The sequence below is a fragment of the Scardinius erythrophthalmus genome, assembly GCF_964197995.2.
Source record: "Scardinius erythrophthalmus genome assembly, chromosome: 5".
Classification (NCBI taxonomy): Eukaryota; Metazoa; Chordata; class Actinopteri; order Cypriniformes; family Leuciscidae; genus Scardinius; species Scardinius erythrophthalmus.
Window position 1 is genome coordinate 10302867 of NC_138225.1, and position 72089 is coordinate 10374955.

The window sequence follows — 72089 nt, forward strand, 5'->3', positions numbered from 1 at the left end:
CGTAATAATCAAGAAACGTTGCTGCCGTACCATGAGTGCAGCAGGCGTAATGATATGATGCAGCGCCTGAAAGTAGGTCTAATAGGTTAGACAAACTTAGTCCCAGTCACGTTGGAAGTTACCGAGCTGGGGACTATTTTCATTCGACATTTTCCGTCGGTCTTAGTACACGATGTAACTACAGAAGAGACAAGTTTTAAATAGGAAAAATATCTAAACTCTTTGGTCATTTTTTTGAGAGAGATGCTAATGGTCTTGTCCGATTCAATGATCTATGCTAAGCTATGCTAAAAGTGGTACCGCCAGAACCAGAGTTCGGCTGAATGGATTCAAAAACGGTAAAACTCAACTGTTTAAATCTGGGGGAGTTGTAAAATGAGCCTATTTTCAAAAAAAGTGGAGTATCCCTTTAAGGTAACAGTTCCTTAAACTGTGTTTAAATGCGGCTCATATGTTGTGGCTTTAGGCCCAGTAGGGGTAGAGCAGTGTGCCGTCAGTGGAGGCAGAGCTCTCTGGCATGTCTGGCTCAGACACAAGCAGATTTACTGCAAATGAGATCATCTATCAGCAGGGGAGAGGGAGGATGTGGACAAGGGCATGGAGGACATGAGTGAGGGAGCGGCCGGAGCAGAGACCTCTGTCTCCTTTTCTACCTCTATTCCAGAATTAAGAGATAATATAGATAGCATTTGATAGGGTAAAAGAGACTGAGAAGGGGAGCACCATGGCACAGTATTCTCTGGGGTCCAAAATTCTGAGACAACAGTCAAAATCTAGAATTTAAACCCAGCTAATAGGGAATTCGGCTAACATTCTGTCTAGGTTCTCCCAAAATTATGAACAAACATTCTCCCTGTAACATTAATCGTTCATTCAAAGTTATATGGTCTTTTCTCTCAACATGTTAGCACAAAAACGTATTTTCTTTCCCCTGAAATGTTTTGTAAGATGTTAAGTCACCTTTATTTATATAGCGCTTTATACAATACAGATTGTTTCAAATCGATAAACTGTGATAAACAGAAAAATAACAATTCAGTGATACAAACAGTATTCAACTCTGCTGTAAAGCAGCTCTGAAAAGACAATAGTAGACATTATTCAGTTGAAATCAGTTCAAAAACTGTGTAAAGTTCAATTGAGCGATAAAGCAGGTCTGCAGAAAACAGTCGTTTCATCATCCAGCTGAGTTGAGTTCTTATCCAAGAGTGTCAGTGCAGTCAAATCAATAATATTGCTTAATATTAAGTGTCCCCAACTAAGCAAGCCAGAGGCGACATTTAACATTTAGATGTTCATTTAACGGTTTTTAAATGCTACTACTTCAGATAACATTCAAAAATGAACGCTCCCATAATGTTTGCAAAATTATAACATGGAATGTTCCCTTAATCTTCATATGTAAGAGAAAACCAAGAGAAAACAATTTTTAAAATATTTAATAAACTGGAAGTTAATAGGAATGTGTGTGTAAAATACATTTTTTTTATTATTTTTTTTTACAATAAAACATTGACATAAATAAAGAAAAAAATATGTAAAATTCTGCACTGTTTCTAGAATACTAAAATTCTGAATTTTTTATGATTGGAAAATTGCACAATAGTCCCACTGCATGTGTCATGAGCAAACTGTTTATCTCTGACAAAGCCTGAGATAATTGTCTCAGAACTTCATTATTACTAAGTGATGAAAAACGTTAAGCACTTTGCCTGTAATTAACTTTCTTGTGTCGTAATGTCACATCTTTGGATTTTGTGGGCTGTATTTTAATTCTCATTCCTATGCAGCTGTGCTGGCTGAGAAATCCTGAAATGACTTGTGTTTTTCTACTAAGCACCAAAGGAGGAGATCTCTGAAGCTGATGACAATCTCGTTCACGAAACCCCTCCACATTCTTCACAGGAAAACGAGGTGTGAGGCTTTATCAGCAATACTCTCACACATACCCAATGATTATATCTGCACACACTGTCCTCTTTCTGCAGCTGAGTGAAAAATATGAGACGGCACACAGCATAGGTGCAAACAAAAGTGTTAATTAAAATCAGCTGATTTGCTGTGCGAATATAGGTGCAAGTTCGATGTGGAATGTCACAATCTGAGAATTGTGCCCATCCAGTCAGATTACATTCACTTCAAGGGGTCATATTAGAGCACTCGCCCTCATTTTAGGGTTGCTTGCCTATTTTGCATTCATGAGCTGCTGCTTAAATATTTGTATTTTATAAGGGCTAAACAACAAGGATGGCCAAAGACAGTTTTGGCTGTGTCAGTACATCTTACAATGGTTATGGGTTTGCATTAAACATTATATATAATGTATATATTTTATATTATTATATATTGAACAGTATATGTAGTCATGGTCAGAATTATTGGCAGGCACCCTTGGTAAATATGAGCCAAGAAGGCTGTGAAAATGAATTTGCATTGTTTATCCTTTTGATCTTTCATTCTAAACATTCTAACCTTTCATTTAAGTAAAACTATTGAAAGTGGGGGAAGAAATGTTACAAAACGCATCTTTGAAGAACTTTATGATAAATATGTATTTTCAGTAGTGTATTTGTTTGTCTATAGCTGAATATGTTATAAAATCAATAGAGAACACACTCTGTAATTGTGATGAAAGCATTTAGTTTTAATAAATTCATTAGGGAAGAAAATCAGCTTATCAAAATGATTTCTGAAGGATCATGTGACACTGAAGACTGGAGTAATGGCTACTGAAAATTCAGTTTTGACATAAATTGCATTTTAAAATATATTAAAATAGAAAACAGTTATTTTAAATTGGAATAATTTTTCACAACATTACTGTTTTACTGTAATATTTTATTAAATAATCACACCCTTTTTGAGCATGAGAGGCTGTATTTAAAAAAAAAAAAAAAAATCTTACAGACCCCCAACTTTTTTGTTTTTTTTTGTTTTGTTGGTAGACCGGTGATAATATTGGCTAGTCTAAAAAAAATGACATAAATCTATAACATAACAATATATTTATAAACAATTTAACAATTTATAAACAATCTCATTGTTTTTTCCCCCCCTAGAAATTAGTACCAGTGTCCTTGGTTACGGAAAAGAGAGGACACGGTTCTTCGAAAACATTTATGCCGCACAAGGTTAGGATTCCTACTGTGCACTAATTATTGTTTATGTCTGCATCAATATGCTAGTGCAGTTTAGCTCTAAAAAGCAGCATTCACAGATGCTCTAGTGAAGCACTGCCAAATCACTTGATTGCTTACTGTATATAATAAATATGTATGTTTTCATAAAATATGATTATGCCTTTTTAGATCTGTTTAATGACTTTACAAATCCCAAAATAGCATACATACAGCATTTCTTATATAATAATAATAATTAAAGGCCCTCTGAAGTGCCTTGAAATGCGCAGCATTATTCAATGTTGGAGTACTTTCCACTGACACAGGAAGACAGGGCGGGACATATCAAACTGCTCCTCCCCTTTTTCAAATAGCCAATAGCATTTCATCTACAGTCAAACCAAAATTTATTCAGACACCTTGCTATCCTAACTTACATGAATGAGCTATGGTGTCCTGCACCCAGTAGTAAAAATAATATCTTGTCTGAATATTTTTTGGTTTGTCTGTACATCACAGCTCGGCCAGAGCCGTTGAGATCGTCAAACCTTCATTTGACAGCCACAGTCTTATAGATTCCCTGTTTAGATGTAATATGAAATTATTACTAAAGCAAAATATGTGAAGTTTAAAAAGTGTCTAATTTATGTTGGTGCATGACACCGGTGTTATCTCTTCTAATCGTCAGTGCTGTTTACGTCTTACCATTTCTCCTTCTAATCTCCTCCTTATCGCTTTAAAATATGCATTCTGTGTAGAATTTAAATGGATCCGATACGTTTTGTTGATCCGCTCTGTACTATTGTGTCTCTGGACCGGAGCAAACAGTGCGCTCTGCGGCGGTTCGCGTGACATTTTATTCGTCTCAATGAAAAATATATTTAAACTGTCTAAATTGTTCCCTATGCCCTATATAGTGCACTATGCGTAATTCACCATTTAGAAAATAGCAACTGTGTGAACAAGTGACCGATTGCAGCCGCAGCTTCAGCGTCTATTTATAGCGTAAGGGGCGGGATGCTTCAGATTCTAGAGAGCATTTGATTGGACAGAAATCTTGTAAGTGCGAATTTTGTTATTGTTTTGGCCATACTAAAAGCCAACAAACATTCAAAATTTCATGTGGACTTTAAGACGCTGTTATTATAGAAAGCCTTTGCATGGGTTGCAGGGGGGACAACAGTGTAAAAGTAGCCCAATTCTGTGGGATAACCGCAGACTTGGCAACACTGAGCCATTGTGAAAACATGGCACACTAGGCGTTTATGTGTATTCAAAGAATATATATATTTTTTTCTATAGGCAATAATGGTGGAAATGTTCAATAGCTTATACAGAAGTCCTAAAATACAGTGATCAGTTAATTAAACAAAACATTTTGACGGAAGCTTTCAAATTAAGCACAAAAAGAACACAAAAGTCTATAGATAATGAAATTCTGAAGTCATAATGCCATTACTTGCATTTTAGTATAATGTTTGAGTTCATTTATCTGATACCACCAGCACATCTGTGATTAATTTTAAATTCATATGTAACCAGTAATTTCAGTGCTAAACTGTGTGTTCTTGCAGCAAAACCTAATATTATCCGTTCTTCCTCTCCACCCCACTCTCAGCATGTTATGCGTCTTGCCCTGCGGCTATGGTTTCAAACCTGGCAGACATCACCAATGGCATTTTGTTTGTGGGGGAATTTAACACAGTCTCACCACAGGCAAGAGAGCTGTGTGTGTGTGTCTCTCTCACTCTCTTCCTCTCTTCCTTTTTCTGTGCGTCACAAAATGGTTGACATTTATGGCAGACACGACCGTAGCCAAGCGTGTTGAAATATTCATACTCATTCTCATGAAGACTGGCATTTTTGAAAGGAAAAATGCAATTATTGTGGTCGGATTTCAGTGAAACAGTCTCAAGTGGATGAGGTCACCGCTGTTGTGTATATCAAGGGGTTTTGTTCAATATTGCTTTAGTTGTTATTTTTACTTTTAACCTTGATGATATGTAGCTGATGTACTAATTTTGAAAAAATAAAGTTCTCATTGTTAATAGAGATCTGCAAACAAATATGTATTTTTTGTAGGCCAAACCAGACGTTAGCATCACCCTGGTTTCCTCAACCCCCAAAAATATTTTTTGGGCTTTTGGACTATTGTAGAGAATATGCTCTGTGTCCAACAAAAGTTTATGATTCTTGCACGTTTTGTTCATCAGGATAATCTGCACAAATTAATGCAAAAAACCCATTGACTTTTGGACGATGGAACTGTAAGTGCTAAAAACAATTTCTGGGTATTTGGCCTACAAAAATATGTTATCATGCTAGATAATATTTTATGACACTCAGGAGTTCTCAGTTATGCTTTTAATTTTTAGTTTCTTTGTTTTCAGATGTTTCTCCTGGAATTCTTTTGGAGAATAACAAATAAAAAAAACAAATGAGACAATTATTGGCATACAGTAAGACAAAATTTATGTGAAAATGTTCAATTTGGAAGAAGTTCATTTTTAAAGTCTGACTTTCGATTACAATGTCTGAGCACACTGTTGAGATTTTGAGGAAAGATGACATTACTAGGGTCTTTTTTTTTAGAAGAAATCTCTGACAGTCAGAAGACTTAAGAAAAATGTGTATTTGCTCTCCGTTTAATCACATTATCTAGAGAACGAGGCATTAAAGAGATCTCATTTTGTGATTTGTTTTTTCATACAGGATATTAATTGAGCCTCACAATATATTTTAAACTTATTCAAAATTATAATTAAAATACATTTCTATCATAAAAACTCTCAGAAGAGTTTAGCATGGTAATGGATATGACAATGTATTTTGTCTCGGCAGAATAGATCTACTATGTCAATGATGCGGCTGCAGAGCAAGTACAGAGATTTGCTACTTTCATTACATACACAGACACTCTGCTGTGAGCAAGTAAGACATGCTGCTGCTGTACATTAGCATATATGAAATTACCCATAGCAGATCTAAACGGGTGGAGCTGGGGAAGGTGGAGGGTTTCAGAGGAACTTTGAAACTGTTACAGCAAAACACTGGCCAACTATGTTGAGCAGTTAACTCATTGGCTGCAGATGCAACAGGAACCAACCAATCAGCTTGTGCCGTGTAGTTAATTATCCATCATTTTGCATCCTGAAGGAGGAGCAGGAAGCACAGGAGGAGCAGCGGAGAGAGCGACAGAGGAAGGAGGAGTTGAAACGCACTGAACTACGACCTCCCAATCTCTTCCATTCAGGTGATACTTAGAGGTGCATAGATGTGAGATGATTAGAACAGAGATAGTCTTATTATCTAGCTTTGTTTTTGCAGGTGTAATAATTATATACAGGGTGAATTCAGTAAAATTGCGCCTACAGGAAAGTTTTGATTTCTGATATTGTTATCACTTTGTCGCAACGAATAATAAAAGGAGTGTAACATTTTGCCATTGACTTGAATTTCTAATTTAATTGACATGAATTCACCCTAATTTTTAACCCACAGCTGTATGCCGTAGATCAATGTCAGATGAAGTTGTGTTTTGCATGATAGCATCCCAGCTAACACAAATAATGTTCTAAGAATGTTCCCAAAACATTTCAAAAGTTTATTTTGTAATATTCCTCTGAATATTTCAAATGTTTTTTGTGGTTTTGCGAACGTTAAGGGACGTTCCATTTAATCAGTTTTCAAACATTTTGGGAACGTTTCAGAATGTTCAGAGAACATTTAAAAATGAACAAATATAACATTTAAAAGAACATTAGATGAATGTCCAACTAAAACATTTTTCCATAAATTATGTATAAATGTTTGTAAAAAAAAAAAATAAAAAAAAAAATTATTAAATAGTAAACGTACAGTATGTCTTTTTTTTTTTGCCGCTAGGGGTCGCTAACCTCTTACAATAACAAAGGCGTAGTTTGATGACGCAACATTTGCTAAGAATTATGGATCTTGTCGTCAACGTCAAGCCGACCGATCTAATAATGTTTATGGATGACTGAATACATCGATGCTTTTATCATGACTGTGATATGAAGCAGTTCGGGATTGCTAAGAGACAGCTATCCGCTCCACAAGCGACGCGAGTCCCGCGGATATAAAAGGAATATGGACATTTCATTCTACCGAACTAACGTTACACGCGAGTGCAGAATTACTACTCAGTTTATTAGACAAATTAAACTTGTGAGGTAACGCAGCGCTGTTTCACTTGGTCTAACATTACACTATACATTAAACTGCATTTCAATGTGTTGAAATTTATGTGTTAGTTTGTCTGTATGAGACTAGCAGTAAGCTAGATCAACATTAGAATAACATACAGATCATATTATAACATTTTATCATTGTTGAACTATATAACATTGATTAGTTTTATGTAAATGTACTCACCGTTTAATAAAGTACATGTAGAAGCGGTCGAAGTCTCGGACGTGGAGCTCTCGTTTATATACTGTCTATGGGAGCTCTAGGCATCTCGAAAACACCGCACTAATATTGATTCTCGTTTTAGTTCTCCTTTTTTATCCAAAGTCTGCTTGCCATGGTCCATAATGTTTGAACGAAACAACAACAGCGTGCAAATAGACATTGCGAACTACACAGTTGTCCACGTCTGTCGCCTTGGTTACTATCAGAGGGCTCTGGTTGCTATGGCAGTACGAGCAGAAACCAGGGACAACGCGGATATGACGCCATTGACTGCGACAAAACGGAAATAAAGAAACGGGACGTGTCTTCGAATTAAATAAAAATTTCTCCTGGTTTGAAAGTTGTTGGAAACAGTCGGGATAATGTAAGTAGGCTACACAACTAAAAAAAATATATAACATAGATATAGTGATTTTTGCTATTTTTAAAGCAAAAAAGTTACATATTGTGCCTTTAAATACCTGTAAATTCTGTTAACGTTACTGGTAGAATGTTTGTTCATAACTTTGAGATAACCATTCCAGAATGTTATCCAACGATCTGAGAATGTTTCCGGTTCGCTGGGATGCAATTGCACTTTAGTACATCTGTCATTTTTCCTCTCCACACCTCCTAACCCAAACACGGATGTTTTGTCAGGTGGTGTGTGATGTTGCCGCAACATCCTCTTCAGAGTGGAAATCTAACCGGAGGAAAATGCGGGCTGCTCGTCCGTTTACCCGTCTACAGATCATTGGTCTCAACACCTCCTGAACCACTACCAGGGTAAAAACACTCGGCACCCCTTTCTTACACTCTCTATTCTGCTGGGGGGGTTTTCTTCTTTACAAAAGTTTACAGAAATTCATATTTTGATTTAGCAACCTTTTCTCTAAATGGCAAAAACAAACTGTGATAAATCACTTGTCATGCCAGTCAGGTGGTCTCTTCCTGTTCAGATTAAGCTGCTTGAGTACGACTTTATGCCATAATTTAACAATCTGGCTACATGTGATTAAAGCATTCCTGATAACTTCGTAGTGTCACATTTCCACGCATATGATTGGAATACCAACACATCACGTCAGATAAACTCCCTGACATTAAAATTCTGTTTACACAAACATTTAAATGAATTAAACTAGAAGGAAAACAGGAAAATAATGCCTTTCTCTGCTGAAGAGTTTTCACCGTGAGGGTCTCGGCTTCCAGAAAAACAAAATTCATTCAACCAAAAGTGTCACCCAGCAGGATAGAGCGATTTCCCTCTGACTAGAAGGATCTAATGCAACAAAATGAAAAGAAAAAATAAACATGGCTCATTTACACTGTCTCTTGATGGAATATAATGTCATGCTGGAATCAAAGTACATCTTCGATGCATCATTACCCCTTTGATAAGCTATTTGCATTTTCTGCCTGCACTTGAAAAACATTTTTGCTTTTGATGGGGACATGGTGGTTATACTGTCGTTACCTCAAGCGGCCTGTAAGAGGTTTACACTACTGGATCTGAAGGTTGTCCATATCATTCATACGCACTGCATGATTTACCAAGCAGGTGCTTTGCTTGTGCATGCCATTTGATTTTATACTTTGTTATCAAGTTTGACACTGATATCATCTTTAATGTATCTAAAAGTGTCCAGATACATTTTTTTGGGGCCCTGTACTTCACGCACACACTTCTTTTGTCCGTATCTGCTGGACGGAAACAGTGATGCTACAGCAATGATATGGAAGTATTTCTCAAGGTTATTTTGAAAGTATATGTGGTTGTATTATGTTAACAGCTATAAAAAGTATCGTTTTTGGGACTTTTGCATGAAGATCTTATTATTGGCAACTTCCCTAAGTGCGTGGTCATGTGCTTGAATATGGCAGATATAGAAATCCTGTTTCATCACCTTTGTAGTTGGATATTTAACCCACGTGTCACATTGTGGCTAACTAAACCGTACAGGTTACGTGATGTCAAGAAGCTTGTTGTCTGCTAACAGGGAGTAGGTGGATGTCATTCATCAGAGGCCCGATTAAACATCTTAACCTTGAAGTTTGAACAGAAAGCAGAGAGCAAAGCGATGCCTCTACTTCATGTTGAACAGAAAGTGAGAGGAATTAATTTATACATGGAGACGGCCTTGAAATGTTAGCTTGTAACAAATGAGCCAAAGCACAGTCAGGAACTCTCTCTCTCTCTCTTTCTTACTCTGTTTCTTATTTTATATCAGATTTTTTTTTCTTTCAACAGGAGATTGAACACCGAATCAATTAACGTTGGATTTGATTCTCACAGTTTCCACAGACAATGCCACCATAGTGTCTATAGGTGCGTTCACAGATACAGAAAGTAAAAGAATTGTTTCTCATCAAAAACTCTGTCGATACCATAAAGGAGTCCTCACAAAAGCAACCGACTCACATATAACACACACACAGACAGACAGATAGATAGATAGATTTCTTTATTGCTGGATGAAAGATTTGCTAGACAGCCTCAGTCTGCTGCTGTTTTTCTGTCAAGAGGGCTTTCAAGATATACAAAGCTTTTGATTCTGTATTGATTATGTGATTAAAAAAAATTATGAATACAAAGCTGTCAGAATAGCATGTTTTAGGTCTTATGTTGTACATCAACTTGTAAACTAAGCAATTATACAGGATTTCAATGTTGTGCCCTACAGGATAATTTCATTTGCATTCTGGGGGTGGTTTTATTTTATTTTTTATTTTTTTACTTTATAAATATGATTTACAGGATATATATTATATAAAAAAATCTTTTTTTCCTAGCGAGTATCGTCAGTTGTGCTGTTGAATTGGCTACTGGAGGCACTGACTCTGCAACGTTCTGGAAGATTTGAACCTGTTACTTCCTGTTGGGATGCCAGGTGAGTGAGAAAAAAATAATAGAGTTTGTGTTCTGGGACAAAGAAATTCTGATTCTGAAAGGAAATCATTCTGATATGCTGATGTGGTGCTCAAGAATCATTTCTTATTTTTGTCAGTTTGAAAACATGACATTTCAGGACTCTAAAGAAAGGCCTTTTAATATAATTCTAAAAAAAAATGTTGTGGTCCATATGAATATTTTTGCTGTGAAATCTACAGATTTTTAAATGTAAGAATAACTTTTATTGTAATAAGCGGGAGCAAGAGAAGGCAGACAGAGGAGAGGATCTAACTGCAGGTTAAAAACAACATGAGAAGCACAAGTGCTGTATATACAAGATAACGAGATAAAAAGACACAGACAATCAAGGGGAAAACAATATGAAAAACTACAAAAGGACCAGGGGCGTAGCCAGAATTTTATTTTTGGGGGGGCCCAACTTAAAATGAGGGGGCAACTAATATACAGTATATATATACAGTATAGCCTATATATATAGCCTAGGCTATAGCAGCCTACGACATAGCTCGGCGATTATTATCTTTTACATGAAGTAGGCCTACAAGGGCGATTATAAAAAGTGTCAATGATGTCATCTTACTCCGCAAATAAGAGTTTGGTTCCAAAACGCGATAAACGTTAAATATGTAGGCTATATATTTTTTTTTTTGTTCCCCCAAAAATCTGTATTGTAGGCTATCTGGTCGGTGTTGAAATGTCCATTTTTAATTTTACATAAAATGCTATCCGCGCAGTCAGCGCACCATTCCACGCTTTCTAAACCGCAACGGCGGCGCTTTGAACAAACCCGGCATCCCAGTTTTCCTTCTACTTTGTGATCCACAAAAAAATAAAAAATAAATAATAATAATCATTTTGACGGCATTGGTGACCCTGTGGTGGGGAAGAAACGTAAGCCATTGAAATCTAATCATTTAGGCTACTTGAGGAGATTAAGAAGATGACTGAGGGAGGAGGAAAAATCTCGACTGTTGCTTTTTCTCACACGACAGCATCAAACTTCTGTCACGCTGACACTTTAACCCCAGGGGATCTTTTGAAAAACTTTCAATTGTTTTACTCAAAGTCAACAAAAACCGAGCAGGACCAAGCCATTTTACAGCTGATCGCCGTAAAAAAAAGTTCAGGAGGTATTTCTTAGCGATGGTGATTTTAATGTCGGCTATTTTTAGTCCAGTGCCTGTAAGTTATATAAGATTAGTATTGACCAAGTTCAGAGGCTGTCATATGTGGATCAACTTACTTTGTTGTGTATTTCAACAGTTAAAATATGAAAAATAACTTTTATATTGATTCAATGGATTAATTGCATTTTGGGGAAAAAGTGTCATGAATTTATTGCATTTTGGGGGGAAACTAATCCTTTTTTATAATAAATATTTGAAAATCAAAATATGGATTTGAAATTGTTATGTTATTATAACCTAAATATGCTATGTGAAAGTTTGAAACAAAAAATAGTGGTTTTAATCTTTCCACTCTCTTGGTAAAGAAAACACATTATTACTCAAAATTAATCATAATGAATTTATCGCGTTTTGAAACCAAACTCTTCATATACAACAGATATAGGCTATACAGGAAATGTGGTCATTCACTGGTTGTGAAGGCGGTTCATCAATTGCAAACAAGTCATTGCGCATTGTGCCGATCTGAGTCGAAGTCTCACCGCTATTCCTGTGCATCCTGTGATGAAATATACGTTTCTGTCTACTAGCCGCTTCACTCGCTGTCGTCTTGTAGTAAGCTGAAGCAAACTCAGATGTAGATAGCTTTTCTCCTTCTCGCTCATCTTTCCGTGCGTAATATTGTACTTTGCACAACGCTGCCATTCACCGCATGAACTCTCACGCGAAGATGACAGCGTAGGTAATGCACAAGTCAAATCAAGTTTGAAAACAGCCGCATTTTACCGCGCAGTATTTTGACCGGTCAATCTATCAGTTAGACTAACACATCAATAATTTCTTATTTTTATTATTTTATTTTAAGCCATCAGAAATCTGAGGGGGCCGGACATATAAATGAGGGGGCCTAGGCCCACCCAGGCCCCCTCGTGGCTACGCCACTGAAAAGGACTATAAAGATGGCAGGCAGAACATGGAACAGGAAGCATAACAAAATCCAGGGACAAACAAAGAGACCATATTACAGTTATTTTGTTAGTTAAATTTCAAGACATTCACCTACTACTGGACTGAAGCAAATTAGGTTTACTTGTGTTACATCTGTCGGCTGCAGGTGCCAACATGTGCCAACTGATGCCAGCCTAGTCCCTCACCGTTTCCATAGACTCTGTTATTCCTGGACTTCATTTCCCAGAACCCTCTGCTCATTATTAGTTTATCCGTTTCAGCTGTTTCTTGTTTCATTTGATCATCACCCTGTCTATTTAAGTGCCTTTTTCCTTCATTCAATAAGAAGTCTCGTTTGATTGTTTGTTTTGGTTCACACTCTCTGTCAGCATTTTGAGCAGTTCCTGGTTTCTTTATATTTTCCTGAGTTTTGGATTTCTTGTTCCCATCTGCCTCAGTGTATTGTATTTGTGTTCGGACTGATTACATGTGCTTGACCCTCTGCCTGGTATGGACTATGATAGGGTGACCATACGTCCTGTTTAACCAGGACATGTCTGGCCAGGATTTCAAGATCGCCCAAAATGCCCGGGATTCGGCTTTTGCTTTCTACAGTCACCATTCAATATGTTTACATTATTACTTTATTTGACACTGACACGTACGTGCCAGCTTTGCAGGTCATGCATTCTGCTTCACATGGATCCCGATCGAGACGAAAACACGTGCGTTTTAGCATTGCTAAGAAAATTCCTATCAACCGATCACTTGTTTAGCGTTCATGTAAACACTACATTCAGATTCACCAATCGGAATTAATTCAGTCCTACTTAATCAAAAGGTGTGCATGTAAATAAAATGAATGGCGACGAGAAAGCAAAAGCCGTATCCCGGATATTTTGGGTGATCTCGAAATCCCGGCCGGACATGTGCTGGAATGTGGTCACCCTAGACTATGACCTTGGATTATATTTGTTAATAAACTGCGTTTGGATTCTCACTCTCTCTGTGAATGCTGTCTTACCACCACAACCAAAGCATTACAACTTGTTTATCCATATATCATTTAAAAAAAATCATGTTAAAATGTGAATATCAAATATTATGCATTAGGCTTTTAAGTAATGTTTATTTGTACATCTCTCAATTATCATTGTACTGCATTGTAGCCTATTACATGTTTTGCCACTTCCAAAAAAAACTAAATACAGAGCTTTGATAAAACCATTAAATATCATCTTTGTAAGTCATATTATTGGGAGATATTGAGTGATGCCTGATATTGGTATGCATGTAGTCGGCCTACATTACAAGCTATCAGAATTTCATCTTACTTTTTGGCCATATAAATATCAACAACTGCACAAAATTGCATATTCTTGATTAGTTTTGGACTCTGATTCAAATTGAGCTGTTTTTTTCCTTGAGTGTGAGCTCCATATTCTCCTATCATACTGCATGAGCCATAATAGCCTGATGTATTAAATATGATACTCAGCAAAAACACATATGCAAACATTTTTGGTTTGTTTGAAGGGTCAATAAACCATTCCATTAAAAAAAAATCTGACTATTATTTTTCATATGTCAGGCTTTACAGAGTTCAAATTGAAAGGTGTAAAAAGAAAAGCAAGGTGGTTCTTGGACTGGCAAGACCGGATTTGAGTCTTAGAGTAAGGATTTGGCCCGGATCTGGGCCTTGAAGGGTCTTGTATTGATCTGGGATCTGAAACTATGAAACAGGAGGAGACTTCTTCTAACTTTCTCTCATTAACTTAAAGGTATATTGTAAAGCACAACGTTCCTGTAGTTCTGATTCCTGATTGGATCAAAATTGAATAATGGAATTATTTATAACTGATTACAAGTTACTTATCCTCGTTACATTCACGTAGCAGCAAGTGATTGACCGAAGCCGTCACAAGACAAAAAAACCCAAGACGAAATGAAGCGAATAGAGTTTTAAAAATTAAACAAATTAAAATGTGCTCTTTCATAATTAAACAGGCTAATATTGCTCTCATTGTGTTGGTGAAATTCTTACTGACATCAATGCTGAATGACAGAATTCAGGGTAGAATAACAAACTAGATCTTACTGAGTGTGTCAAAGTGTGTCAGAGTCATTTTGAATAGTTTATGAGTAGCACATCACACAGTATTGCCTAGTCTGCGGCTTTCCCGCGGAATTTGGCTACTTTTAACTTTTAAGAATTTTTTTTTTTCCAACGGGTTGATTTCCACCCCTGTAAGTACGATTTGAGTGCTCCAACACTGCCAAACCCATTCGATGTACAAATTTAGTGTAGAATTTGGCCGCCCAATGGAGAAAATCACATTGGGCAATTTGTGGGCTACTTTTAATTGAGGTACTTTTCATGCACAGATCAGGCAACCCTGACTACTCATGACCCCAGAGTTCTAACAATGAACTCATTAAGAGAACGTCCTTTTTACCTGGTCTGCCTGGAATCTGATGTGCTTGGCATGTTAAAGCAGCCTATGTGGACGTGTGGACACAAAAATATTTTGGTCTGTAGGTCATCATAAATAATAATATATTTCCATTAAAGTTCAAAAAGTAGAATTTTATTTTGGTGATTCAGATGCAGTTGTTCTGTTCAGGCAAACTGATTTAGTTGATTTGTCATTTAACAGCTATGTTTTTATCCTTAGTATCCTCCAGAATGTTTTCTACATTGGCATCCCCACTGGAAAATCCTGGAACAAAAGTTATCTGCCTTGCTCAAGGGCACAACTGTGTTCTAGTACTTGAACTGCCTGTTCCAGGTTTGAACCGGCAATCTTAAAATTACTAGCCTAGAGCATTTCATACTAGGCCACCCGTGGCCTTTTGTGAGGATTTTTGTGTGTCGAGACATTCCAATATAAATTATAGACATTCCAGTTTTTGGTCAGCGGTCATTTTTTCAGTTGTGTGTGAGAAAACATACATATAGCTTCAAGCCCATTAGTCAACAAAACTCAATAAAAGCGTAATTTAACTACTTGTGCACCAAGTTGAAACAGATGTTTTGAAGATGCATTGCAATGCATCCAATATTATTTATTGTTGATTATTAAAGGATGAATTAAATTGATAGTGACAGCAAAGTGTTACAAAAGATTTCTATTTCAAATAAATGCTGTTCTTTTTAACTTTTTCCTGAAAAAAAAAAGTATCACTTTCCACAAATATTTTAAGCAGCACAACAATTTTCAACATTTATAATAATGAGAATTGTTTATTGAGCACCAAATTAGAATGATTTCTGAAGGATCATGTGACTCAAGACTGGAGTAATGCTGAAAATTCAGCTTTGCATCACAGGAATACATTACATTTAAAATATCAAAATAGAACACTATTATTTTACATTTTTATAAAAAAAATTCTTATCAAATAAATGCAGCATTGGTTTGCATACATTTTTTATTTATTTTTTTTATTAAAATAATCGTTAGCACTTTACAATGAGGTTCCATTAGTTAGCATTAGTTAATGCACTGACTATTTCATAACTTACTATGATCAATACATTTGTTACTGAATGTATTAATCTTTGTTAACATTAATTAATAAACAATACAACAATTCACTGTTAGTTCATGTTAGTTTAGGTCTATTAAATAATATTAACAGATACAACTTTTGATTTTAATAATGCATTAATGTTCAAATCAACATTAACTGAGATTAATAAATGCTTTAGAAATGATTTTCATTGTTAGTTCATGTTAACTAATGTAGTTAACTAATGTTAACAAATGGAACCTTATTGTAAAGCTTTACCAAAAAATCTTACCGACCCCAAACGTTTGGATGGTAGTATGGGATTTCATAAATAGTAGTGCAATTTTGAAAAGGCAGAATTCCACTCTTTAGTGTTCTGCAAATTAGCACTGTGCGCCTGACCTTTTTTTCTGTATTTTAGGAAGGTGTAACCTCTTCTAGAGTGCTTGCTGGTTGGGTTTAATTGGTTTCGTGTGCATGTAGTGATTGTGAAACTGTCTGTTCATGCATAAAATTGAGTTTAATAGCTTAGAAATGTATCACGTGTGCGTCTTTTTTAAAGTGACATTGATTCTGGAAAATGGCAGATGGTCTGTGTATAACATATTGTAGTGTAAGTAGAGAGAGTGTGTGTGTGTGTGTGTGTGTGTGTGTGTGTGTGTGTGTGCGTGTGTGTGTGCGTGTGTGTGTGTGTGTGTGTGAACTGAACCACACTAATACAGACAACCAGACTGTGTCCCCTGAAGTCATGACCTAATTCAGTGATGGGCAACTTGGGCCCTGGAGGGCCACTGTCCCGCAGAGTTTAGCTCCAACCCTAATCGAACACCTGAACAAGCTCAATGTCCTCAGGATTACTAGAGAGATGCAGGCAAGTGAGTTTTTATCAGGGTTGGAGCTAAACTCTGCAGGATCATAGTTACCCATCCCTGACCTAATTAGATTTACACCAATTTTTTACCTTCATAATTTTATATGATATTTGAAGATGCAAGCATGTTAGAAATAGGGTTCGGATTCATAGGCACTTCATTGTTTTTGTGGCCACCTGACTCCAGCTATGCTGTCATCTTAAATATTTATGAAATCCAATTTTGTTGTCTAATATTAACACTTAATAGTGTTACTTGCATTATATATATATATATACACTCACCTAAAAAATTATTAGGAACACCTGTTCAATTTCTCATTAATGCAATTATCTAATTAACCAATCACATGGCAGTTGCTTCAATGCATTTAGGGGTGTGGTCCTGGTCAAGACAATCTCCTGAACTCCAAACTGAATGTCAGAATGGGAAAGAAAGGTGATTTTTTTAGCAATTTTGAGCGTGCCATGGTTGTTGGTGCCAGATGGGCCGGTCTGAGTATTTTACAATCTGCTCAGTTACTGGGATTTTCATGCACAACTATTTCTAGGGTTTACAAAGAATGGTGTGAAAAGGGAAAAACATCCAGTATGCGGCAGTCCTGTGGGCGAAAATGCCTTGTTGATGTTAGAGGTCAGAGGAGAATGGGCCGACTGATTCAAGCTGATAGAAGAGCAACTTTGACTGAAATAACCTGGTTACATATTCTCGTTACAACCGAGGTATGCAGCAAAGCTTTTGTGAAGCCACAACACGCACAAACTTGAGGCGGATGGGCTACAACAGCAGAAGACCCCACCGGGTACCACTCATCTCCACTACAAATAGGAAAAAGAGGCTACAATTTGCACGAGCTCCCCAAAATTGGACAGTTGAAGACTGGAAAAATGTTGCCTGGTCTGATGAGTCTCGATTTCTGTTGAGACATTCAGATGGTAGAGTCAGAATTTGGCGTAAACAGAATGAGAACATGGATCCATCATGCCTTGTTACCACTGTGCAGGCTGGTGGTGGTGGTGTAATGGTGTGGGGGATGTTTTCTTGGCACACTTTAGGCCCCTTAGTGCCAATTGGGCATCGTTTAAATGCCACGGCCTACCTGAGCATTGTTTCTGACCATGTCCATCCCTTTATGACCACCATGTACCCATCCTCTGATGGCTACTTCCAGCAGGATAATGCACCATGTCACAAAGCTCGAATCATTTCAAATTGGTTTCTTGAACATGACAATGAGTTCACTGTACTAAAATGGCCCCCACAGTCACCAGATCTCAACCCAATAGAGCATCTTTGGGATGTGGTAGAACGGGAGCTTTGTGCCCTGGATGTGCATCCCACAAATCTCCATCAACTGCAAGATGCTATCCTATCAATATGGGCCAACATTTCTAAAGAATGCTTTCAGCACCTTGTTGAATCAATGCCACCTAGAATTAAGGCAGGTCTGAAGGCGAAAGGGCGTTAAACACAGTATTTGTATGGTGTTCCTAATAATACTTTAGGTGAGTGTATGTGTGTGGTTTTATGCACTATTGATCAATATATATATATATATTTATTCAGCAAGGATGCATTAAAAGTTACAGTAAAAATTTATCTTTACTTATCTTTTACCTAAAATGATAACGTTTACACAAAAATATGAAGCTTCAAGCCTGATAGTTAAAAAAAGACTATTTAAAGGTTCATTTCACCCGTGGAGACATGAATGTGTATTGAAAGTGGGTCATTTATGTAGAAGAAATGTGAAATTATTTTTGAATTTGGAGCTTTAGACTGAGAAAAGCCAGAAAATGTATTTTTGGCTTATGTGGATGAAAGACAACAACTCCCAGAATGCACTTGCTTCACTGCCCTACAAGGCCACTCCCAAGCCACGCCTACCGGTAAGACAGCGCAGTTGAAAACAAAAACATCAAGGCAAGGCTACACTGTTAACGATTTTCTTGTATTTTTACAGTACAGTACTGGCAGCACGGTGGCCAGCAAGTTACTGTATTTTGATTTACAGCAACTTTACTGTAATTTACTTTACAGTACACAATATCAGTACTGTAAACTACAAAACAGTACTTTACTGTATTTTTACTGTATTTTTGTAATGTTTCTGTTTCTGCTGTAATTAATTATACAGTATTGTACTGTAAAATCTATATTGATACATTATTGCTAAATTTTATAATTTTCAAATTACTAATAATGATAATATTATATTTATATAATAATGAGTTATTATAGTATATACATTTACAGGTAATAATATTATACTGCAACTTCAGAATAACTGCAAATCAATCAATCCAAACAATGTTATTGTCAAAAACATTTTTTATTAATCAATTACACTATTGTGTATTTGTGAAAAAACATTTCATTTAGGAACACTACATGTCCAGTACACCAACACTTTACAGGTAAACAGCTTTTAAAGGGATAGTTAAAGGAACACGCCGACTTTTTGGGACTTCAGCTTATTCACTGTATCCCCCAGAGTTAGATGAGTCCACACACACCCTTCTTATCTCCGTGCGTGCTGTAACTCTGTCTGACGCACCCACCGCTAGCCTAGCTTAGCACAAAGACTGGAGGTAAACTACGGTGGCCGAGAAGGGTCACAACACATACAAACGCCACAACAACTTCATATTCAGAAAACAACTTCGTCGATTTCACATCACGTACGCTGCAAATATTCACAGCACGAGCAAATAGGGAAACGAACTGCAAACTGCAAAGACACAACGGAAATGTTTCCAGGGGGGCCTTGATCAGTGACGGACCCGCATCCATCTGGTTGTCCTCGCGCTATCTGAATGTGCGCTTTTGTTGTCTATGTCTACAAGAGCAAGAGGTAAGTGTTTCTCTTTTATTATGACAGACTTGTAGACAACAAAAGCGCACATTCAGATAGCGCGAGGACAACCAGATGGATGCGGGTCCGTCACTGATCAAGGCCCCCTGGAAACATTTCCGTTGTGTCTTTGCAGTTTGCAGTTCGTTTCCCTATTTGCTCGTGCTGTGAATATTTGCAGCGTACGTGATGTGAAATCGACGAAGTTGTTTTCTGAATATGAAGTTGTTGTGGCGTTTGTATGTGTTGTGACCCTTCTCGGCAACCGTAGTTTACCTCCAGTCTTTGTGCTAAGCTAGGCTCCAGCTAGCATACTGCTCGCAATAAGTGACAAAATAACGCCAACATTTTCCTATTTACATGTTGTGATTTGTAAAGTCACAGCGTGTACAAATAACAAGGACACATGAGACACAACCATCTTCCAACTGTACACATACTGGGAACTATATTCTCAGAAGGCGAAGCACTGCTACTTCTGCGGAGTGATTTACTCGCAGCACCTGTGGTGAGGAGCAGAGAGTTCGCTCAGAGTGTTGCGCTAATCACTCCGCCCAAGTAGTAGTCATTCGCCTACGAGAATATAGTTCTCAGTATGTGTACGGTTAGAAGATGGTTGTGTCTCATGTGACCTTGTTATTTGTACACGCTGTGACTATACAAATCACAACATGTAAATAGGAAAATGTTGCCGTTGTTTTGTCACTTATTGGGAGCAGTATGCTAGCTGGAGACATTTACCTCCAGTCTTTGTGTTAAGCTAGGCTAGCGGTGGGTGCGTCAGACAGAATTACAGCACGCACGGAGATGAAAAGGGTATGTATGGACTTCACTTATCTAACTCTGGGGGATACGGTGAATAAGCTGAAGTTCCAAAAAGTCGGCGTGAGAGGTTGAGAAACTGCATGACTTGCAGCTGTAGCTGGACACACTTTAAAATTTGGTTGGGACTTTGAGGTGGTACTGGAACCTGGCGGTGACCAAAACTGAAAAAGACATGACACACAAAAACACGTATGACAAATCCTGTTATCCACAGCACCAATAAAGATGAGCAGACAGTGTAAGAGATCAATTGTAAAATAAAATTTTGTAGAAATAACAAAAATTAAAAAAACAGCCAATTAAAAAAAAAATGTAACCTTTAGATTTTAAAACTTTAAGTTTAAAACGTATTAACATGGCTAATACAGAAAACTCCTTCCCAGGCTGCAAATAAAATTCCCACGTCCCACACGTACAGCTGTAAGAAATCAAAATACATATTATTCAGTTAACTGTTATGTTTCTTGTTGAGGACATATATTTCATACATCTGCTTACAATACATCTAGGTTAACAAAAATAAGCTTCACTTTAAACTTCACTTGACCTCTCTAAATATTCTAACTTGCTTTTTGGGCATGCATTTTACTTGTCTTTATTGCCTAATAGATCATTATTAACTCTGATAGTTTTTTTATTGATCAATTTACACCTTTATTTATATTTTTAATTATTATAGTAATCATTATTTGTCATTACAAATCACAATGCTACAGAAATGGGTCTTCAGCCTAAATAATAGAAATGAAATAAAAGGCTAAACTGGTACCAATAGCCAAACTCTCTTAGACCAAATCACCCATTTTGCGTTGCAAAGGAAAGTGCAGTATTTTTAACCCGTGTTTTCACGTGTTTTTGTGTCTAAACGACTTAATAAATTTGGTCCAGTATTTATCATAAAAGTGATAAAATCATAAAACCATCAAGTTCGCCATCCGAGAAACGGACTGCAAATATAGCATTTTGAGCAAAATAACGTACGTTATGTCTATTATAAGTGCTTGTTTTTACCACTGATGGGCTCGGATGTTATGGAAAGGATCCTTACAGATTGAGATAACAGTTAACGTTAGACATTTTTGTTATCATAAGATCCTTCAAACGTAACGTTAACGTCAAATGCAGTAATTTTTATCTCGCAGACGATTGTATAACACATTTAACGTTAATTAACCACCTCGATTTGTCCTTCCACCGTTCCAACAATCACCAAGTCTGTTTTGGTCGAAATAAACCGTAAGGTAATGTTAATTCACTGTTCAAATCTCGAGTTAGATTTGAAAATGTCGAGACGGTCGAGACAAGCAGCGGGGTGAAAGAGCAGATCTAACTAACGGTGTTTTTGCAACCGTCGCTGGCTAAACTTCCACTGTCATTTGTACACTATAGTGTAAAATCCTAAAACCTTATTATAAAATTCAAAATTAACTTACCAAATTTCCAGATATCCGCAGAGTGAGATCCATTCATCCAGCGAGTGATCTGCTGCGATCTGCCTGCAGTTGAGTCTGACGTCAGTCGGGCGGCGCACGCTCTCTCTGTTTACAGCAACCCTGTATTATTGCCAGGCATTTTACAGCCAGGTTACAGCTAGGTTACAGCAACACTAAAATGTACTGTAAAATGTTCCCGCTCAAACAAAATTACCCACAATACAATGCAAATGACGGTACTTTACTGTAATATAAAAATGCAGTATTGTACTGTAGGTTATTACAGTACTGTGCTGCTAAATCTACAGCGACATTTAACAGTGTAGGCTACGAGTGAGTCTCCGTGACGAGTTTGCCCAAAATGTCCGGGATTCGGCTTTTGCGTTCTACAGTCGCCATTCATCATGTTTACTGTGGCGAGCAGGACGAGGCTGAGGGGCGCGGGAGAACGGCGCGAGGCCGGTGGCGTGATTACTGACGACCGACACCTGTGAGGCACTGTTCTCGTATCTCGCACGGAGGAGCAGGTATTTTCTTAGCAATGGTAAAACACACATCAACCGATCACGCCACCGGCCTCGCGTCTTTCAACCGATCACGCCACCGGCCTCGCGTCTTTCAACCGATCACGCCACCGGCCTCGCGTCTTTCTCCCGCGGCGCTAGCCTCGTCCTGCTCCCTGTATTACTGTGATTACTGATGAGCGCGCCTGTGAGATGCACCGGTCTGATGGGCTATCTCTCACGGAGGTGCGGGTATTTTCTTAGCAATGTTAAAACGCAAATCAACCGATCACTTGTTTAGCATTCATGTAAACATTACATTCAGATTCACCAATCGGGGTGAATTCAGTAAGATTGAAACAAAAGGTGAGCATGTAAACAATGGATGGCGACCGCAGAAAGCAAAAGCTGAATCCTGGACATTTTTGTCGATCTCGACAGCCTACTCAGCTTTCTACGTCCCTGTTTTCTGCAGGTTTCTGCCGTTGAAATCAAACGCACTGGCACTGATCTGTGATAGGTTTGTTAGCGCATTAGGTCCAACCCCCTATGGGCGGGTGGATCTAGTGCTTGTAGTCTTAACAGAAATCCCCCCCTCTTACACTTCCTCCTACAATGACGCAAAATGACGATTTTTGCGTCATTGTAGGAGGAAGTGTAAAGATGTAAATACAGATTTCTCTCGTCTCGGGGGAAAATGAAAAAATGTTGCATGACCATTCAATAGTATGACTGGGTTTCTAACAATGCAAAGCTTAATGCAAATGGGTGAAGTGTCCCTTTAAGAGCGTAATTTTCCACAACAGACATTTTGAAACAGATGCATTGTAATCCATGCTATTCTATATTTATCAGGTGCATTCAATTAATCAAAAGTGACAGCAAAAACATTTTAAATGTTACAAAAAAATCTTTTTCAAATCAATTCTGTTCTTTTTAACTTTGTCCTGAAAAAAGATATCAGTTTCCACAAAAATATTATGCAACACAACCATTTTCAACACTGATAATAATAAGAAATGTTTCTTGAGCAGCAAATCAGCATATTAGAATGATTTCTGAAGGATCGTGTAATGCTGAAGACTGGCCGCTGAAAATTCAGCTTTACAATCACGGGAATAAATTTTAACATATATTCAACAGTTATTTAAAAGCGTAATATTCCACAATATAACCGTATTTTTGATAAAAATAAATGCAACTTTGGTGAGCATACAAGACCATTAAAAAAATCTTTCAGACGCAAACTTTTGAACTGTAGTGTACATTAAAATATATAGCTGCTTTTTTAGGGTTAGGGGTTTGTTTAAATCACTAAGCTCAACTTTGATCAATAGTAATAGAGATACTAGCCTTAGCCATCACACCTAATGAGAGCTTACAAGAACAACAACAACAAACTGGAACAACAAGGATCAGAGTTAATGGAGAAATGATGAAGCCCTCGAATTTAGGTGGTGTTTAAGAGAGAGATACAGAGGAAAAAGAGAGATAGAGAATTTAATCCTTCATCTCCTGGAGCTACAGGTTGGTGCTAGTGAAGGATGAGGAGAGGGAGGCCAAGACAAATGGAAAAAGAGGGAGAGAAATTGTAAGAAGCGTCTCCCAGAAGAGCCTGGAGGGGCTCCTACCTTCCCAGAATCCAATTTCCAATAAAGTGAAGCTTTATGGGAAAACGGTACAGCATGGCAGAGAGCAGATATTACAAAAAATAATGAAACTTTATCAGCCGCCGTTAAAACCCAAGCCGAGAGGAGAGGGAGCTTGAGATGTGCAAACTTGTTTTGCTCCATCCTTCTATTTCTTTCCGTCCTCTCAAGGTGACATACGATTCTGATAATACTCCAGGTTTGGTGAGCACATTATGAAGAGATCACGCAAATAATTAATATGTCAAGAAATTTTGTGCGTCTCTTTATCTGTCTCTGTCTGTCCTTCTCTCTCTCTCTCCGTATCTCTCAGGGACCCTGGAAGGAGCAGAACCACGATAAAGAGGCTGAATAAGGAAAAGGCAATAGAAGCCAAGTGGGAGCAGTTTATCGCCCCGCCAAAGGTTTTCTCCTCCAAATAGCTCTTTCTCGCTGGAATTTTTGAGTTCCTCTGGCTCCACTGGGGCTCTATGAAGCGATGTGTTCTCTTCAAGCACACCAGTGGGATTTAGACAAGTGTGCCACATTAGTTGCTTTCTGGAAGACACAGTAAATAAGAAACGGGGCTAATTACACTCTCGGCAGAAAGAAACTGTAGGCAACAATTATTTAGGGTGGCTTAATGGCTGAAGATCTGAGCTGGTAATCAAGTGGTGAGCTATGAGCCATCGCCATTGTGGCCATTGATCAAGAAACTTTGGTTGTGTTTGTGATGGGATACTAGCATGCTGCATGGTATACACTCTATACTAATAATGCAAAATAGTGTGTGGAAAAAGTTAGTATTGAAACATTTAAAAAAGTAGTATTCTACATCAAGTCACATTTATTCATATGGCACTTTATACAATACAGACTGTTTAAAAGCAACTTCACATAGAAATATTAATAGTCTTAATGTTGTAAATATATACATTATTTTGGATTTCTTTTACTTTTTTCATTACAGTAGAGTAAAAAGGGTTTGTTCGCCCAAAAATGAAAATTCTGTCATTAATTACTCAGCCTCATGTCCCAACCCTGTAATGCTTTTGTTCATCTTCGAAACACAAATGAAGATCTTTCTGATGAAATCTGAGAGCTCTCTGACACTCCGGCTACGCACCTACTTTGACACTTAAAAAAGTTCATAAAGATATAGTAAAACTAATCCATATGAATTGAGCAGTTTAGTCCAAAGTTTCTGAAGAGACTTTGGTATTTAGGCTTTTATTCACATATAAACATTCATCAACTCGCACAACAGTTGTGGTAAACAGAAGCCCAATCATGTTTGCTTGACATGCTTGAAGTGCTTGGCGTGCTTGAGGCATTCTTGTGTGTTACGCAGCACGTTTGAGCTTCCGCAAGAGGTTTCTTCTCACGTCAAGCAGGTTATTCTCGGATCAATGTTTATGTGTGAATAAAAGCTTAAATTCCATCTGTTCATTATATTAAGTGATTGAGTCTCTTCCGAAAATTTGAACTAAACCGCTAAATTCTTATTCGTTTTACGATTTCTTTATGAACTTTTTGAAGCGGCAAAGTGGTAGTTACGTACACTGTTAGAAAAATCTGTAGAAATTACAGTATTACTGGCAGCTACTTGCCAGTAACTTACTGTAGATTTAAATTGATGTTATTTACTGGCAACAATTTGTTCAAAATTAAATGAACATTAAACATTAACAAGTCTTTATCTTTACAGAATAAAACTAAAATAACATCCTCATGCAAAGCATTCTGGGAACCAAAATCTGAAGGAAAGAAATAGAAAAAGGTTGATGAAGATTTCTGGTTCCCAGAATGCTTTGCATTAGATTGTTATTTTATAATTTTATTCTTTAAAGACAAAGACTTGTTAATGTTTAATGTTCATTTAACTTTGAACAAACTGTTGCCAGTAAATAACATAAATTTAAATCTACAGTAAGTTACTGGCAAACAGCTGCAAAACTACAGCAAATTTTTTACAGTGTAGCTGTCAACGGTGGGACAGAAAGCTCTCAGATTTCATCAAAAATATCTTCATTTGTGTTCTGAAGATGAACAAAAGTCTTACGAGGTTGGAACGACATAAGTGTGGCGCTTCATTTTGACGCTTCAAAATGAGAGATTTTTCACTATTGGATGAACTAACCCTTTAAAAAAAATTTTTAAATGATATAATCCTGAAAATGACTTAAAGGGATAGTTCACTTTGAAATTAAATTTTGGTATGTTTTAGCTTACCTCAAGGGCATCCAAGATGTAGGTGTCTTTGTTTCCGCAGTAGTTTCAATTTTGATATTTTTAGGTCAAATTGTTCTTGTCTGTCAGTCATATAAAGCAGGTCTATGGTCACTATCTGAAAGAGCATGCACAGAGTCCAAATTAAAACAATTCCCCATCGTCCAAATTAAACAATTCCCCATCGTAAGTACACATTGATGGCCTAAGACACGAAACGAGCGCTTCCTGGTGTGTGACGTGTGCGCTGTGGAGCCAGGCGAAAGTATAAACAAGGCTTTAGTCTGCGCAAGCGCACGAGAGATCACTTCCGGCGCTTGCGCAGACTAAGCCAGAACTTGGTTGTGTACAAGAGGTAAAAACGATATAAATACTGTTCGTTTTCTCACACAAACCGCTCGTTTCGTGTCTTAGGCCATCAATGTGTACTTACGATGGGGAATTGTTTAATTTGAACTTCTCTGTGCATGCTCTTTGAGACAGTGACCATAGACCTGCATTATATGACTGACAGACAAGAACGGTTTGACCTAAAAATATCAAAATTGAAACTACTGCGGAAACAAAGACACCTACATCTTGGATGCCCTTGAGGTAAGCTAAAACATACCAAAATTGAATTTCAAAGTGAACTATCCCTTTAACTTTCTTTAAGAAGAAAAATTCTCTTGATTTTGGTCTTAAATGTGGACTCGACATGTTTTCATGAGATTAATTTTTTCCTTCCATCCCTTTCCTACAGGCACGGCATCTCACATCCAGGCCATTACATATTTCTTCAGGGAGTCATCTGACCTGGAAGACCTTCACTCTTAGTGTGTTTTCCTCCTCAGTATCGGGGTCATCAGTGGCTAGCTTGTTGTCTTTGACAGAGCACACCTGTGATGAGCCTGTTTACACCAAGGGCATCGAGACTCTGAGCGTACAAGAATCCGATTCTGATTCTTCATCATCAGAATGTAGGTCACAATGGTCAACCTTCATGCATGAATCTTTCTGATTATGTGAGCTCTTCATAGTTCCATGATGTTTTAAGCAGCTAAGGCAGACAAGAAGATGCCACAATCTATGAAATGCTGTTGACTGACACAGACAGTTTTGAGTTTGTAGAAACCTATAATGGAAGTCTAGCTATCAAGTGGACATGCACCACAAGTAAATTTATTAAACTTTTTGAAAAGTATGCCCATAACATTTACATAGCATAATATTTAATACATTCAACTTTTCTGGAGTCTAGTTATAATGACTTTATCTTATAAAATGGATAGTTTGCGCTTAAACGTACAGTATGTAATTTTTTCGCCGCTAGGGGTCGCTAACTTCTTTACAATAACAAAGGCGTAGTTTGATGACGCAACATTTGCTAAGAATTATGGATCTTGTCATCAACGTCAAGCCGACTGATCTAATAATGTTTATGGATGAGTGTGGCGAGCAGGACGAGGTCGAGGGCCGTGGGAGGACGGCGCGAGATCGGTGGCGTAATTGTGATGAGCTACACCTGTGAGACGCACCGGTCTCGCATCTCTCACGGAGGAGCGGAGGCATAAAGGAGGAGCGACGACAGTGAAGAGCGAGAGAGGACAGGCCTGTGTTTTAGTTCATGTTTTGTTTTTGTTTTCTGTTTGGTGTTGCCAGCAGTCGTCCGTGAGGGGCTGCTGGCTTTTACTTTCATTTTGTATTTGTTTTATTTTGATTAAATATGTTTGAATGTCCGCCGGTTCCCGCCTCCTTCTTCCCATAACATCTAAACCTCGTTACACTGGTGCCGAAACCCGGGAAGAGGGAGGGACACGCTGTCGGAGAGCCCTCGCTGCTGGGAGGAATCGCGGTGCTGAGGAGGTCGGGCAGCACGAGGGAGCGTCGGCCGCCGATTGCTGCCCGAGGCGATGGTGCTGGAGCGATGGAAGATCTGGTGGGACAGAGAGCTCGACACCGTGCTCCTGGATCGAGGAGGGGTGGCTGCCGTCAAGAGGGAGCGGAGGAGTCGCTCCCGTTCGCCGTGGGCCGGAGCCTGTTGCCGTCGGCCATGATGGGGGCGGAGCAGGGAACGGGAAACTCGCTGCCGGCTGCCCTCGAGAGGAGTCACCGCCGGCCGCCAGGAGGAGGAAGGGCGTCGAGCCGTCCCCCAACGAATGTCCAGTACCATCGCATGGCACCGCGAGTGACTCTCAGCTGGTTGAGGACCGAGCGGCAGTGTGTCCGGGAACCGGATCAAGAATTTTTTTTTTTTTCCTCTCTCCCCTCTCTCGTCTCTGTCGCTCCTCATGCTTCCGTCTCCTGTACTCTCGCCTCGTCTGTCCATACCCCCAGGTACCGCAGCCGCCGTGATCGGTCCCCCCGGGGAGGGGGGGAGGGGGAGTAGGCGCAGCCTCGGTGGTACCCCCCGGCCTGCGAGGGGCGATGGGGGTATGTGGTGAGCAGGACGAGGTCGAGGGCCGTGGGAGGACGGCGCGAGATCGGTGGCGTAATTGTGATGAGCTACACCTGTGAGACGCACCGGTCTCGCATCTCTCACGGAGGAGCGGAGGCATAAAGGAGGAGCGACGACAGTGAAGAGCGAGAGAGGACAGGCCTGTGTTTTAGTTGATGTTTTTGTGTCTGTTTGTGTTGCCAGCAGTCGTCCGTGAGGGGCTGCTGGCTTTTACTTTCATTTTTGTATTTGATTATTTATTTATTAAAATCTTTAAATGTTCGCCGGTTCCCGCCTCCTTCTTCCCGTACCAACAAACCTCGTTACACTGGTGCCGAAACCCGGGAAGAGGGAGGGACACGCTGTCGGAGAGCCCTCGCTGCTGGGAGGAATCGCGGTGCTGAGGAGGTCGGGCAGCACGAGGGAGCGTCGGCCGCCGATTGCTGCCCGAGGCGATGGTGCTGGAGCGATGGAAGATCTGGTGGGACAGAGAGCTCGACACCGTGCTCCTGGATCGAGGAGGGGTGGCTGCCGTCAAGAGGGAGCGGAGGAGTCGCTCCCGTTCGCCGTGGGCCGGAGCCTGTTGCCGTCGGCCATGATGGGGGCGGAGCAGGGAACGGGAAACTTGCTGCCGGCTGCCCTCGAGAGGAGTCACCGCCGGCCGCCAGGAGGCGGAAGGGCGTCAAGCCGTCCCCCAACGAATGTCCAGTACCATCGCATGGCACCGCGAGTGACTCTCAGCTGGTTGAGGACCGAGCGGCAGTGTGTCCGGGAACCGGATCAAGAATTTTTTTTTTTCCTCTCTCCCCTCTCTCGTCTCTGTCGCTCCTCATGCTTCCGTCTCCTGTACTCTCGCCTCGTCTGTCCATACCCCCAGGTACCGCAGCCGCCGTGATCGGTCCCCCCGGGGAGGGGGGGAGGGGGAGTAGGCGCAGCCTCGGTGGTACCCCCCGGCCTGCGAGGGGCGATGGGGGTATGTGGCGAGCAGGACGAGGTCGAGGGCCGTGGGAGGACGGCGCGAGATCGGTGGCGTAATTGTGATGAGCTACACCTGTGAGACGCACCGGTCTCGCATCTCTCACGGAGGAGCGGAGGCATAAAGGAGGAGCGACGACAGTGAAGAGCGAGAGAGGACAGGCCTGTGTTTTAGTTCATGTTTTGTTTTTGTTTTCTGTTTGGTGTTGCAAGCAGTCGTCCGTGAGGGGCTGCTGGCTTTTACTTTCATTTTGTATTTGTTTTATTTTGATTAAATATGTTTGAATGTCCGCCGGTTCCCGCCTCCTTCTTCCCATAACATCTGAATCTCGTTACAATGAGTAAATACATTGATGTTTTTATCATGACTGTGATATGAAGCAGTTCGGGATTGCTAAGAGACAGCTATCAGCTCCACACGCAACACGAGTCCCGTGGATATAAAAGGAATATGGACATATCATTCTACCGAACTACACGCAAGAGCAGAATGCTTGCTTGCCATGGTCCATAACAGTAGCGTAGACAGGAATCACAATGTGGGTGGGCCCAGAGAAAATCAGGTGGGCACAGCCTAAAATGCATCTGTTATCAAAATAGGCCAACACAACTACACCTGCTTGAATACACCACAGTTTAATCAGAGCACAAGCATGTAAGTCATCATAAGCAGTGTTAATAAAGAACAGAACGATAAGAACAGCATTTCCACTGCGCGCGGCCAGGCCACACCACACACACACGCGCATCTGACAGATGCGAAACAACATCATCAAATCAGCAGCAGGACAGTAGTGGACAGTGTGTAAAAAACAAAAACAATGCTTGGTCATAGTCTGGCTCAGCGGCCACATAAACCACGTTATATAAACAACATTGACTAGGCAACTACATAAACGTAGATTGGCTTACTTTTGATGACTAGCTTATAACAGGAGACGACGGGGCTGGGGGTCGCACACAGTTTTAAATTCGAACACATTATTCTCTGAGTGTACACACACCGGCGGTGTCTGTCCGCTGCGCCCAGCAACGGCTCAGGACCTTGTTCAAAATCTTGCCGCGTCACAGAGCGCTATTTACATAGTTTTATATTAAATTTACATTTATTTGTCTCAAATCGTAGTTAATGAATCTGACTTCACCCTGGGCTGCAATATACGTTTAGTTTTATATTCATGTACAGAAATCAGCTGCTTGAATTAAATTTGCTGACATTATCGGATTTTCAGGTGAGAGTTGTCCTAGACGCGGCGCTGCGCGTCCAGTGTGCGACCCCCTTAAGAGTTGAACACTGCAATGATTTCGTTATAGTCCAACGATTCAGTCAATTCTCCTGAACATCTGCATTATCTTCCTCCTGTGGTGGCTGGTGGCCGTGGTCTTTTTGACACAAACTTGTTGCTCTGTTTCATTTTAGTTTAACATAACGTTCCTTAGCTAAACTTCAGTGTCCCTCTGTGAAATGTGCTCGTCGTTGTGAAGGGGGGATGGGCTGTTCGCAATCATCCGAGTCTGCGCGCTACGCGGGCATTTCGTCATCACCATGACAACCAAACAAGAATCAAGAAACATTAAGATTTATTTTTATAGGTCAAAATTGTTATAATCGCAACATAATTTCCTAGGCTACCTTGTGAGGCCACTGAGTGACTAGATGGGCCTGACTGACAGGTGGGTGGGCCCAGGCCCACCCAGGCCCACCCGTAGCTACGCGACTCCATAATGTTTGAACGAAACAACAACAGCGTGCAAATAGACACTGCGAACTAATGTTGTCCACGTCTGTCGCCTTGGTTACTATCAGAGGGCTCTGGTTCATAGCTCTGGTTGCTATGGCAGTACGAGCGGAAACCAGGGACAACGCGGATATGACGCCATTGACGGCGACAAAGCGGAAATAAAGAAACGGGACGTGTCTTCAAATTAAATTACAAATTTCTCCTGGTTTGAAAGTTGTTGGAAACAGTCGGGATAATGTAAGTACACAACTAATTAATGACAGTTAATTTATGATTGTCAGTTCTGACAGATTGAGAACAGGAAGAAAGATAGGATTTAAGTTGACAAGCTCTATTAAAAAATGAAATTATTTAAATTTTTCATGAGAGACTTTTTTTTTTTTACATAAAAAAATGCATGTCCGTTTTACAGTGTAATTATACATTTAAGTACTGAGTAATAGTAATTAACTACATTTACTTACTATAGGGTTAGGGTTGGGAATAGGTTGGTTTAGGGCTAGTTGCAAGTAATTTATAGTTATTACTACAGTAACTACATGTAACAAGGACACTGTAAAATAAAGGGTTACCAAGAAATCTTACTGACCCTTAAACTTTTGAATGGTAGTGTGTAACCAGAGACAAGTCGTTCCACCTCAAAAGTATTATTTAGACAAATATACAACAAAAGTAGTCGTTTTAAATTTTAAAAACATGCAAGTGCTTTAACCAAAATACAGTTTACACATTTTTGCGTTTAACCCTCAGCTTGCTCCATAGGCTGCCATTGTTAGTGCAAAACACCTAGGGACAAATCGAGATACTATTCCGAAGCAATTTACAACACGACACAGCTGCTGTGAAATTGATACAGATAAACACACTCATTGATTCACAGCCTGAGTGACTTTCACTGGTGTCTGGTTCTTGATGGGTGGAGCACAAAACGAGAGTTATCTGTTTTCCATCTCACTGCCAACTGAACTGTCACTTGTCTTGCTCACACAATCACATGTAGCACATTGTCATGGCAACAGTGCATGCCATCATCATCATCATCATCATCATGCACTTCAGTGCTGTGCTGTTTGGTTCACAGGACAAAGAAAGACTAAACAAAATCCATCAGATTTGGATTTTAGGCTTGACATGGGCACTTTTAGGAAAGCTCTTTGGTGTGGATGATTGCTTCATTTCTATACCCTGTGATTCTTCGATAGTTTGTGAGTGCAAATATGTCTCTCCTCTCTGTGCTCTCCTTCCCTGGGTTTTAAAATGCTTGTGTCGGCTATGCCCCAGATGCTGTTTTTGCTCCCGTAGCGGTTTGGGCCCCACCGTGCGACAGGGGATGAATGCACACTATAGGTGTCCTCTATTTTTGCCTGAAGACTCTGTAGACCCCACAGAGTAGATCAGAGAGAAGTACTGACCCCCGATGAAAGCTTAAGCTCTGCGAAACTGCCTTTGTTTTCTCACAGTCTTTACTGTTTAGTTCGTTCCCTATAAAAGGAATCAAAAGGCCTAATAAAGCCTCTTTCGGCCGTGCCAATTAATCGAGCCTGAGACTAATCCAAACCGATTTAAGAGTGAAATCCAAGAGCTGGACTCTGAAGATATCCCTCTTTACTGAAGTTTTATTGTTACCGGTTTAATTGGTTTTGGGATAAAACCTGCTGTATGAGGATGTATTTGAGAATAATCAGTGATGGGAAGAATCAGTGTGAGCAGTCATTATTTATTATGCAAGCTTATATAGACATGATTAATCTCCCAATTTAATAAGTCTATATATTATTAATAGATAATAAATCCTGAGTACTGAAAATGACATCTTTATGGTTTGTATTTATGAGGCATGAAACCAGCCAATTTATTCAAGAGTTATGTCTTTTTTCATCTGTCTCCAACAGCATCCTAGTTTATTTTATGTAATGAAAATATTCATTTTTACTCAAGATTTATATGTTTTGTCTAAGTTAATGAAGTGTTGTATTTGAGGGAGATTATATTTTCATGGTGATAAATCTATTTGAATGCTTATTAAATGAATACAGAGACTGAATGAAGGTTAATTTCTGCTGTCATCTTCTGTTTACATAGAGGCGGGTCATAATTTTAGTGTGTGAAATATCAATCGCCCAGCAGAGGGCGTGCTTGGATCATTTACACACCGATGCCACTTCTTGTTAAAAAATGAAACGTGTGTGTGTGTGTGTGTGTATATATATATATATATATATATATATATATATATATATATATATATATATATATATATATATATATATATATGGATATATATGGCAATGGAACTTGTACATAACAATTGTCATGACTGGAATATTATTTTGCCTCTTTGAAAAACTTGTATTTATGATGTAAATTGTGTTTATATGTGTGTGTTTCAGATCTCCAGAAGTTCCTTCAAGAATTGTGGAGTGTTTTTTTTTAACCCAGCTGTGATTCTGATAACCAACTCACCTCCGCTTCAGACAGGTGAACTAGCACAGCAGACAACTATTATTATACTATATTAAGGGGCACCAGTCACATGTAATTTGTAAAAAAAATATATATTCAGGGGTGCAAACAGCGCGCTTTTCGGCGCCTCCCGCTTTTTTCACGTCAGATTGGGTGACTTGTGTGAATCGTGCAGATCCGAAGTTTTTTTTTTTAGGGGGGGGGGGGGGGGGTTGAGAGGGTTTGATTATAATTTAACCAACAGTAATTCTGGATTGCGTCCACCAACAAGTAAATAGGAAATAAGCGAATCAGAACACTGCGCGCCAAACCAGCAGTATGTGCGCAAGCGTGAACCGCTAGTGTTTCTGTCTCACTCTGGATCTGCCACTGCACCACATTTCTCTCTGCGTGGCGTGGAGTGCCCGTTTTTATGTCGGCTCTCATGTTAACTGGTTAGAGCTTGTGTTAGAGCACAATGCCTGCGTGACACACACACTTCTCGAGCCGCGCCGAAACCGCGTGCTAGAAATAGAACCGCAACCGACGCCTATTTTTCACGCGACACGCAAGAGTGTTGGAAGTTTTCAGACAAAATAGAAGGTGCAAATACATATTAATAAATCACATTTTGATGCTTGAAAGTCTCTCGGTTTTGACAAATGCATATATAATTGTAATTTAAAAAATAGGCCTAATTATCGATTTTCAAATATTGCCCCTGTCAATAGGCCTACAGAACGAAATATTCTGTAGCCTATTTTGTCGTCAATACTGCCGACGTTGTCTTTGCTGTATCAGGCTATATATATTATGTTTAACATCCAAATGTAGATGGTCTGTCGGCGCACAGCCACGCAGTCGCAGACAGCACGTGAAGTTCGTGAACACCGAATTCCCTTTTCTTTCTTATCTATTAATTTGTGTTTGAACAGACATGTGCTCGAAAAAATAAGCCAGTGTCCGTCTCAACGAGTTTCCCCGTAAACGCAGTCAGAATAAAACGGATGCGTGTCATATTAGATACGTGCATTCGTCTTAAAGGGACAGCACCCAATATACCTGCAGCTGTTTGTGTCACCAAAGTTAATCAAACAACAAAAGAGAAAGAGAAAAATCACGTTTTGTCAAAAGATAAACTGTATTAATACTTAATACAGTTAATTTACCTGAAAAACATAAAGCACTGCTTTATTTCTCGTGTATTTGTGTTTTATTGTATTTATATTTGTATTTTGTTTATTAGTTTCTATGCAGATGCACTATGCCTACCCTACACAATTACCCCAATCATCCTAGAATTATTAATTCTTTACAAAAAGAGCTATTCAAATCATCAGGTGAAATTGTTTTCAGGAAGTAGCAGTAAAGCAAGAAGAAGAAGTGCAAGATAGTTTTTCTAAATTTCATTTGACTCTATGTGCCTATAGGGGTGGGTTGGGGATGGTGGCAATGTAGTATCTGGATATTTGCTGCGGGACGAGGGCTTCGATTACCTCTCTCTTTTTTGACCATACATGTGTTTGCACCCCTGTATATTATTAAATGTTAATTTGGTGACACTTTACATTAGGGTCCATTTCTCACTATTATGACTTTTGACTCCTAATTACTGCTTATTAATAGTTGATAAGTTTAGTTAGTGGGTTAGAATAAGTGATGTAGAATATGGTCATGCAGAATAAGGCATTAAAATGTGCTTTATAATTACTAATAAACAGCCAATATCCTCCTAGTAATATGCATGCTAATAAGCATATAGTTAATAGTGAGAACTGGACCCTAAACTAAACCGTTAATTTAATAATAGCATAAATTGATTGCAGTCATCTGTAGTTGCATGTAATGGCTGATGTAATTTTGTCGGTTATCATATCATCTGATCGGCATGTGAGAATGTGATGAATGTGATGACCCCTGATTGCTGTGATGTGTTTATTGTGGGATTTCATGTGACCAATTGTCTCCATTATGAAACAGCAATACAGTCAAAGTCCATCCTGAGGCCAAGCAAAACACAGATGGAGCGAAGACAGTGTCTCAGAGAGTGATGAGGTTTGTTTGCTGTTCCCAGAACTCCTATGCTATGAATTATGATATTGTGACCGTTGGCAACACAAGAAATTACCAAAAATGATCAGGCCATTTTAACCCACTTCAATGTCACATAATCCTTCAGAAATCATTATAATACACAACAGATTATATTTTGTCACAAATAAATACCCCACAGTAATCATAAAAGCTGCAGATCTGTTGATGATGAACCTTACATATTAACTTTGTATAATGTCATTTTTTTTCTGTAATATTGCTCATTTGTTCCTAACAAGGTCTTGCCCTGTGACTCATCCACATATCAAGCCATAGTACAGCTGTGGGCCTTTTGCATTGACCTTTATTTTCATACACTCCACCTACTAAATAGTATGGAAGCTTGTTTTCCGCCACAAAATAAAAAAAAAAAAAGATAATTGCGACTTTTTATCTCACAATTGCGAGTTTACATCTCGCAATTCTGACTTTATTTCTCAGAATTGCGAGATATAAAGTCAGAATTGCGTGAAATAAAGTCAGAATTCTGAGATATAAAGTCAGAATTGCGAGATATAAAGTCAGAATTCTGAGATATAAAGTCAGAATTGCGTGATATATAGTCGCAATTGCGAGAAAAAAAGTCAGAATTCTGACTTTATAACACGCAATTGTGACTTTATTTCACGCAATTCTGACTTTATATCTCGCAATTCTGACTTTATATCTCAGAATTCTGACTTTATAACACGCAATTGCGACTTTAAAACACGCAATTCTGACTTTATATCTCGCAATTCTGAGAAATAAAGTCAGAATTGCGAGATGTAAACTCGCAATTGTGAGATAAAAAGTCGCAATTATCTTTTTTTTTTTTTATTTTGTGGCGGAAACAAGCTTCCATAAATATGCTATATATAACAGACGATGTAAACCACACATATCAGTGTGCAAGAGTCTTCCTCCTTCATCTCCTGTCTAAACTGTTGTGCAAAAGTGTGCAGACATGTGTGTCGTCCCAGCTTAAACTGCTCCATAGATTTACTGTAACTGTCCAATCCTCATGCTGTACATTGTACATCCCTCACATGTGTACTGCCCATGCAAAGGCACCTTTGTTGTGTACAGAATGATATTTCTATTATATTTCACTTCATTCCTACCTTTGTTTTATTAGTTCTGCTGTGAGAGGAAGCTCTGCCACTACTCAACTCATCCACCAGAAGAAAGCCATGATGGATGGGATAAAGGCATCTTTTGTGGACAAAGCAGAAGAGTTAAAACTTAATTTATCTGATGTTCTGGCCCACTGTGCCAAGTAAGTTATTTTTTCATGGGGAACCACACCGGTGAAAGTGCAATCTTTGTTTTATGATTGTTTCTTTAACTGTATAACACACTTTTATATAGTTTTCAAACTGAAACTAAAGTTTAAAAAAATGACAGAAAAATGGTAACATCTAAATAAAGTCAAGTAAAAATTATTATTCCACATCACTGAATCAAACCTTAATACATTCATTTATACCAACAAAAATAATTTTATTAATTAAAAAAAAATTGCCACTTTTTACTGTGTAGTTTATTTCATTCGTCTTCTAAAATGTTCAATAATGGATGTAGATACAATACATATAATTTAATGCCTAAATACACCTGTTACATACAGGTTAAATAAGTTTTACTTAAACAATAAAATAAAAGTTTACTGAAATAAAATAAAACATAAAAAACATACTTATTTCATTTCATCTCTTTGTCAGAACAACATTTCTCTTTTAATTTAGTTTAACTTGATGTATTAAAAGAAAAATTTAAATAACTAATATTTTTATGATGGATTTTCATATTTTAAGATTGAAGATCTAGGATAAGGGTAAAACAATAAAAATTTGTATTAACTAACATGAACTAACAATGAGCAATACATTTGTTACAGTATTTATTAAACTTTGTTAATGTTAGTTAATAGAAATCCAATTTCTGTTCATTGATTATTCTTGTTAGTCCACAGTGCATTAACTAATGCTAACAAATATAACATTTGATTTTAACAATGTATTAGTAAATGTTGAAATTAACATTAACTAAGATTAATAAATGCTGTAGACGTATTGTTCATTCTTAGTTTAAAGTAGTTAACTAATGGAACCTCATTGTAAAGTGTTACCACGATTTTAATAAAAAACAACCCCTAGTACTGTGTGCCTGTAGTCGAAGAAATGTACAGAACGTTTAAAGAGCAAGAAAACTAATCAGTCTCGAAGACTGCATATCCAACCACAACAAAACAAGAAAAATTGTTATCTCAGCTATAACAACATAATATATGTAAATATCTCTCCTTTTGTCGTTTTCTCTCTTCTAGTAAGAGATGGGATTTTGGGGTCCAGAGATACCGTTCTCTTTGTAATATGGTGTCCGGTGGACGAATCCCTTCTGCTGTAACCTCCATAACCTCAGTGGCCTCTCCAAGAGCGCAAGACTCAAGACAGCACCGAGGATCCATACAGCACTCAGTGGTGCGTGTGTGTTCAGTGAATGTTTAATGGTCTGCATCAGTGCCAATCCTTTAGAGAACACGGATGCAAAACCACTTAATGTGCTGGTGTGTGTGTTTGTGTGTGTTAAATGTTAACGTGAATGACCCTACAGGATGCTTGCAGGTGCAAGAGTGTGTGTATGCATTCAACATTGCTGTTTACAATAACATCACACCAACAGTCCAGTCCGTGTGTGTGTGTCTCTACTGAAGGCTCTCAACGTTGCTCAGTAATCTGGCCCCCGTCAAACACTCGGACAGGAGGGTGGCACGTTTGCTGGAGAAGCTGAGTGGATTTACAGAAAGCCACACGCTGAGACTTCACCCACACAACTTCCTGAGGATCTTAAACTCACTCCAGCTGTGGGAGCTCTGCTGCCCGGATCTATGTGTGGCTTTAGAGGTACAAGACAGCTGACGTAGTTACGGAGCACTTTTAAAGTCACCATGAAATCAAAATGTATAATTCTTTTATTTTATGGAGATATATATTGCATTATTTATTATATATGATTTATCCTTGCACATCATTTTTACCTTATCTGATGTGTTTACTGCCATGAGGGTGGAACAACCCTCTCACATGACATAACAAGCCGCGTTTCCATTACCCTTTAAATTGCGCAAATTGAAATTGAGAATTGAAAATACGGCCAATGGAAACACGTCAATTTCGCAAAAACTCCCATTTATCACATAAAAAGTTTTTACGCTCGCATGAGTTGGTTTTTCAGGCAATTTGAAAAATAAATATTTCGCAAAACTGCAATGGAAAGTTTTTGCGCATTTACAGGTCACCTGACTTAGAAGGCGCGGCATGTTTGGACAGAATATGAGTTCTTTATTAAATTCATAAAAGACAAAAGAATTACAGGAATACCGGATTCTAAACCTCAAAGAAATGCCACAATCAAGACCTCGAAGCAGATATGAGGGAGAAACACGCAGAAACACCTCATATGTGCCGCTCTCAAGTATAAGGGTCTTTCCTTGCCATTAATGCTTGGAAAACACGCCTACATCTCCTTTGATTAATAATAATCAACACATTCTCACACCCAAGGCGTCACTTTTTGTCACTTTCAACCATGCTTCAATATCTGACGCTCAAAGCGCCCCCTAGCGTCCATATGTGACGCTTCGGTTATGGGTAGCTTTAGGCGTCATGTAACTGACGCTTTCGGAAGCGTCAATATTCGACGCACAAAGCGCCCCCTAGCGTCCATATGTGACGCTTCGGTTGGGTAGGTTTAGGTCTGTGGTAGGGTTATGCGTCTCAAATGGACGCTAAAGGCTGCTTTGAGCGTCAGATATTGAAGCATGGTTGAAAGTGTTAAAAAGTGACGCCTTGGGTATGAGAACGGTCTGTAATAATGGCTAGTGCAGTGGCAGGGATATACATAAACCTAATGTCCGTTGCCATGATTTTTGGAATGACTTATCGCATGAGGAAAAAATGAAGTTTTAGTCGCATAACATCAGTTAATGGAAATGCCGTCATTTCGCAATAGTTTTTTGTCGACATTTAGAAAAAATCGCAAAAGTTTTGCGCAAACCTGTAATGGAAACGCGCCTACAGTAATAGCAAAACAACCATCCAATCAATTCCAAATGGACCAAATCAAGTCCTGCCTTGGATATACGTCACAATATGAAAGAAAAGACTAATCACAACTTTCAAACAATCTGTTTCATGCTGACTTTAAATGTGATTATTTTACATTTTACTGTCACTCAATTTTCACTTCAGAGAACCAATTCGGTAAATACTATGGTTACAACATATCTGGGTCGTTTGCATTCTATAGTGGGCCGAAACTGCATTTACACACTTAAGACACACTTATAAATGTATGAATGTCTACATCAGATAACAAAATATCTTTGTAATAATATCTTTATTAATAACATTAATACTTTTATTCAGCATTTGTGACAGAAAAGCCATAGAAAATACAACAAAAGATTTCTATTTCAAATGAATGCTGTTCTTTTTAACTCACCTTTTCACCAATGAATCCTGGGAAAAGAATGCATCACAAAAATGTTTCCACAAAAATATTAAGCAGCAAAACTGTTTTAAACATCGATGAAATCAGCGTATTAGAAGGATTTCTGAAGGATCGTGTGACACTGAAGACTGGAGTAATGGCTGCACAGAAATACATTTCACTTTAAAATAATAAACTGTAATAATGTTTAACAATAGTACCGTTTACTGTATTGTTGATTAAATGAACGCAGCCTTGGTGAGCATTAGAGACTTCTTTCAAAAACATTATAAAATCTTCCAAACTCAGACTTTTAAATGGTGGTGTATATTAACAGATATACTCTTCAAAAGTTAATTGTCTTACATCTAATTAATGCTTTAAGTTATGCTTTAATATATCAACATAGACCGGTATAAGTTTAAGCTCCTATACGTAAATTCTTGCCACACATGAAAAACTGAGTTTATTACATAAAGAGTAGAAGGAGCTAATGAACTGTCAGCTGCAGTTATCTAGTCTTTCAGTGCAGTGGTCTCTTACTCTGACAGATTAACTGCATTTTCATCGGCAAGACTTTCTTTCAGATCAGCATGGCACTTCATTAGGCCTTTTATCTGTGTGCTAATGATCTTGTCAAGGATAAATACATCAAATCATTTTTATGAGGTCCTATCACCAGCTTGCTTCAAAAATATTAAGCCTCTTTAGCACACAAACCTCTTTTAGTTTCTGCTTCACTATGATTTTGCCCCCTACCAATAGCAACATGACTTACCTGGTTATTATGACCATTTTCTTGAAGTTTTTCTGCAAATTTTAAAGAGATACTTCACCCAAAAATCCTGTCAATGTTTACTCATCTTCATGTCACTGTTATTTTATTTTTTAGTTCAGGTTTAAAACAACATAAATGTGACAGAATTGTCATTTTATTTCTTTATTTACCCATTCTTTTAAAGTTGAACTAACACATTGTGGACAGTTGGCTGATTTTCCTTTAATCTAATGTGTGCATAATCATTTAAGTTTTAGATTTGAGGTTTCTCAGCTTCCCTAGCTATTCCTATCCTTTAATTGTGACTGCCAAAATGTTGCTGACCTCAGATCAAGTCCAGACAGGACGCCGGTAACAACCAGCCATTTGGGCTGTATAATGACAGATTATCCAGTGTGTAATAAGCTATTGTCAGGAACTGGGAGGTTAGGGTGCTAGAGGCTGGTAATTATGAGAAGTTCTCTTTTATCTTTCTCCCTGTATGTATCTCTTTCCCCCTGTTATTTGCAGATAGTGAGGCAGAATGTGGTAAAGATGCCCAAAGCAGAGTATGACTCATGGCTACACAACAGAATCAGCCAATCACAGACCACCAAGAGCACTACATACAACCTGTTATCGACATTTTTTAAATGCAATCAGGTGATCCCAGTAATATGTCACCCTAAAAATAAGAAAAAAATCTGAAATATTATAATATAATATTATAATATAGAAATACACAAATTTATATATATAAATATGTGTGTGTGTGTGTGTGTGTGTGTGTGTGTGTATGTGTGTGTGAGAGATATACATAAAATATAAGAATTGATATATAATTAATATCTAATATATAATAAAGAATTAATAATTATACTATTTATATAATTAAATTTGCATTAACTTTATTTTCATCATTAATTTTATTTAACTCATTTGAAAATACTTTTAAAAGTGCTCTTAATAATTACATTTATTAATAATTAATACATTATTAATAATTATGTTAATGTTAATAATTTATTAATAATTAATACATTTAAATGATTAAATTGTTTTAATAAGTAGATTCTTATTACTGTAATACTGTAATGCAGTCATCATACTGCATGGACAAGATGATACGAAAGATAATACAACAAATTCTGCCATGATGTATGAATATTTCATGACTTAAATAATTACTGTAATTTATAGTTTATGAGATTTTTAGCATTGCAGTGTCAGGAATTTGAAACTGAATTGTCAAGGGAAAAATGTCACAATGCAAATCATAATGACACAAAAAATAGTTTTTTTTTTTGTTAGTTTGTTTTTTTGATTTGGGGTGAAATATGACATGTTCTTGACAGGCTTTGTGAACTTTGCACCAGTTTTTTTTTTTTTTTTTTCCTATTAATTTCTATCAGTGTCTTTGTGCTCAGTTTTCATGTTCTATCCCTTTTCTGTTTGTTCCAAAGCACATTTGGATTACCGGTATGTCTCATGGGGTAATACATTTTCGGAGTAATTCTAGGAAGAGCTGTTTTTACTGCCTCTACTGTCACCCATGTGCTTCTTCTTTCAGTTGAATCAGTCGGCCAGCACAAATCCACCTCTAGTCTATACACTCAATACACTTGCTTCAGCTTGGCCATCAATGTTAGTCATGTGTTTGTTTGGGCCAAAGATTGTGACCATTAAGAATGTTTAAGAATATGTAGTGTGTGTGTGTGTGTGTGTGTGTGTGTGTGTGTGTGCGTGCGCATGTGTCTCATTCTTCCTGGCATAAAGACACAATTTGTCAAATAAACTGTCCCTGATAAAATGTCATGACCTGTGCGTTTGCCCTTTAAAATAAGCAGAATTTCAGGTGTAAAGCAGAATTTCTTATCCACCATGATAAGCTGTTCTATTTTTTCCCCTCAGTGGGAGAAACTCTGGGGTCAAAGTTCAGCCAGGAGGCCCATGGGTAAGTGCTGTTTTCCAGACATTTCTAGAATGCCTCAGCGTCTGTGTCCGGGACACATTTCCGCCTCTTTCAGAGCTCTTTCTGGGGATTGCATGATACTTTTCCTGTTCACAGAAACACTGGCTGTTGCAATATTTTATATGTTCAAAAGGAATGTGGCAGTTTAGCCACGTTACTTACAGTACATGCTTTTTCCAAGCACTTCTATTTGGGAGGCATGAGAGGAGACAGAAGGTTGTGTATGTGTAGACATGCGTTCCCTTGTTTATTTGTCTGTGTGAGTGTGCCGAGAAGCGAAGCATGCTTCACCACAGTCTTGTTTCTTTCAAACGAAAATTCAATATTTACCCTTCAGTTACCAGCAGCAGCTCTAATGTACACTGAACGGAAAGTTGACCGTCAGTCATGTGACACAATGAACTTTAAACTTTGTAATTCTATTTCATTTCTTATTCTTGATCTAAAAATAAATATGGTCTAATTATAAATAAATTCTACTTCAGATAAATGCTGTTCTTTTATCTATTCTGTATCACGGTTTCCACACGCACACACACACACAAAATAAGCAACAACTATTTTCAACATTGATAACAAGAAGAATGTTTCTCGAGCACCAAATCAGCATATTAGAATGATTTTTCAGGACTAAATTACATTTTCAAATATTTTCAAATAGAAAGCAGTTGCTGGAATAATATTTCACAATATTACTGTTTTTACTGTATTTTCGATTAAATAAATGCAGCCTTGATGAGCATAAGAAACTTTTTTCAAAAACATATAAGGCACATTTTTAGTGTGGCCAATTTTAGGAACCCACTTTTTAAATGATTAAAAACAAAACAAAGATTTTAGGAATTCCGATGCGTTATTGGAAAAGCCTGTCAGGCAACATTCCTGCAAAAATCGTTGTGACATCGTGATGGTCTTGACCTTTCTGATGGTGCGCGTCGCAGCCGTGATGTAAATACGACATCAGTGAGAACACTGTGACCCTCGAGGCATGACCTGCTACTGAAATACAACCTTTTTAAGAAATAAAAGGATATTGAATTGAAATTGCTTAGCGTAACCTGAAGTGACTGTGTGTATATAGTCATACATTAACACATTTTAATAGACATTTTATGGTCATCAGCTTCTAGAATATGACTTCAAAGTCCATTTTGTTTCAAACAATCCTACGCAGGATATAATTTTCCATGAGTTCAGTGACTGTGTTGTTATAGTCTGCACAATACCACACACTAACCGCAGTGAGTAGTCAAGTCAAGAGCAGAGGAAGCCAACATTTTCTGTGTAAAAGCATAAAATAGGACATGTTGTGTTTCAGTCTGAATGTTTGTGGTTTTGCGAGGGTCAATGATGATCATTCGGTTTCTGCAACCTTTATTTCAAACTGACAAGTTAGTCTGTTTGTGTGTTCCTGGTAGATTTAAGGAAGTTCATTCATTCATGCCCCAGCTAGAAAACCTGGTTTTTAATCTTTACAGGAAACGAACAATGTGTAATAATTCTTCCTACTTCCTTTAGTTGTCTAGTGCTGCAAGGCAACTTTGACTTACTTCTTAAAAGGTGAATAAACATGTGATTATGCACTATAATTCTGTATGTGAATTAAGATTATAGAGCTTTTGAATATTTGATTTAGATCAAGTGTTGTTCCTTGCCTTCTATTTGTTTGACTTTCACTACAAACTGCATATACAAAATACATACAATTTTCATACAATACAATACATACAATACAAAATTCACTACAAAATACATATAGATGTTAGCAAGATAACAATAGCAAGATAAATCTTATTTCAGTGTCTTGTCCAGTCATATACTGTAGGTGACAAAAACAATAGCCAACTAAAAATAGCTCAAACCAATCCTATAATCAATAAAACATTTTAATAATAATATATTTTATAGCCGCTTTCATGCATTTTAAAATTTCCTTCTATTTGTAGGTCTTCTTTGTGTAATGTGAGCAGTAGCATTAAATATTTTCCTTTAAATAAAATGCAAATATTAAGTTTATAGTTATTAAATATAAATTTGATTTTTTAGAAGCTGTTACAGTCTTCAAAATCATTCTAATATGCTGATTTGGGGCTCAGGTAATATTTCTTCTTATTATTAATGTTGATAACAGTTGTGCTGCTTAATATCTTTGTGGAGACCATGATACTTTTTTCAGGATTCTTTGATAAATAGAAAGTTCTAAAGATTGGTATTTATTTGAAATATTTTGTACATGTAACATTATAAATACCTTTACTGTAATTTTTGACCAATTTAATGTATCTTGTGTGTGTGTGTGTGTGTGTGTGTGTGTGTGTGTGTGTGTGTGTGTGTGTGTGTGTGTCCTCTGAAGGGTTATAAATGGTGTTCATATAATAATGCTTTTGAACATGTATTCTTGTCTTTATTAGTCATTCTAGCTGTTTAATAACATTAGCAAAGGTCAAAATCACAGAAACTCAATTATTAAAATTGCATAGCTTGCCATTGTTGTCTCAGCATGATGCAATCCCATGTACATAGGGATTAGGGGACGTAGTGGTTGATTGTTGTGCGGCTATAAACGTGTGATTTGATGATACGAGTTGTCATGTTCAGGAAATGAAACCATGGCAACAGCAGAATGTGGTTTAATCAGTCTTTCTACCTTTATCCGACAGCACGCTGCCTCAGCCATGAAATGGAAGGTATAATAGTTAAGGTCTTATAGTAGCTAAACGTTACTGGTTCAATCCCAACAGGGATCAAGATCAACACTCATGCAGTGCGGAATACATCCCTGGGTTGCTCCTGAGAGACTATTCTGTGTTGATTGTGGAGCAGCATTTGTAGAATCCATTGTGACACTCTAGCAAACAAACAAGTGGGCATAGGGAAATGTGCAGAAATTCATTTGTACAGAAATATTATATTATATTAATTATATTATATTATATATATAATTATAACATACTTATAACAATTATAATGTTTTACCAGTGGCCTTAAAGGTGTGGTTGGTTATGATTTCACTTTTCTAACTTTAGTTAGTGTGTAATGTTGCTGTTTGAGCATAAACAACATCTGCAAAGTTACAATGCTCAAAGTTCAAAGCAAAGGGAGATATTTGCTTTTAAAGAAATCGTTTTTTAAGGACTACAACAAACGGCTGGTAGGGAATACACAACATTCCTTTGGGTTAGTGACATCACCAACCCTATAATTTACATAAACCCCGCCCCCGAAACATGATTTATAGATTATCAAGACAGAATATGCTAATCAATGACTAGAAGATAACTACACATAAGCTACATAAATTCATCAACTAAAGATTCAGAAATGTCCTGTTTCTTCTACATGTTGTCAATTCTTCTTGAGTCTCTCCATCATTGTCTGAATCCGGTTTGAACATAAAAGGCTAAAAGTTTTAGAAATTTTCAGTGCCAGCTCTTGAAGCTCCGCCCCCTGTGCCGGGAGCAGCAGCTCATTTGCATTTAAAGGAACAGACACAAAACGGTGCGTTTTTGCTCACCCTCAAAAAGTGAGAATTTTAACATGCTATATAAAAATATCTGTGGGGTATTTTGAGCTAAAACTTCACATACACACTCTGGGGACATCAGAGACTTATTTTACATCTTGTGAAAAGGGCATTATACCACCCCTTTAACTTTACAGTGCTCTTAACATTGTGAAATAGACAAGGACAGTGTGAAAACTACAACAATATTCTAAAAACAGAAACATTTTTTCTTCACACACAGACGACAACATTGTCAAAACGATCCTCGTTCACACTAATCTGCTAAGACGATGACAAAAAAACGTTGTATTCTGGCCAGTAGTTCGCAATGTCATTTTGTAAAAATAAATAAATAATAATAATAATAATACGCATGCGCATGACGTTACCATTTTCAAAAATCATGGAGACGATAACGGCACTTTGAAAAAGGGCCGTTTTCAAAAGCTTGCGTTTTCAGGCCCCCAAAAAAGCCGTTGTTGTGTTAATAAACAGGCAAAATAAATAAAAAGGTTTTAGTAGATAATTGTGTCGTTTAAACGGCCCCTAAAACAGGAGTTCTTAACTCTGGCCCTCGAGGTCCACTTTCCTTCAAAGTTTTGCACAACCACAACCTTCAAACACACCTGCACAAGCTAATCAAAGTCTTCAGGATGTTCTAGAAAGTTATAAACAGATGAGTCTCATCAAGATTGGAGCTAAACTCTGTAGGAAAGTGACCTCGAGGGCCAGAGTTTAGAACCCCTGCGCTAAACACTGTAGAAAGATCAGTCACATGACATATAAATGGCTCAGGTTGGCTCAAAAATATTTCCAGAACTAACCGCACTTGAATTCAAGATGGCAGCATTTAGGTCACGTGCTCTGGAGTTAATTTCATGTGCCAATTGAGAAACTGCCATTGAGGTGAATGGGAATGCTAAAGATTAGCTTTTACCAGATATTTACCAGGTAATTCCTTGGGCCTAAACCATCGGTTGCTTTGAAGTTTTTTTTTTTTAAGTTTCTCCTAAACAAGTAACCAGCTAAATAGCTGAAAATGTTTGTTATTTGTTTTCTTGTGGGTTTTATAAGGGCAATGTTGCATTACTTTGCTAAGACAATCTGAACAGACACTTTTAACTGTTATTGTAGTCTTTGTTTCTGAGCACACACAAAGCACAAGTTAAGAAATATAGAAAATGAGTGCAGTTTTAAATGAATGGAGAGTGATACAAAGCTGTCTTGTCTCGGTTATGGTTCCTGTTCTGGTAATCTTGTTGGTCATGCAGACGTGGATGGTGTTGACACCCTCCCCCCTTAACTCGCACTTACTCATATATGTCTCAGCACCACACTACACACACACATACTAATTTTACACCAGGACTGTTTTAAGAAACAGACACTTGTGGACATAGTAGAAGGGCAGTTTTCCCAGTACAGCTAGTGGTATTTAAGTGGAGAAAAATATGAAAATAAAAATGTAAAATATGTTTATCCTGACCAAAAACTTGACAATAAAGCTAACACTCTTTAGAGCCTGCATGGTTTCACAGACGAGGCTTAGGCCGTAGTTCAATTAGGACACTTAAGTAGCTTTTATAAATGTCCCTTTATAAAAACACATTACTGGTTTGAAACTTGAGACAAAACGATGGCACTGACATATTTTAATATATGTCAGTGCAAGATGTTTTTAGTTAAAACAGCTCAAACATGCATTTTAGTCTGTGAAACCGGCCATAGGCCTCCTGTATAAGTGGAGATTTTGTGTAAATAATTGAATTTACATATAGAAAAAGACTATGGATTCAGAATGTCATGTTCAGATGCAAGAAGGAAAATCAATACAAAGGAAGTTTTTTCTTTTGATCATTGTAAGCTTGTATTTCTGGTCTTGGTGACAAATCGAGTCGGCATGAAACCAGGCGCAACAAGCACACCTGTACAGGAAAGACTGGCAGTTAGTCTCTCGGTATTGCTTCCATTTTTCGTTTTACATGAACTGATATGTCATGTGATTTGGCGGTTATTCTGCCATTCACAAAGGATTAAGGAAATTAGCTTAATTATATTGGTAAAAGTGTATCATGATATCAAGATAATACTTGTACTGCCACTGATTGATTCTTTTGGTTCAATCTAGATGCTTTTATGAAGTTCGGTGTGTGTTGTTTGGGTAAATACAATTGTGTCTTTAAGAGATGAAAACACTCTTTCGCATGAAAACACTCACAAACTCTGAATGTTCTTCAAAGACTTGAGAACTTAATCTCTGTGAAAGCTGTTGCCCTGTTTGACCTTCTGCATCACGTCTATTCTCATCCCTTTCTGGGCTGAACAAACATTCAGCATAAATGCTTCTTCACAGCTGACTTTGATCCGTAATACATCCCAGCATGGTTTCTCCTTCTGATCTGATGCATGTTTCTGTGCCGAGACATAAATTTGCGTTTGAGTTGACATCAGGCAGTATGTACATTTTGGATACATTACTTTTCTACGATGTCAGTCTTTCAGTTTTCATCTGGCAGACAATAAAATTGTCAATAGAAGGAGTGGCTTGGTGCAGTACACATCCCCCTGCAATGAGCTAAAAAACACCCAGAATGCCCAGTCAACCACTCTCAACACCCTAGCATTGTGGTGGAGGGTTTTTCATGAGCAAGCAAAAAAGAATATTGAAAAATCTAATGTGGTAGTTTGTTATTTTCCCATGTTTAAAGTCAGATGTGGCTAGTCCCTGAAACTGAGACTGGTGGGGCATTTGTGGGTATTTCCCAATGTCCCATCAGCTGCTGGCATTCTTATAACCTTCTTGTAACTGTGGCTGTAAGATGAGAGTTACTGTAGGATTTATCTCAATCACCCGAGGTGGTGATAGTGTCATTTTAAGACCTTGAATAACATTCTAATTTGAGCCTGTGCTTTAGTATTGGCTTATAGGTATATTTTGAGAATTAACGATGATGTTACATGTCTGACCAAAGATTTTGTTAATCCATAGTCAGTAATGTTAGCATATGTAGGCCTATCCATGTGGTATATCTTGCTTCTACGATATCCATTTTAGCTCACATGAAACAAAAAAACACAATCCACGCCTTCCGCTCTTCTGCGCTGTCATGAAAGTAACTTTGCAATATCAAACGACATGAATTTTCTCACCTCAACTTCACCCGATGTGACTTACAGGATGAGACGAGATGCACCACAATGTGGTATTACAAATACGACAAGTGTATGAAGGAAGATTTCTTCTTCAAAAAAGATGTTTGGTGAAAATGTTGTGTTGGAAAGAGAACCATCACACGCCTGTGTTAAAGTTTTTTGATTGTACACTACTGTTCAACACTTTGGGCTCAGTAAAATAAAAAAACTTTTATTCAGCATTAAATTGATCAAAAGTTACTGTAAAGTTATTTATAATTCTACAAGAGATTAATATTTCAAATAAATGCTGTTCTTATGACCTTTTCTGTCATCAAAGAATCCTGAAAAAAAGGATCACGGTTTCCACAGAAAAAAATATTAAGCAGCAGTAGAATTGTTTTCAGCTTTGATAAGAAATGTTTCTTCACCACCAAATCAGCTTATTCAATTGTTTTCTAAAGGATCATGTGGCATTGAAGACTGGAGTAATGATGCTAAAAATTCACCTTTGCCATCTCAGGAACTAATGACATTTTAAAATATAGTAAAATAAGTTGTTTTAACTTGCAACAATATTTCACAGTATTACTGTTTTAATGTATTTTTAATCAAATGAATGCAGCCTTGGTGAGCATAAGAGTCAACTTGTAATATCTTTAAAGGTGTGGTGTCACCTGGAATTTAAGCTCCTTAGGGGTTTTGGAGATCTGTCCTCCTCCCCACCCTACTCCAAGAAACCAAGCTTATTGAATTAGCCTGGGGATAAAAAGGTGTAAACCATCATACACCACCCTTTTGTCACAATACATTGCATTACATCCCAGTTGGCCCACTTTTGACTGAAACAGAAACTTCATTTCAACAGGTATAGATAAAAACTTTTTGCAAAAAGAACAGAACTTCTATTGCCAGCGTTAACATGCCTCTGTGAGTAATCAGATTGAAAAGCAGTTTTGACATGATTGGTGTTGTGTAATCGTTTACATTTGAAGCCTATCTTATCACCTCTTCTTTTAGAAAAGTACAGAAAGCAGATGGCAAAGTCCCAAGGGCAACTTGACATGCTACTGGAACCAAAAATACTCACCATTTGCACAAGCACTCTACGTGTATATACGGATACATTCAGGGTAAAGAGAGTTAATGGTGATTTTCCAGTTTAGAGAACATACACATATTTACCACTAAATTTGATGATTGTCACTTGGTTAGAGAAATAATTCACCCCACAATCTTAGTGTAGCAATTGAAAAATAAGTTCACCTAAAAATTGAATTACCGGTAGTCATCATTGTCCTCATGTTGTTCCAAACCTGTATGACTTTCTGTGATACAAAAACAAAATGCAATTAAAAATACAAATTACAATAATGGAGATATTTTAAAGAATGTTGGTAATCAAACAGTTGACGGTAGTCATTGACTTCCATAGTAGGATGAATACCGACAGATGAATGGAACTCATACAGGTTTGGAACACCTTGAAGGGGAGTAAATGACCAATTAGATGTTTGGGTGAACTATCCCTTTAAAGCAGTGGTTCTCAATCCTGGTCCTGGGGACCCACAACTCTGCACATTTTATATGTCTCCTTTATCTGACACACCCAGTTCAGTTCAGAGCTCTTTCCTAACGAGATGATGATCTGAATCAGGTGTGTTAAATGAGGGAGATATACAAACTGTGCAGAGCTGTGGGTCCCCAGGACCAGGATTGAGAACCACTGCTTTAAAGTCAATGAGGTCCAGTGTAGTTTAAGACCCCGTTTAATGAACACAGATACCTGAAACATTTTTAAAAATATATATATATCGTCAGTGTTCTGCAGAAGACAAAATAGGTTTGGAACGACATGAATTTAAAAAAAAAAAAAATATCGGGTGAACTATCCCTTTAAAGGGAGCTAAAAATGTATGGAACAGGAAGTAGATAAGAGCTCTGGCACGTTCAAATTCCAAAAGTCAGACAACCAAGCATGTTATGCAACGCAAAAATTTTTTTAATGCATTATGATTGAGGAGAGCATTTACAATAAAAATAAGTTGTACATTAAGCATTTGAGATGGACTGCATTACAGAACTCTAGAAAAGAGAGATACACAAATAAATAGATGTACTTTTAAACGATTAGTACCCATCCCCTTCCCCGACAAAAATACTGAGTTGCGTTTGAACTGTACATAGTGTCGCGGCAAATCTTGCACACAAATAGACCTGCCATATTAGCCTTGAAGCAATGCCTTTGGTCTAAATCGCAAGAGGGGTTATACACTACTGTCCTACTATCGTTATGAAGCACATGGCAATCACTTACAATAAAAGAGCAAAGGCAGGCGTATTGGAGATTGTATGCAACTTTCAGACACTAATCAGTTGGGGAAAGAGTTCGGTTGCAAACATGTCATCCCAAGAGCCCTCAGAGCAGAGAGGGGATGAAATATTGCTGAAGGGGGAGGGAGATCTCTCGTATCCAGAGTCACTGTACGCATCCATCAGACACGAAGCCTTCTCGTAGCCGCTGAAGGAAGAGGCGTCGGAGAGGAAATCGTCAACCACGTCTGGATTCTGATCCGTCTCAGGGATGACCACTTCCTCTGGTTCGTCTTTAACAGACACCGTTTGGACTTCCAACTCGATTTCTTCATCGACCTCAGAGAAGACGACGGAATCCTCATTTTTGACTTCGCAAATGCTCTCCTCGCTCACCACCTCAGCGGGTTTGGTGTAGATGTGGTCGAAGTGGATCAGTTCATTAAGGGCTTCCAGCTTAACTGGTGCGGGCCCCATAGTCGTAGGTGGGGAGGCAGGTATTTGCTCTCCTGCACCCCCAACCAGCTCAAGCTCTTGCTGGGCTTGCTGTGCTTCTGTGAGATCTGTCTTGAGGAAGAGCTCTGGGTCAAGGATGTCCAGAATACCAAGCAAGAGATCAGACTGCAGGAGACATTTAAATTCCAAGTTAGCTTTTGTCGGAACAGTAAAGAGTCATTAGTGAGAAGAAATGGTCACAGCCAATGCAGCGTAAACCAAAACTGCAGGATATTTACCTCAGAGTCTGCAGGGCCAGGGCTGAGAGTATCCATGGTGAAGTCTTCAGATTTGGGGACTGCTGGGCCTGCACCTGCTGCGGAGGCACACGTAGCCTGAGTGCTGCGGACTCAGAAGACCCGGTCACCAAACCCAAATCGCTCACTGCGGACTCTAGTACCTGAACCTAAAAGAGAATGAGAGGCGTAAGTGTTAAGTGGAAACAAAAACAATACTTTACAGCTCTGTTAACCACCCATTTAGCAACTACCAATAGAATGACAAACCCAGACTTTTTACCTGCTCTTTTTCTTCCAAGGTATCCAACCCCAGTCTCTGTCTCAATTCCTCATTCTCACAGATCAGATCGCTCGTCTTTTCTAGCAACAGCCTGTTCTCGATATGGAGTTTCTGATTCTGTGGAAAACATGTCAAAATTAAATCTTAATCCTGAGCAAAAAAAAAATAAAAATCTGCTTTGCACATTAGATGGAACAAAAAAAAACAACAAAAAAAAAACTGATAAGGCTCAAAGTACCTCGAGCTCCAACTCCAAAACTTGCTGCTCCAACTCCCCCATTTTGGCCTTTTTTCTGTCTCTTGCTGTCTGTGCAGCAACTCTGTTCTTCAGTTTCCTAAAAATAAAATTGTACCGGTTTAACACACATTTTTGGCTAAACAATATAAGATTTATCTGAGACATGACATTTTTTGAATGAATTATACACTTCTGTTTATTTAATTTATATTTATACATTACTATAACTACTGTATATAAAACAAACTAAACATTTCCTTTTTATTGAGCAACCCATTTTGGCAGGTCAGACAGTGTTGAGGAAATGGCGCATGCGCGGTCATGTTCCTGCCACGCAGGCAAGATATGGATATGTTGATTCAGAGGGGGAGGGACTGACCGGCAAAACCCACTAATCTTGGCTGGGACTCAAAATCTTCCATATGGAAGTGTCAAATTGGTCCATTTTTTTAGCCATTCGTTAAGTTTACATATTAAAAGGTCAATATATGAAGTACATGAACCTAAATATGGACACTGTTGAATTATTTCGTTTGAACCCGCTTTCAAACCAACTAACGTTAAATGAAAGGCTGATGAAAATAAATCCCAGCTCGTCTCACCTTCGAAGTTGTTTTTCCTCCGGACTCAGATGTGTGAGTCTCTGCCTTTTTCGCAGTGGTTGTCCAGAGATGGTGGAGTCGGAGTCTGAAGAGGCTTGGCTCGGTATCATGACAGATATTGAACGGCTGTATCCGCCCTGTGTCGAAGCGCTCTGTTTCCCCGATATCAGAAGGACTTTGTGGGCTCCTCCGTTCCCTGCTGTAACTACGACCATGTTGTATGATTTTCTGGATTAGGATCTGTGTAAAGACCCCTTTCTGTATTGTTTAGGGGTGGGGGGAAAATGTCCAAAAAAATCGTCTTTATTTCCCGTATTAACTTCTCCCTTCGATCTCTTAACATTGAAGAAATGGAAACGCTCGCGTTCTTTTTCTACCGTCGTGGTGCGCTGCGATTGGCTGACTGGACCACTGACGTATTTGGACGTCAGTATTTCCTTGGGTTTAAATAGCTGACGCAAGTTTCATGTTTACGCCGTTTAGTTTTCATACTAATGACATTAAATTGAATATGGATTTTTTTTTAACAAAGTTTCTTCAGACGTGAACACTCTCCTGATTTTTTTTTTTTTTTTTTTACTTTTATTTGCAGAATGTGACCTTATTATTTCGATCTAATTGCAAATAAATTCAACAAAAATGTGATGAAGCCTAAAAGGACTAAAGCCATGTTCATTATTTTTATAGAAAAAATAAAAAGTATTATGTTGAGTTGCTTCTTGGTTTAAAAAACGAACTAGATTTTTATGTGAAACTTTCCAGTTATAAAATCTCACACCCTTAATTTTTCATTTTCCTTTTTCTTTTTTTTTCAACTCAAATTGTTGTATTTTGCTTGTTGACATTTAAAGCTAATTCAGTTGATGAAATTCATGTGTTCATGCAAATTGCAATGCTTCTGAAACTATTGTTATTGTAAGAAAAGTACAGCATTGAATAAGTTGAATTTAACTATTACATGGTGATTGCATCAGAAAATCTCTCTTTTTTTAATCCCCTCAGTTCATTAGGAAACGAGATCAAGTGATTAAGATCCCGTTCAGCTTTGTTATGAATGCCTGTTCATTTTAGTGGTTAAATTAGCTGTATTTGGAACAGGCTCATTTGCAAACATGTACTTGAATGAAGATGTAGGTCTAGCGTCAAAGCAACAGCTGAACAAAGGAGAAACTTCTGAGGAGGCTTTCATGTCCTAAAAATACTTCCTGAGAGTGAGAGTGGAGGCAAAGTTTGGACAGCATAAATTTGCATGAAGTCTATGTTTGGGGAAATACTTTTGCATGTGACTCTGATAATTGGATCTCTAGTAAAGATTTTAGAGTTAAGTTATAGAGTCATCCATTAACATATATATATCTGTTTATGTTGATTGTATGGGAGGTTTCATCACATGGTTTCAGGATTTTTATCATGTGAAATGTAGAAGTATAGGCTACATTTGGAATAGTCAAAATTTTGTATGATCTACAGGTGGTCCCCCGTATAAGCATCCTGCAACGGTACAGGAATTGTGTATTAAAGGTGTAGCTGTGAGCTACAGTTGAATGAGAAGTCTGTCACCTCAACTTCTGGTTTGTGTGGGGAGCAAACAGCGGATGTTTGCTTTACACACTACTATAGCCATTCAATCAACATCGTAAATCTAGATGTAGAGTATACAAAATTCATTGGGATGTGGAGGGTAGCAGGCCACTATAAGAGAAGTTAGTTATAACTTAAAGGAATAGTTCTCTTAAAAATGAAAATGCTGTCATCATTTACTCAGCCTCAAGTTGTTTCATACTCACAGTATGAATTCAGGAAGACATTTTGAAGAATGTTGGTAACCACCAGACAGTTGATGGACCTCTTTGACTTCCATAGTAGGAAAAAAAATACTATGGAAGTCAATGGGGTCCATCAACTGTTTGGTTACCGACATTCTTCAAAATATCTTCTTTTATGTTCAGCCGAAGAAAGAAATTCATACAGGTTTGAAACAACTTAAGGGTAAATGATGACAACATTTTCATTTTTAAGTGAACTATTCCTTTAAAAAACACCACTCAGATTGACATTTTGTTTCTAAAGCAATCTGACTCAAATATTTTTAAAACATGATATAAACCAATAGTTCAATCCTGTCTTCATTCACTCACCCTCATGTCGTTCCAAACCTGTATGGCTTTCTTTTTTTCTCTGGAACTTAAAAGAGAAATGTCTCAGTAGGGGTTTTTGGTCAATGGTAACCAAAACTTCTTTTGTAATTTGCAGAAGAAAGAAGTGCATTTAGGTTTAGAATGACATAAGGGGGAGTAAATGCTGAGAGAATTTCCATTTTTGGATGAACTAAGTGTCCTTTAAGTGTCCATAAACATCCAAATGCATTTACATATTGATTACACATTCCTTCCGTTTCTGAGAACACAGTTTTAATATTTAGTTTATGATGTAACATGCCTGTAATACCTGTTTGCAGAGTAGTGGACTGTGAGGGGAACTGAAACCTCAACTTTTGGACTTAGTTACTTGTCATTTTAGCAGATGTTTCTCCCACTTAAGCTGTTTATACACCAATCGGAGGGACAGTCCCTGCCCTGCTCAAGGACACTTATGCTGACAGGGCAGAACGGTGGTCACTGTACATTTTGTACTAAGCTTGTTTGGGATTCATATATGAGAGAAACATGTTCTTTTGCATGAAACTTTTCTTGTCCCTTTAAAAAGTACCAAGAGCGACACAATAAGTCATTTCTCCCTGCATTTCACCTGAAAAACCTCAAGGGGAGTCCCCGAAGTGCACTGGTTTTCGCTCTCACTAAGCTAATTCATTAGTAGCTATTAGTTTCTGGTTTACTTCCTGTGAAACAGGAACTATGTTTGAGCAGAGACTGCTTTTGGATGAAGAAGAAAAAATATGTGAGTTGGCAAACTGACTAGAGGATGATGAAACTTACCAGCAATTCCCGTTAGAAGTGACTCTTGACAAAGTTATTGTGACATTCTTCTACAAACTTTGCCAATACATTTAAACTGACTGTTAAAATATCTGCTGGGTTAAACCGACTGTTAAAAGTGCATTGTAGAGCCATTGGTGCTAACAGAATTAGCTTTTTTAGCATTGTAATTTATTCAGAGGAGCACTTGTGTACTTGACTGCGGGTGAAAATCTAAAAATACTACAGCACTCAAGCTCCAACCCGATCTTGTGAGAAAACATACCATAACATACTGTAACAAGGGAGATTGTACAAATTCATATGAATTAGCCACCAATTTGTCAGAATGTGTCAGTCTCTCACAAATTTCAGCTATGCCAAATCAACATTTCTCATTTTCGTTTAGTTCAAGTTGAAGTACTGAAAAATGTAAACTGAATAAATTAAAAACTAAAGTTAATAAAACAGCCATGTATAAAATAATAAAAATTGCAAAAACACTCAAAATATTAACAAACCCTGAAATAGCATTTCAATGATACCAAAATAACACTGCTCTGTGTCATGCATCTGTTTACACTAATGAATGAATAGAGCTATTCAACTCTAGTACAATGATCACATTGCTACATGACAGAGCTTTATTTATTTTTAAGCTTAAATAGTAAAGCTATTCTAAACGAACTTGATTCTGAATGCTGTTATTTTGTGCAAGATTTCATCAGTACATAGCGTGTACTGAATCAAGTCTGGGTAAAGGGTCAGATGGAGCACAGAAGATAGTAATGCAACTCATATACTATGCATAATTTAGTGTTTGTGGCTGATGTTGTCTTGTATCTTGCATGATCACTTGTTGATCAGTTAATGCTGCAGAATCAACAGTGACACTTCAGTTAGGGTGGGAACGTCTGTGGCAATTTACCTATTGTTGTGTGCGTTGTGTAGGGATAATGGGGCGTTGAAGGGTCACACCCGTTCACACACACACACACACACACACACACACACACACACACACACACACACACACACACACACATCTGGTTTACTCCCAAGGTTTAGACGATGTTTACCCAATCCTAGATCACGCTCCCCTGTGTGTATCCACACCGCCTGCTGCTTTCCCATCCATTTCAGTCAGGGAATACTGGCAAACCTGAATTAATATGACTCCTGAGCACTGGTTTCTTCAAATTTTTTTAATTCAATGCTTACTGAATAAAAGTATTAATTTATTTAAAAAAAAAAAACTTTTCAACGATAGTGTTTATCATAATACAAGTGTTACGAACATCTTTGCACTCTTACACGTCTCAGTGAAGCAACAATTGTGTAACCAATTGCGAAACCTCAAAGGTTACACTGCCATGGAGATTATCTCTGATCAAACGGTCTGGAGTAGTAGTGGATGTCTTTTTAATGTGCCACAAGATTATCAGCATTTGCATGTGTTTTAAATACTGGAAATAGATGAAATCTTTTTTGAAGAACGCTAGACCTTTGTGTTGTCTGAACATAAATTGGCCTTTATAGCCAGATTATGTTACCTTGAACTGTGCAACACTGACTATTCAAAAACAGTTGTAAAGTAATAGCTTTCAAATCTATATTATTAGACAGTGTTGGGGATAAAACATTACAAGTAACAAAAGTTATGTAATCAGATTACATTTATCAAGTAACTGTAACGCATTACTTTTAAATTTACAACAAATTATCTGAGTTACTTTTTCAAATAACCAACACTTTTTTCCCATTTATTGATTGAGAGAAATCGGGAGTCAGTGCAGAAGTGTGCGCTGTGTTAACATGATGGCTATTGTAGTTCTAGACTAAATGTGAGCAGGCATCTTCTCATCTCACTTACACAAAAACAGATTCAGTATTTTTCAACATGAATAAAACCAGTGAAATACAAACTCAGAATATTACGCAAACTTGCAATGATTAAATGTTAAATTACACAAACATACTTTATGTATTTAATCTCACTTTATTAGATTAGATGTATTATGTCTTTGCTGCTGACCTTCGAAAAATATGCAACTTTGTGCAGTTGCTGATATTTATATTGCTAAAAGTAATATGGAATTCTGATAGCTTGTAATGAAAATCAATGGGATCTTTATTTTATGAGGACATCCATGCTGCACGTATTTAAAGTCAGTTTTGTTTTGCATATCAGTATCGTCTAAGCTAACAGACATGGACTAAAGCCATGAGATGAGGAATGTATGAATGAAAAGAGATAAAGCTATATTTATGGATGGAAAGTAAACATTTGTATTACATGGATTACAAGAACACTCAAGCATGTAACTGATTATTATCATCATAAGTGAAGGTGTCCCTTGAACTAATCCATAAAAATTAGTTGTGTAAATTGACATAAATTTCACGAGTGGGATCTTGCTTATTGTCAGCGTGTCGTGGTGTCTCTGCCAGACTGTTGTTAGCAGAATAAGCTGTGCTTTGTTAGTGGAATAGCTGACAGTGCGGGCTCTTTGTTGCTCAGCCCCCCTTAGCGTTCCCCTCACTCTGTCTGCCTGTAAAAACAACAACAACAACTACATGCCCCCAAACAACAACTCCCACTTTCACCCACAGGCCTCGCAAGAGTCTTTTCTGAGAGGGGGATGTGAATGCAAATAGGGACACGGTTACATGTTTCTGCGACTGTACCGTTTAACTGCCCTGTGCTTGTGCTCTTCTGTTCATTAGCTGTCTTTGCTTTTGCCAAACGTGAAGTGTTTGTTCACTCTGCTTCACGGTCAACAGGTTAAGGGTGTTTTTCCCTCTGAAGCACCTCCTGGTGGAGATCACAGACCCAGAGGTAGCAGCACACACACACACACACACACACACACACACACACACACACACACACACACACACACACACACACACACACACACACACACACACACACACACATATATATATATAACAATGTGTTGGTTCTCTCTTGTTTTTGCATGTGTTCATAATTTCTTTCTATGACAGGCTGGCCAAAAATGATGTCTGTTCAATTTGTCATGTTTCCATTTCCTTTCATGAATAAGTCAAGTCAAGTCACATTTATTTATATAGCACTTTTTTACAATACAGATTGTTTTAAAGCAGATTTACAGAGATAACAGGAAGATAATGCAAAAAAGTTTGTTTCCAGAAGAAAATAGCCTCACAGTCCAGCTTAAGTAAGTTTCATTTTTGTTTTAAAAAAGTTATTAATTTAGTTCATTTATATTTATATATAGCCGCTCTGGAGTAAACCGTGATGTCATCGTCCAGCTCAGTTAGTATAATAGTGTCATTGCAGGCAGATCAATATTATTGTTGAATATTAAATTAAATGTTAAATTCAATGTCCCCAACTAAGCAAGCCAAGCCAATGGCAACAAAGGTGGAAAATGGTGACAGTGGCAAAGAACCAAAACTCCATCAGGGCAGAATGGAGAAAAAAACTCAGTCGGGGGGCGAGTTCTCCTCTGGCCAATGAACTAACAGTGTATGATTATGATTCAGACAGCATTATAGGTCAGAAGTCAGATTGGTTTGAAACAATCAGAATATTATCCAGTTCCATCTGGTTGAAGATCGGAGTCTCGCCGGTATGGAGACGGGATTGTTGAGGATCAGTGTCGATGGCTGTCGTGTCGATGAGGCCTTCACAGGGGAGAGTCTAGTTGACACAATCTCTGCTGACACTACATCATGCGTTGTGGTCGTGTCTAGGTGCAGGTCCGCTATCTGGTCTGGATACGGCCTGGATCCAGCTGACTACATCATGTGTTGTGGTCGTGTCTAGGCGCAGTTCCTCTATCTGGTCTGGATACGGCCTGGATCCAGCTGACTACATCATGCGTAGTGGTCGTGTCTAGGTGCAGGTCCTCTATCTGGTCTGGATACGGCCCGGATCCGGCTGACTACATCATGCGTAGTGGTCGTGTCTAGGCGCAGGTCCTCTATCTGGTCTGGATACGGCCTGGATCTGGCTGACTACATCATGCGTTGTGGTCGTGTCTAGGTGCAGGTCCTTTATCTGGTCTGGATACGGCCCGGATCCAGCTGACTACATCATGTGTTGTGATCGTGTCTAGGCGCAGGTCCTCTATCTGATCTGGATACGGCCCGGATCCGGCTGACTACATCATACGTTGTGGTCGTGTCTAGGTGCATGTCCACCATCTGATCTGGATACGGCCTGGATGCGGCTGATTACAGTAAACCTCGGAATAAGCAAAAAGACTAACATTAGCATAGATGCCATTCTTCTTATGATGTAACGAGTACATTGGGTGTTATAGGAAGTGTTGACCTAATTTATGCAGCCTAATAATAATAATTTAACTGATTTGAATAATAGGAATGTATAATTTTCTATGTGTATGCCAGGTTAAAGAGAAGTGTTTTTAGTCTAGATTTAAACTGACAGTGTGTCTGCTTCCCGGACTATGTTAGGAAGACTGTTCCAGAGTTTAGGTGCTAAATAGGAAAAGGATGATCTACCGCCAGCAGTTGATTTTGATATTCTAGGTATTATCAACTGGCCAGAGTTTTGAGATCACAATAGACGTGAAGGACTATAATGCGTTAAGAGCTCGCTCAAGTACGGGGAGCTAAACCATTTAGTTCTTTGTAAGTAATCAGCAATATTTTAAAATATATATGTTTAAAAATAAGTCATAGTTATGAGACAAAATCCATAATTTATGAGATAAATTCAAAATTATGAAATAAAAAATATGGTTTCCAAATATGAGCCACTCTCAGCACTCTGCGTGAGATTTTCCAGGGCGACGAGAACGTATTTGTACATTGCTGTCATCTGGTGGAGAATATAGGAAGCACACATTTCTTTGTGAGAAATAGTTTTACAGTAGTGGCTAAAAGTGATGTCCGGCCTCTTCAGCCTTTATTGAAATATTATTTAAAATTTGTTAACGATTTGTTAATCATATTATGTAGTTTGGAGTCAAAATTTGTTATAACGCAATGAAACATGCCAAATTTTTGTCAAGGCTGTCATACAAAGAAATTATGAAAACATGCAAAAAGAAGAGAGAACCAACGGAACATTAATAATGTAAATGTAGTTTGTCTGTTTACTGTTTTTATAATATATTTTGTATATTATTTTTATTATATATATATTTTTACTAAATTAAATTAAGCTAAATTTGTCAATAGGTCTATTCCTCTAAAATAAATTATAAATATATAACATAAATATCAATTTACTAATGCAAAAATCATTTCAGGGCTAGACATGCATGATTAAAAGGTTATAATGTCCAAACGTGAAATTAAGAAAGAGACATAAGCAACCTTTAAACATAATTAAAATCCAATTTTGCTCTCCAAAAAACCAACAAGAACAAATCATTTGAAGTTTTGTGCATTTCATGAGCTTGTCACAATGATGACAATGCTTTTGGAGACGCTTCAAAGAGACGAGCGTGGCATTTTATTGTGTGGACTTGTTCTCTGGAGATGCTGGTCAGGGTTGTTAAAACAAAGAGGTTCAAATTAAAATGTGCTCAATTCATGGATGAGCTTGCCAAGACATCATGTGGCAACAAGCTTAGTTTCCATTCGCTCTGTTCTGAAGTTAAAAAGGAATTTTAAAAAGATGAGGGTGGGGGTTTGTGTGTAGGTGAGAGAGGTGGAAGAAAAAATGAAAAGAAGCAGGAACCACAATCATGTCAGCCATGTGATCTGAAGTCATTTCCTGACACGCTGCTAATGCACTTTAATATGCTGTCTCTAAAAGCACAGAGAGTGGTCCGTTTCTCTCTCTCTTTCTCTCTCTCAGAGATACAATATGAAAGGTGTTACGTTAAATATTGGGAACACTTTTAAAGGAATAGTCCACCTAAAAATGAAAATCTGATATAATTTGTTTATCATGTTCTTCCAAACCTGTATGACATTCTTCTTTGAAACACATCAGAAGATATTTTGAAAAAAATGTGTGTGTGTGTGTGTGTGTGTGTGTGTGTGTGTGTGTGTGTGTGTGTGTGTGTCCATACAATGAAATTCAGTGGGGTTCAGTGCTATTTGATTATTATGGATTATTATTGTTTATTAGGCAAAAACAGTTGACAAATTCTTAAAATGTGCTATTTTCTTGAGTAAAACATAAATACATCGGGATGTATGTATTATATATATATATATATATATATATATATATATATATATATATATATATATATATATATACATAGCCATATATTATTTATATATGATTAATTATTCCATAACATCCTCATTTCTACTTTTACTCACCAAATTCCCTCACAGCATTATGAAAAAATAACAGATTCTGAGGCTTGTTCGCTTAAATTACACTTATTTTCATATTCATTATTCATGAATATTTTCATATTCAGCTGTTCCTCACTTTAGAATTGAAGCACTTGCTAAATGAATAAATGTATATGACGGTGAAGATCTGAAGTCTGAAGAAGAACTCTTTCTCACCCTTTCTTCTCCACTTCAAAGTTCTAATGCACTTGCACTTTCATGTTGATCATGAAAACATGTTGGTCACAGAAAGAACTTAAAAGATCACAAAACTTCTGTCTTTGATCCACACAAACTCATTCTTCTCTCTATAGTTCTCTATGGGTTTGTAGTTTGTAGTTCTGCCCCGAGCGTGCGGATCGAGTCATGATTTGATTCTATATTTGAAGGCACCCTTCCCCTATTGGAAAATCCATCTTCACATCAAGCTCTTTCTTTAGTGTCTTGGCTGTACCATGAAATAGACTTTCTCTGACATTTTAAAGTCCGTTGTTTAATACAGTAATGTGATTTCAAAATGTTGCAGTGTTTATTATAAATGATTTAACTGTGCACATTGTTATTTTTTTAAATTCATGTCCTTGTAATCTTTAATTAAAAATGTAACCTCCCCCTCGAAACAACCTCTGTTCTCTTCATGACGTGTGTCTCGGCATTGGGGAGAATCAATATCCTCCACAACTGACTGCAAACTGCCATTCAGATCTGCCTACAAATAGTTAAAGTGGGGGTGAAATGCTCATTTTCACTCAATCTCATGTTAATCTTGAGTACCTATTGAGTAGTATTGCATCCTTCATATCTCCAAAAAGTCTTTAGTTTTTTTATATTTATAAAAGAAAGATAGGCTGTACCGAGTCTTTCCGGAAAAAAACGAGCGGCTGGAGGCGGGCCGTGTGGGCGAAGCTAAAGCTGTGCTTAACGCGCCGAGCTAACAACACACAGAGACATTTGAAGCAGTTTTACTCACCGCCCGGTTCCAACCACGACCGCGAACCTTTATCATTGCGACTGCTCGATCCTTAAGCATTAGACGATCTGCAAATCCGTCGATCTGGGCTTTATTTGTAAAACAATCATCGTCGAAATGCAGGGAACAAACAGTCCGTTAATGCTCAGGAAAAACAAACTCCATCCACTGGTCCCTTAACGCTGGGTTCTTTGGGAATCTGTGCAGGGTTGTCTTGCCCTGGCAACCAAAAACACACTTCTTTGGTGACATTGACTTCCCTAAAGCCGAGCAGAGCGCTTGGATGAGGTACTGCTTTCGCTCTCTTGCTCTGGTCTACGAGTGCGCGCGCGCCCGCGCTAAGAAGTGCCCTTAGGACCCATATAAGGAAATTCCGCCCCAGTTGACGTCACGAAGACCCATACTCGAAAAAAACTTTCAGAAACTTGTGACAAACCGGAAGGACAATTTTTGGCACAGAAATACTCCTTCAAACGTACAATTTAATTTGTGAAACTTTGTCCATGTTTAGCATGGGAATCCAACTCTTTAACAGTGTAAAAAACTCAGTATGCATGAAATAGCACCCCCCCTTTAACAAAGCCAAACTTAATACGATCCAATCAATTCCTGAGGACGAAATCCAGTCCCCTACATTCACTCGGATATAATAATAATAACTTTATTTTCTATAACGCCTTTAAAGGAGCTTCTCAAATCGCTTTACAAGAAATTCAAAGGAAATACAAAATAAATCAACAATAGTACATTTGTGTATTAAAATACTTATTTAGAAGATGCTTAGAAACCCCAGTAAGAAGCACATTACTGTAATAATCAATGCGGAAAATAGATATTAATGAACTTTTCTGCAACTGAAAGGTACAGCAATGGATGCAATTATCTCTAAGATAAAAAAATGAAGTCTTTACAACGTTTAGTACATGGGGTTCAAATGTCAATGAAGAATCAAAGATCACACCTAGATTACAATTTTTTTTCTAAAACTCAAGTAGGCTACAGAACCATCAATGATAAGACGTGTTTGGCCAGCCTTATGGAGCTGATGAGGAAAACCAAAAAACAAATTTTTTTTTCACAGTTTAAACAAAGAAAATTATTAGACATCCATTATTTTATCTCAGAAATACATGTAGTGAGCACTGAGATATAGCCTTATTTCAACCATGTTTACAATGAATGTGTGTCATCAGCATAAAAATAAGAAAAAGAGTTTGCAAGAAGGAACAAATAAAGACTAAAAAGTAATGGTCCTAAAATTGAGCCCTGAGGGATGCCAGTAGAAACTGTCAGATATTAGACCTGTGTTCCCCTAAAGCAACAAACTGTCGGTGTCTGGTCAAATAAGATTTAAACGGTGCTAGAAATACCAAATAAAGGTGATTAAATAAAAGATTATAAGTAACTTTAACCAGGTAAAATAGGGAAGAAAAGACTATAGCAACTTCCGTTTCATGCTGACTTTAATTTACAGAAACTTTATTGTATAGAATTGGGTGATGCACTTTAAACCTGCAAATACTATCAATGTATTTACAAAATTTGTTGTGATGCTTACTATATTGCAAAGTCATTAAAATTATATATTTTTTATACACAGAGTCATATACATTACATTTTCAATTAAACATTTATAATTTAATAGACACATCATGAAGAGAGCAGATGTCATTACAGGGGGAGGTTAACATTTTTTATTAAAATATATTTAATTAATATTTTTAATTTAAACAATAATTATTTTTTAAATGTTTAATAATAATAATTTTCCACCAAAATTAGTTTAGAAAGCAACGTGGATATCTAACAATTGGAGAAAAATGAACCCGCCTGTAATAACTCCCCCTGTAGAGGGTTTATCCCCTGTTTTATTCGTGTATTAATGAAACTTGGACAAAGTCCTGCTATTCAAACTATGATATATGCAACTGAACAGATAATAAACAGAGCATCTAAAAATAATAAATATATTGATTAAAACAAAAACAAAAAACAGAGTATCCATACACATTCATGCATTTAAAACATAATCGAGTGGTGCAGTGTTACAGAACAACTGTGTGACTTCTGTTCAAAGCTCTTGTCCTGTGAGAGTTTTATCTGAGAGGAGGAGCCAAAGATCAAAGCAGAGTGATTTTCAACACACACACACACACACACACACACACACACACTCTCTCTCTCTCTCTCTCTCTCTCTCTCTCTCTCTCTCTCTCTCTCTCTCTCTCTCTCTCTCTCTCTCTCTCTCTCTCTCTTCTTCCTACATGTTCTCATCCTTCTCTCAAGCACAATGCCAGTTGGGTTACTAAAAATACCAGAGGAGCCATTTTGCATGTGCGCAATCCTCACAATGCTCTGGGAACCGTGCTCATAAATCAGACGTCCCCGGTGAATCGTGCCTTTGATGGGGCCCTGCTGACGTTATCCTCTAATGAAGAAAAGAGATGACGAGGAGGCCCTAATTTTGTGTCTGTAACTCACAACACTGGAGTGTATTATTACATAAAGCAATTAAGAGGCCCCTGGACACCCACAGATGGAAATGTTTTCTCCCACTGACTGACTCCAGGAGATAGGGAGGATGTTATAGTCGGACGATGTTTTTATGCGTGAGGTGATGTCAGCGCTTTGTGTTTTGATTCACTCCCTACAAGTATGCATGCTTTAATTCATGAAAGACAAAAGCTAAAGATCAATAAGCCTTGTTAAAAGGCACTAATAGTGAATCATTTTTACAAAATTCACACAAATTCTCAATAAGTGCACTTATATTAAGGGAAATACAGAAAAAGTTGGTTTTATCAAAGACATTAACAGGCAATAATTAATTTGTGTTCACAATTCATGAGGTATCTGTTGCTCCCAAACATCTTCCAAGAGAGTGTAGCAAAACCTCGCTCACGTGGCTTTAGTTATCAGATCCACAGGTGATCAGCCGGTGGCTACAAGAATAACATATGCCTTTTTTTCACCAACACCACCAGAGGGCAGAGTTGAATTGAATTGTCTGCTTGAGGGGACTTTTAGAACAATTTCCATCCTCTCTCTTTCTCTTTTATACACACTACACATAAACAATTACGAATGGAGAAGTGCTGTAACTGCTTGTGGTTTGTATGGTGTATACAACATGCCAAAAACAATTACAGAATTTCTTCATTTGTAACTGGTTCTGCACGGCATTTCAGCTCGAATATTTCTAGATATCTAGGCAAACCTAACAGATTTTTATTTTTGCAATTACACATTAATTGACTTGGAAGTTTTTACCCTCTCTGAATCATTTATGTTTGCTATTTCACATGCATGTCATGTATAGATTATTTTGACTGAAAATTCATCATAAAACTATGAATTATTACGTGTTTAAAACTATAATGATCTAAACATGAAGTGAAATAATCATAAACCATTTCAACATTTATTGTGTAATATTTTTTTGGCAAAAAAAAAAATAGTAATAACTTTTTATTAATTTCCAAAACTAATGATAAGAAAACTTTTTTCAAAAGACAATACCCTGCATGTATACATTAAAAAAAGAGTAAAGACTTGCAAAAAATATTTTAAAAATGTACTGTTCTTTTGAACTTTCATCTAAGAATCCTAAAAAAATGTATCATGCTTTCCACAAAAAAAATAAAAATAAAAATAAATTAAACAGCAAGAAAATGCAGGAAATGTTTCTTGAGCAGCAAATCAGTATAGTGTCAATATCAGAATGATTTCTGAAGAGTCATGTGACACTGATGATGCTGAAAATTTACTGGAATTGCATTGTAAAATATATTTAAATATATGTTATTTTAAATTATAATACTATTTTACTGTATTACTGTTTTTACTGTAGGCTATTTTTTATATTCTTACTTTTTATAAAATTCTTGCTGACCCTAAACTTTTGAATGGTTGTGTATGTACACTGAATGTTGGACATTGTTAGTAGACACGTATGCAACAATTTCTGTGAGTGTGAAAAGTGTTATATGAGAGTTAACTGAAAAATTATTGAAAAGTGGCCATAGCTGAAGAAATACTCTTTACACTAGTTTAATGGGGAAAAAAAGTGATAAACTTAGACATGAAAACAAGCTGTTGTCTTCTTTTTGTGTCTTTTTAAATGTTTGATCAGTCACATGACCTATCATTTCTTCCAGCTTTGGAAATTCTCCTTAGTTCTGCTGCTCTTTTTTTTAAAGTAATCATCTGTATTTTGCTTTTATTTTTGACAGCAAACACGTCTTTTTTTTTTGTCCAGAACAATAGCAGCGTTCTGCTTATCAGAGGATTTTAGCCGTTTATTTCTCTCTCAGGACATGGATCAATGAAAACAGAAGAGGTTCTTTGTTTATCAAACCCTTGAGGGCCTGCATACAATTTCCCATGGAAATGACACTGGGGGAGACAGTAAACATGCCATTTTTATGATTGTTTAACATTACAGCCACTTAAACACTGAACTGAGGCAACTTTTGTTTAACTTATGGCACCTTTTACACTTTTCGGTCAGTCATTATTCTCTTGTCTTGTCTCCTAACAGATACAACAGTCTGTTAACACCCTGCACACAAAAATGAGTTTCTAAGCACGTCTTTGACTAAAATGATGCAATGTTATGATGAACAAGACACTGCGCATGTAAACTATGAAGCTTGGAGGACCAGAGAGTGAAAAAGAAAACTAAGATGGCAATTTTCCTCATATGTGGTATTTTATAGATCACAGCTGAGGGTCTTCTTCAAAAACAGATGGAGTGCCGTTCTCCCCCTCGTCCACAGCTTCAGTGACATCATCAGCTGAGAGTCGATCTGCGAATAATTGTCATGCTGTAGGCAAACCAGCCTTTTTAGCATTCTGCAAGCTCTTTTGGGTTTTCCTGTGTTGAATCAGAACATATGTTGGCCATTTTGGGATCCGTTGTTTCTTCCTGATACATTCCTGACCTTGAGGAGCTGTGCAGTTGGTTTTCATAAAGCGAGTGTCTTCAAAAAGACTCTTGGAGTTTTATTGCATGCAAATCTGAATTCATAATCTTTGATTGTCTGAATGATGTTTACATTGGTTGAGCAAGCACAGTACAATTCAATAAAGAAAACTTTGACTTTAAAAATGACAACAAAAAATGGCGATTAAACATGCATTATTTATCAGAGAGGTAGGCCTAAGAATGGTGTGTGTGTGTTTGAAAAAATATATAACTTCTGAACACTAATATAATGTGTTTGAGCCTTTATTTGAAATTTTAAATGCAACTTTTTACTACCCAAGCTGAGTAAAAGACTTCAAAAGACACCTCAAGTTTACCCTCAAGTTTATTTTTTTTTTGTTTTTTTTTTGCAACATAAAGAGGCTTAAACATGATTACATACTTAAAAAAAAAAAAAAAAAAAAAAAATCCAGTGTTTTATTGTATCCTTGTTAAATGGTCATTGCCAAAGTTTACTTTCCAAATGCATACTTAACCAAGGCATGCTCTGTAAAATAAACATATTTTCAATGTAAGCCTGAGCTTCCTCTGATTAATGCGTCCAGTTGAAAGTCATTACAAACGAGGGCCCTTTGCTGTCAGTCCAGGTCAAATCTTTTCATACTTCAAAGGTTCTTTTATTTTTGAAGAGTTGAACGCAAAGGGTCTTTGATTTTGTCTCATTCCTCATGTGAATCAAAGGCGAGATCAAACCCTTTAACTTGTTTTAACGTTTGGGGTAATTTGGCTATAATCAAAAAGTCCTGCACAAAAAAATTCTGTTGAGATTGACTTGTTTTATTGGTTTCCTTGATCCCAATGCTTAGAGAGTAAAAATACTAGTAATTTCAAAGTTAGGCTAACCTTATTTTATGTTCATCTGATCTCATTAAAAAACAAAAACATTATATATTATCTTAATAAGATTTTTAACCTTTATTTAACCTTTCTGTTGTCTCCGAAATCTCCCCTATACAATATGAGGATTCACTATTCCCTACATTAGTCCACCAATATAGTTCACTTGATTGAGTGAATGAAAACGAGTGAGTATTGAGAGCAGCCACTTTTGCGTAGTTTGTGCTTGCTGTTTAATAATCGTTTGAAACTTAGCAAACTGGCAGCTCTAGTAGTGAGATGAAAAGATTGATTGTCATGGAAACTATGTATAAACCTTAATTAAACAATGTAATAATCAATTAAAAAGGAAAAATGTGTACAATACGCAGTAGCCACATTGGTTTGGAAAATGGATGGATTATTCAGATGTGGGCGCCATCTTCTGGTCAGATGCGGGAATTTATTTGACGCGCGACTCTCACAGTGCATTATGGGTATTCTCTAGAGCAGGGGTCGGCAAGTAACTTTGGCCGAGGGCCAATATTTTTTTTTGCCAGTAGGTGGCGGGCCAGCTACACAGAGTAGGCCTATGGATACAAATTAAATACTCTTATATAGGCCTATAATCGCAGAATATGATGGGTCCGTCACTGTCCGTGGATCATTCGTTCAATCGTTTTTTCAAATTAAAACCAAAAATAAAAAGATGAAAAACTACTTGTTTTTCCATTATTTATTTCCTGAACTAAAATGAAAAAACAAATAACGACGGGTTTTCTGATTGTACTCAGATCAAAAATAGAAAAAATTTATTACTGGATTAGACTAATTTTAATTTTGATTTTTTATTTTGAATTTAACACCTTAAGCATATATCAAGGAAATAATTTAAAACAGATCAAGTACTATTGTGGTAACAGATTACAGCCATTTTAATAAAGGTGTGAATCATGCCTCATTCGCTTACAGTCCGACTTTGGAACTTTATTCCTTTTTTATTATTATTATTTATTCGGGACACACACATACACACCTAAGGTTTAAGGAGGTCTGTCAATATAAATATTACGCTATTTTAACATTGTAGGCCTACTGTCAGCAGAGAAAAAAATGCCAAAGAAAAAAATTATGAAATATAAATAACATAAATTAAATAGGACAAAAGCAGCCTATCACTCAAATTTCTAAGCAACCTAAACGAAAATCATATTGCCCTACTGACAAATGAAGTAGGCTATTTTCTGCCGAACTATTTCAAACATCCTTGCAAAAAAAGAATGTTGTTGGCTGACAATGGTTTCAGTACCAAACAGCTCCTCAGAGCTAGGTGTAGCCTACAGGTGGTCCGAATTAAGTGCGGATACGCTGTCAAAAGGTGTTGGCTATTGTCAGTCAGACCGCCCGCTCCGTCCAAAGTACACCAGAGTTCTGACCGCTACAGTCTTTTGACGCGCGAATGGACACAAAGTGGTCAAGCGTAACTAGACGTGGCAGGCGCGAATTTGACGCGCTATTCGCGTCCAGTTTGAACGTACAGTTATACTTTAAAATGTAATCCCGCGCCGCATGATTCCCTATGTGTGTTTCACACAGTATGCGGCGGTGAAATCGCCGCGCGACTACGGCTTTTCTCAAGTATTGGAAGAGTTTTGTGCAGCATTTAGGACTTCCATAATAATCCGGCGGGCCAGAAAATATTGCTGGCGGGCCAGTTTTGGCCCGCGGGCCGCCAGTTGCCGTTCCCTGCTCTAGAGTGTCCATCGGATGTACACTCGTTATTGCGGTGTATTATGGGATTGGATCAGTGGCGGCTGGTGCTAAAAATTTTTGGGGGGGCACAACAAACTGAATTTTTAATTCAGGACTGAATAGGCTTATTGTTAAATAACAATTTAACAGTGATAATAATGTAGCTATCATTAGCCTAAAGTTTAGCTAAAACTTCGGTCAGCCACCGGGGTAGCCAATTGCCAAATAAATCTGAATTTTTGGGCTAAATGGCGATGTATGGTATAATCTGAGTATTTAAT

The 72089-nt window shown here is 37.7% G+C and overlaps 2 protein-coding genes across 2 annotated transcripts; one reads left to right on the top strand and one right to left on the bottom strand.

The window, feature by feature from the left end:
- Positions 1-8987: 8987 nt before the first annotated feature.
- On the top strand, positions 8988-39640 carry LOC308691340 (coiled-coil domain-containing protein 60-like; the record flags this gene model as incomplete). Its single annotated transcript, XM_081366416.1, has 9 exons — positions 8988-9050; positions 10326-10423; positions 24484-24574; positions 27121-27337; positions 33902-33989; positions 35934-36008; positions 37165-37305; positions 38356-38509; positions 38743-39640. 5 exons carry the CDS (start codon positions 8988-8990, stop codon positions 33943-33945), a joined length of 513 nt encoding a protein of 170 aa, XP_081222542.1. The 3' UTR covers positions 33946-33989; positions 35934-36008; positions 37165-37305; positions 38356-38509; positions 38743-39640.
- A 12227-nt stretch (positions 39641-51867) lies between these two features.
- On the bottom strand, positions 51868-54473 carry xbp1 (X-box binding protein 1). Its single transcript, XM_081366640.1, has 5 exons — positions 54054-54473; positions 53452-53548; positions 53214-53330; positions 52934-53100; positions 51868-52820 (listed from the first exon to the last, which is right to left on the bottom strand). The coding sequence occupies exons 1-5, from the start codon at positions 54266-54268 to the stop codon at positions 52634-52636; spliced, it is 783 nt and encodes a 260-aa protein (XP_081222766.1). The 5' UTR covers positions 54269-54473; the 3' UTR covers positions 51868-52633.
- Positions 54474-72089: the final 17616 nt, after the last annotated feature.

Excerpts from the sequence above, each read along its gene's own strand:
- xbp1 (XM_081366640.1), bottom strand. The coding sequence starts at position 54,268 with ATGGTCGTAGTTACAGCAGGGAACGGAGGAGCCCACAAAGTCCTTCTG. Across the intron at positions 53,549-54,053 it reads GAGGAAAAACAACTTCGAAG|GAAACTGAAGAACAGAGTTG; the intron begins GTGAGACGAGCT and ends TTTTATTTTTAG. Across the intron at positions 52,821-52,933 it reads CTGGCCCTGCAGACTCTGAG|TCTGATCTCTTGCTTGGTAT; the intron begins GTAAATATCCTG and ends TGTCTCCTGCAG.